Genomic DNA, 72089 nt, shown 5'->3' with positions numbered 1-72089 from the left:
ATCTACCATCTGGTCTGGGGCTCACTGCCTAATAAATACTGCCGTATATCTACCTTTGTGGTCTGGGGCTCACTGCCTAATACTGCCGTACCTGTGTGGTCTGGGGCTCACTGCCTAATACTGCCATACCTGTCTGGTCTGGGGCTCACTGCCTAATACTGCCGTATCTACCGTCTGGTCTGGGGCTCACTGCCTAATAAATACTGCCGTATATCTACCTTTGTGGTCTGGGGCTCACTGCCTAATAAATACTGCCGTATATCTACCTTTGTGGTCTGGGGCTCACTGCCTAATACTGCCGTACCTGTGTGGTCTGGGGCTCACTGCCTAATACTGCCATACCTGTCTGGTCTGGGGCTCACTGCCTAATACTGCCGTATCTACCGTCTGGTCTGGGGCTCACTGCCTAATAAATACTGCCGTATATCTACCTTTGTGTTCTGGGGCTCACTGCCTAATACTGCCGTACCTGTGTGGTCTGGGGCTCACTGCCTAATAAATACTGCCTTATATCTACCTGTGTGGTCTGGGGCTCACTGCCTAATACTGCCGTACTTGTGTGGTCTGGGGCTCACTGCCTAATACTGCCGTACCTGTGTGGTCTGGGGCTCACTGCCTAATACTGCCGTACCTGTCTGGTCTGGGGCTCACTGCCTAATACTGCTGTATCTACAGTCTGCTCTGGGGCTCACTGCCTAATAAATACTGCCGTATATCTACCTTTGTGGTCTGGGGCTCACTGCCTAATACTGCCGTACCTGTGTGGTCTGGGGCTCACTGCCTAATAAATACTGCCGTATATCTACCTGTGTGGTCTGGGGCTCACTGCCTAATACTGCCGTACCTGTGTGGTCTGGGGCTCACTGCCCAATACTGCCGTACCTGTCTGGTCTGGGGCTCACTGCCTAATACTGCCGTATCTACCGTCTGGTCTGGGGCTAACTGCCTAATAAATACTGCCGTATATCTACCTTTGTGGTCTGGGGCTCACTGCCTAATAAATACTGCCGTATATCTACCTTTGTGGTCTGGGGCTCACTGCCTAATACTGCCGTACCTGTGTGGTCTGGGGCTCACTGCCTTATAAATACTGCCGTATATCTACCTGTGTGGTCTGGGGCTCACTGCCTAATACTGCCATATCTACCGTCTGGTCTGGGGCTCACTGCCTAATAAATACTGCCGTATATCTACCTTTGTGGTCTGGGGCTCACTGCCTAATACTGCCGTACCTGTCTGGTCTGGGGCTCACTGCCTAATACTGCCGTAACTGTCTGGTCTGGGGCTCACTGCCTAATACTGCCGTATCTACCGTCTGGTCTGGGGCTCACTGCCTAATAAATACTGCCGTATATCTACCTTTGTGGTCTGGGGCTCACTGCCTAATACTGCCGTACCTGTGTGGTCTGGGGCTCACTGCCTAATAAATACTGCCGTATATCTACCTGTGTGGTCTGGGGCTCACTGTCTAATACTGCCGTACTTGTGTGGTCTGGGGCTCACTGCCTAATACTGCCGGACCTGTCTGGTCTGGGGCTCACTGCCTAATACTGCCGTATCTACCGTCTGGTCTGGGGCTCACTGCCTAATAAATACTGCCGTATATCTACCTTTGTGGTCTGGGGCTCACTGCCTAATAAATACTGCCGTATATCTACCTTTGTGGTCTGGGGCTCACTGCCTAATACTGCCGTACCTGTGTGGTCTGGGGCTCACTGCCTAATAAATACTGCCGTATATCTACCTGTGTGGTCTGGGGCTCACTGCCTAATACTGCCGTATCTACCGTCTGGTCTGGGGCTCACTGCCTAATAAATACTGCTGTATATCTACCTTTGTGGTCTGGGGCTCACTGCCTAATACTGCCGTACCTGTCTGGTCTGGGGCTCACTGCCTAATACTGCCGTATCTACCGTCTGGTCTGGGGTTCACTGCCTAATAAATACTACCTTTGGGCGGCTGCAATTACACTTCTTTGGGGGCGTCTGCAATTACACTTCTTTTTGGGTGGCTAAACTTTTTTTTACCTGTCTGGTCTGGTGCCCACTGCTGAGAGTCATTCGTATGAGGGACTTGTCTTTGAAATGCATATAACTGTTTGCATTCCACTGATTGCTGCACCAATCGCCCACTGCTCCTCGGCTGCACTGTGTAAACAGTGCACAATCAAGCCAGATAGGGGTCTTGGTGCTTGTTTTGAGGTTGTAGCAGGGGAGTGCAGCTACGAGTCGTAACACCTTGAGAGAAGATCAGTACTTCTCTACCGGCAAAGGACATCCTCCTCGACAGAGCGCGCAGCTTCATGAGGGACGCATGTGAGCAGTGAGCAAAGGGAACACCCGCCTAGCGAGCCAGATCACCTGAATCCACCCTAGCGATCAATAGAGTTACAGAAGTCGCAGCCAGATAGAACTCTTCCAGCTGCCACCTAGTCAATGATTAGCCCCCTCCCCTCCACCCATTAGGCAATGATTGACGAGACGAATGGTAATAATAAATAATAAATGAATAATTACTAATCACCAAATTAAAAAATCAGATGAAATTAATTAATTATAAATAATCATAATCACAATCAAGACAGATAGGGGTCTTATGAAATATTAAACTGACCAAAACAGATACACACTCTGCACCATCGAGCAGGTGATCGCTGACATGCCAGGTGCAACGATCTTTAGCACCCTGAATGCCAAGTGTGGGTTTTGGCAGATCCCTCTGGACAGAGCCTCTTCCTTGCTTACTGCCTTCATGGCCCCTATTGGGTGCTACGTCTTCCTACGCATGCCCTATGGCATCACCACAGGCAGCAAAGTTTTCCAGCGCTGCATGGAGCAACAGTTCGCTGGCTCTCCCTGTGATATCATCACTGTCAGCATTCCTTATCTGCACAGCCGGGTCCATCAGTTACTGCCACTGCTGCAACCAATGCTAGTGATGGTTACGCATGCCCTATGGCATCACCACGGGCAGCGAAGTTTTCCAGCGCTGCATGGAGCAACAGTTCGCTGGCTCTCCCTGTGATATCATCACTGTCAGCATTCCTTATCTGCACAGCCGGGTCCATCAGTTACTGCCACTGCTGCAACCAATGCTAGTGTTGGTTACGCATGCCCTATGGCATCACCACGGGCAGCAAAGTTTTCCAGCGCTGCATGGAGCAACAGTTCGCTGGCTCTCCCTGTGACATAATCTCTGTCAGCATCCTTATCTGCACAGCCGGGTCCATCAGTTACTGCCACTGCTGCAACCAATGCTAGTGATGGTTACGCATGCCCTATGGCATCACCACGGGCAGCTAAGTTTTCCAGCACTGCATGGAGCAACAGTTCGCTGGCTCTCCCTGTGACATCATCGCTGTCAGCATTCCTTATCTGCACAGCCGGGTCCATCAGTTACTGCCACTGCTGCAACCAATGCTAGTGATGGTTTACACATTACATTAGATCTTCCATCTGCCACCTTAAAATTGATTAGCCCCCTCCCCTACACCCATTATCAGTGATTTTAGAGACGACTGGTAATAAATGAATAATAATTACAAAATTAAACAATCAGATTACATTAATTAATCATAATCACACAATCAAGCCAGATAGGGGTCTTGTTGGATGTTAAAGTGATCAAAACAGTTACACACTTGCAGACAAACTCTGTGCTGCACAAAATGCCCACCGCTCCTTGGCTGCACATGGTAAACAGTGCATGATCAAGCCAGATAGGGATCTTTTATGGGCCTATTTTTTTAAACTGCCATCCTGTCTGCCGCTGCAGTGCCACTCTTACATGAGCCACGTGTTTGTGCCGCACACTTGTGTGGCTTAGCATAGTTATCCAGCTACCTCAGTGCAAACTTTTGCCCTAAAAACAATATTGTGAGGTGTGAGGTGTTCAGAATACACTGGAAATGAGTGTAAATGAATGTTATTGAGGTTAATATAGCGTAGGAGCAAAAAAAAACACCAAATTCTGCGATTTTAGCTGTTTTTATGCTTTTTTAACAAAAAAATCAGAACCCAAAACACTTAGGAGGTGTTTTGCCAAAACCCATTAGAACCCAAAACCTCAAGGTAATCAGAACCCAAAACCCGAAAAGTGGCCGGTGCACATGTCTAATTAAAATGCTGCCCTAGCTTTTGAGCCAATCAGAGCTTGTGTATCGTTAGCCAATCAAAGCGGCTGTCGGTACATGAGCTCTGATTGGCTCACCAGCCTGTGCTGCATTTTAATTGGCTGCCATTATCCTGCATTGAAGAAGCCTGTGCTTCGGGACCTCCAGCAAGAGTCAAGCGGTAAGTGAAAGGGGGAAGAGAAGGGCCCGGACTGGAAATAAGTCTCGGCCCCAAAATTCCTAGTGGCAGCCCTGGTCATATCCTATGGCATTTACTTACAATTCTGATCCAATGCGCGGTCCTGTCACACTGCCACAAGGAAACACAGTATCCTGGGGCAGTGAATGGGCGTTGCCGAGCAGCCGAGGTATTGCGATAACTTAGCTATGTATATGGGGCCCTAAGGATTTGTGGGTCCTTCTAAGCCCACCCCACGACTCCAATTGGCTAGTTTCACAAGAGTCTAGGAGCGGCCTTTGGAGTGTGTGAAACCTTATGCTGATTCTTGGGTGTCGCACGCTTCCAGATATGCCTCAGCTCACCCAGCCCCCGAGGCAACCTGCCAGCACATATATTACATAATAGCATGTATATATTTATTTAGGATAAGTGGCTCCCCTGGAGGTTATTACCAAAAATGCCCCCCCCCCCCACACCACCACCAATCTTGCATTATGCTTACTGTGCGCTAAGTTTTATGTCTGTACGACTGGTCTATTACTGTATTACTTAAACCTTTTATATTGTGTGCATTGTTTTTCAGAACTGTTGGAGGAAGAGAGCTATAGAAATACAATTCTATCATTATTGTATTACAAAAGTAATTGCTATTGTGCTCCCACCTCAACTTCAACCACAATACTGTATGTTGTTCTCAGTTAATAAATGTAATAAACAAGCATAAGCTGACAGAAAGGGGTGAAGCATACTGAATTGATGCAGTGGTGGTTACCAGCCAGGGCTGCCATCAGGAATTTTGGGGCCCAGGAATCATTTCCAGTCCGGGCCCCCCTACCCCCCACCTCACTTACCATAACCCGGCTCCTGCTCCCCCATCCCCTCTTCTGCTGAGCTGCAGCCCAGAGGTCCCAGTCGCAGGCTTCTTCCACTCAGGATGCCGGAGGCCATTTAAAATGCAGCACCAGCTTGTAAACCAATCAGAGCTGGCATACCAGCAGCCGATCTGATTGGCTGCCGGTATGCGAGCTCTGATTGGCTCAAAAGCCGGTGCAGCATTTTAATTGGCCACCCACCTCTCTGGGCACCCTCATCAGCTCCTATGGTTTTCATTACCACCTTTATGCTGATGATACCCTAATCTATCTCTCCTCCCCCGACCTATCCCCAGCACTCCTGTCCAAGGTCTCCGAATGCCTCACGGCCACCTCAGCCTGGATGACCCAACGCTTCCTGAAACTAAACATGGCTAAAACTGAACATCTAATCTTCCATCCCCCGAACATCCCCTCTTCTCCCACTATCTCCATCAGCATTGGTGAAACCGAGATCACCTCCACCGACCAAACGCGCTGCCTCGGTGTCATCATTGACTCCTCCCTCTCTTTCACCCCCCACATTCGTGCTCTCTCACAGTCTTGCCGCTTTCACCTACGCAACATCTCACGCATCAGACCATTCCTCTCCACTGACGCGACCAAAATTCTCATTCACTCTCTTGTCATCTCCCGCCTTGACTACTGCAACATCCTTCTCTCTGGGCTACCTCTCACCCGCCTCGCACCTCTCCAATCCATTCTTAACGCTGCTGCTAGGCTCATCTTCCTCTCCCACCGCTCTACCTCCGCCTCCCCCCTCTGTCTATCTCTTCACTGGCTCCCCATTCCTTTCCGAGTTCTCTTTAAACTCCTCACCACCACCTACAAGGCTCTCTCCTCCTCCACAGCTCCCTACCTCTCTTCACTGATCTCTATCCACACTCCCTCCCGTCCTCTTCACTCAATCGCTGACCGCCGACTGACCTCTCACCTAATCACCTCCTCCCACTCCCGTGTCCAAGACTTCTCTCGCGCTGCCCCCCTGCACTGGAACAACCTCCCTCCACCCATCAGGCTATCTGATTCCCTTACCTCCTTCAAGCGCTCCCTCAAAACCCACTTTTTTCGACTAACCTCAGTGGCGTAACAAGGCATAGGCAGCCCCAGCGGTCGCGGGGGGGAGCCGGCGCCACTGGGGCACAGCAGGGTCACGGCTCTCTCGGAGCCGAAGGCTGCCCGAGTCCTGTGCAAGCTGCTGGGAGGAAGCTGAGGATGTACTGCTGAGCTGCCTGTAGGTGGCGCTGCAGCGCAGAGCTCTTCCGCACTCAGGAAGCTCCTCTCTCTGTGTCTACACCATGGGGCTGCCTGACGGAGATTAACCTGCCTGGCTTGGAATGGACAACTGACACGCTGACTCTCCAGGTCTGTGTCCCTTGTTGTGGGTGCCTGCCGCAGGGGCATGGCAGGGGGTGAAGAGTGTGGGCACCATAATGTATGCTGGTGGCCCAATGAGCACTATGATGTACTGGTAGCTGCAGTGGGAAGGGGGAGGGCTGGGTGTCAGATGCCGCCGCCGTGCAGCCGCCTCTCCGTCCTCCAAGCTGCACGGCGGGCGGTCCTCTGACTATCAGGACGTTGCTCAGCAACGCCCCGAGCGTCGGCAACGTCCTGAGCGTCGGTGACGTCACGCCCGGCGTCCGAGCATCGGGGCGTTGCTTGGCAACCACGCTCCACTGCCGCCCGGCGTCTGTCCCCGCCGCGTCATCACGACGCGCCCCGCACAGTGTGCTCTGCGCACACGCTCTCCTTTAAATGGAGGCTGCCCAGCCCAGCAAGTCGCTGGTTATAGGATTCATTAGGCACCCTGGGGTGTCTCTCTCGTTTCCTCAGCTCATTCCGCAGTTCCTTCCCTGCATCGTACTGGGGGCCTCTCCAGCTCTTAGCCCCGCATTACTCTCCCTGCCTGTGGTCGGTGGATCCTGCAGCTCAGAGGATCTGTGCAGATTTCTTCCTGGCTTCCGGCTTCCTGCAGTTTCCTTGGAGATATTCCTGCCTTCTGCCTTGTGCCCCGGAGTGGTATCGTTACTCACTCCTTATTACCATTTATTCCTGCTGTACCGTGGTTTATTATTTTGTGTGTTGTATTAGTGCTAGGTTACAGTCTTTAGGGGTTACCAGGGTTCCCGTCCATTCCCTTCATCCATCTCCCTGTCACCTGTCTCGGCCACCGGGGTTATTCAGTCAGTTCTCCCCTTGTCCACCTCGTTCCTCCAACGGTGCGTTGTCGCCACCACCTAAAACGCTTTGGAGGGCACCGGAGTTGTACAGGCTTAACCCGTGCTTCAAACGTGGCTGCCGTGCGAGAAGATCTAGGGCCTCCGCACATACCGTTGAACGTACAGGGTGACAACGGAGTTAGGGGCTGAGACAGTTCCCTTCCTACCGGTGCTGACCATCTCCACCTCCTGGTCAGTCACCTGCCCTCGCTATTACCCAGTGGGCCTCCAGGGCTATCGCCCTTCATTTCCCTGTTTATCTCTCTGTGGTCCATGTCGACCGGTGATGATTACCAGCTAGGACCCATTTAGCTTCACAGTTACCGGGTCTCCTAGCACGTCTGAGCCGTGTCGATACCTCCACTTTGGGTTCCCGGCACCTTGTGCCTAACAGTATAACCAGCCAACAGTTTTGTGGGCTTATTCACCCCCCCAGTGAACGGTCCATATTCTTATACCGCTATTTTTTCAGTATTTTGCTGGGTCGTCATGGATCCCAACGCGGCCCAAGCTCTGGCCAATCAGGTGTCGCTCCTGACCAAACAGTTACAGGATTTATCGATTAAAGTAGAGACCAGATTCTCAGCTCAGCCGCCAGCGGGTTCTCACCAGGAACCCAAGGTTAACTTCCCTGATAGGTTTTCAGGTCATAGGCCCCATTTCATAAATTTTAGAGAGAGTTGTAGGTTGTTTTTTCAGTTAAAACCACACTCCTCAGGTTCCGAGCAACAGAAAGTGGGTCTTGTGATTTCCCTTCTCCAGGGGGATCCCCAGTCTTGGGCTTTTAGTCTGGCTCCGGACGATCCTGCTCTCCGCTCGGTAGATGCCTTTTTTCAGGCATTAGGAGTCCTTTATGACGATCCTGACAGATCAGCCTCCGCTGAGGCTTATCTTAGAGCCCTTAAACAAGGTCATCTTTCTGCCGAAGAGTACAGCGCCAAGTTTAGACGTTATGCCGCCGACTCTGGGTGGAATGATCCAGCCCTACGGAGTCAGTTTCGCCTAGGTCTGGCGGATAACGTTAAGAATGGCTTGGTACAATATCCCTCTCCTCCTTCTTTGGATAAATTAATCCTTCTAGCCATACGTATCGATCGGAGACTTAGAGAGAGGCGGTTCGAAAAAGAGGCTCAAGCCTTACCCAGTTTTGAGCTCCCAGAGGAGGCTCCCCCAGACCTGGGTGAACCTATGCAGCTTGGGGCTACCAGGTTATTTTCTAGGCTCACTCCCAAGGAGAAGGCCCGACGACGTTCCCTGGGGCTATGTATGTACTGTGGATCTAAGGATCATATCCTGAACAAATGTCCCCTGTTACGGGGAAACGGCAGAGCCCAGAAGTAATGGGGAGTATCTTCTCGGGCCTTTCATTGTTTTCCCCATCTGATTCGTTGTTTATCCCAGTTAGTTTCTGTTCCTGGGAGGGCAAGGCGTTAGTGGATTCTGGCGCCGCAGCCAATTTTTTGGACAGTAAAATTGTCAATGATATGGGATTACCGCTGCAACCGTTAACGTCTCAGCTCACCGTTTGCGGATTAGACGGTAATACCCTGCTCGGCGGAGCTATCACTCATTTTGTAGAATTATTGGATTTCCGAGTTGGACTCTCCCATTCGGAGAGCATAAAGTTTTTTGTTCTTCAGTGTCCTATTACACCCATTGTGCTTGGCCTTCCCTGGCTTAAGAGACACAATCCGGTCTTTGATTGGCGGTCTGGGGAATTGATACGGTGGGGTAAGGAGTGCTTTGAGCATTGTATCAGTTTTCCAGCTCTTCTCACCACTTCCCTTCCTGCTGGGTTACCTGCCCAGTATGCAGAATTCGCAGATGTTTTTTCTAAGAAAGAGGCGGACTCTCTTCCTCCGCATCGTCCGTATGACTGCGCCATTAATTTGTTACCCGACTCTAAATTACCCAAGGGTAGATTGTACTCTTTGTCTTTGCCTGAAGAGAAGGCTATGCAACAGTACGTGGAGGAGAGCTTAAAAAAAGGCTTCATCAGAGCCTCTAAATCTCCAGTTGGAGCAGGGTTTTTTTTTGTTAAAAAAAAAGATGGGTCCTTACGTCCCTGCATTGATTTTCGTCAGTTAAATGATATCACGGTAAAAAATTCTTATCCCTTGCCGTTGATTTCTGTTCTTTTTGATCAGTTGCGTGCAGCTGTGGTTTTTTCGAAGATTGATTTACGCGGAGCTTATAATCTCATCCGCATCAAGGCGGGAGATGAGTGGAAGACGGCGTTCAACACTCACTCGGGCCATTATGAGTATTTAGTCATGCCGTTCGGCCTTGCCAACGCACCCGCCGTGTTCCAGGACCTCATCAATGATGTCCTCAGGGAATTTTTAGGTATTTTTGTTGTGGTGTATCTTGACGACATTTTAATTTATTCTTCTTCTTTGGATCTTCATCGCCAGCATGTCAGGGCTGTGCTTCAGAAGCTTAGGGAGAATAATCTTTTTGCCAAACTCGAGAAATGTGAGTTCGAGGTAGATTCCATTTCGTTTCTTGGTTACATTATCTCTCCCAAGGGTTTCGCCATGGATCCTGCCAAGCTTAAGGCCATTCGGGAGTGGGTGCAACCTTCGAATTTGAAGGCGGTTCAAAGATTTTTGGGCTTCGCGAACTACTACAGGAGGTTTATTTCCCACTTCTCAGATATTGTCGCCCCCATTGTGGCCCTCACCAGGAAGGGAGCCGATCCTGCATCTTGGCCTGGTTCTGCCATTGAGGCTTTTAAAGAGCTCAAACGGGCATTCTCTTCTGCTCCCATTCTTCGACACCCCGATCCAGAATTCCCTTTTATCCTTGAGGTAGACGCATCAGAGATTGGCGTAGGTGCGGTTCTTTCCCAAATGGACAAACTGGATGGCTTGCTACATCCTTGTGCTTTCTACTCTAGGAAATTCTCGGAGGCCGAATGCAACTACGATGTCGGCAATAGGGAGTTGCTGGCCATTAAATGTGCCTTGGAAGAGTGGAGGCATTGGTTGGAGGGGGCCAAATATCAGGTCACGATCTTTACCGATCATAAGAATTTGGCATATTTACGCTCAGCCAAGAGGTTGAATTCGCGGCAGGCGAGGTGGGCTCTGTTTTTTGCCAGGTTTAATTTTTTAATTACTTATCGACCCGGGGCAAAAAACGTTTTAGCAGACGCCTTGTCCAGGAGTTTCGCGGCCATGCAAGATCCAGTATCTCGTCCCGATCCCATTATTCCACCTTCATGCATTCTGGCTGGGCTCACGCAAGGATTACTGGATTCGGTGCTGCTGGCCCAATGTTCGGCTCCTGCCACCACTCCGGAGGGTAAATTATTTATTCCCCAGAAGCTCCGGGAAAGGGTCTTTTCAGAATTTCATTCATGTAAATCCGCCGGCCATCCGGGGGTTTCTAAGACACTTTCCTTAATGTCGCGTGCGGTCTGGTGGCCAGACATGAGGACAGAAGTGGAGCAGTTAGTGTCCAGATGTAACGCATGTGCTCAGAACAAATCTTCTCGTCTTTCCCCCATAGGGCAGTTAGTGCCTTACCTGTGCCTGATAAACCTTGGACGCACATCTCCATGGATTTTGTTACGGACTTACCACCATCTTCGGGTTTTAATACCATATGGGTTGTGGTTGACAGATTTAGCAAGATGGCACATTTTGTACCCCTCAAAGGCTTACCCTCGGCTAAAACGTTAGCCTCCTTATTCATCACCCATATCTTTCGTGCTCATGGACTGCCCTCTGACATTGTTTCGGACAGAGGTGTCCAGTTCGTTGCCAGTTTTTGGAAAACAGTGTGTGCAGCCCTGCAGGTTAAACTTAGCCCATCGACGGCCTTTCACCCACAGTCGAATGGTCAGACGGAACGGGTTAACCAATCCTTGGAACAATTCCTACGGTGTTATGTTTCCAAGACCCAAAGGGACTGGGTGGAGAATCTGCCTTTTGCGGAGTTCTCTTATAATAATGCTTGGCATGCCGCTACCAGAAAGTCTCCGTTTTTCTGCAATTACGGTTTCCACCCTAGAGCCAATTCCTTCTTTCCCACGGATGCCAAAGTGGGTAATTCTAGGTGGGTGGCTTCTAAGAGGAAGTTGTGGCGCATGGTTCAGGGAGCGCTCCTCTCTGCTGCCAGGTCAGCCAAACACTTCTCTGACCGCCATAGGAGACCGTGCCTGTTCAAGGTTGGGGACTGGGTCTGGCTTTCTACCAAGAATATCAAGCTCCGGCAGTTCTCGCGCAAATTGGGTCCACGTTTCATCGGTCCCTACAGGATTATCAAAAAGGTTAACCCGGTCGCTTTTAAAGTAGGGCTGCCCCGCTCTCTCAGGATCTACAACACGTTCCATTGCTCTCTTTTCAAACCTGCTCTCCAACCGGTTGTCCGCAGGCCAGTGCCCATCTTACGTCATGGCCAAAAGGAGTATGTGGTTGATTCCATCCTGGATTCCAAAACTTCCAGAGGGAGGATCTTCTTTTTAGTGCATTGGAAAGGTTTTGGACCTGAAGAGAGGTCGTGGGTCGCTGATCAGGATCTCCATGCGCCTTCACTCAAAAGGAGGTTTTTTCAGTCTTTTCCTGACAAGCCCGGTTTCAGAGGTCGGTTGACCTCTCCTCAAGGGGGGGGTACTGTCAGATGCCGCCGCCGTGCAGCCGCCTCTCCGTCCTCCAAGCTGCACGGCGGGCGGTCCTCTGACTATCAGGACGTTGCTCAGCAACGCCCCGAGGGTCGGCAACGTCCTGAGCGTCGGTGACGTCACGCCCGGCGTCCGAGCATCGGGGCGTTGCTTGGCAACCACGCTCCACTGCCGCCCGGCGTCTGTCCCCGCCGCGTCATCACGACGCGCCCCGCACAGTGTGCTCTGCGCACACGCTCTCCTTTAAATGGGGCTGCCCAGCCCAGCAAGTCGCTGGTTATAGGATTCATTAGGCACCCTGGGGTGTCTCTCTCGTTTCCTCAGCTCATTCCGCAGTTCCTTCCCTGCATCGTACTGGGGGCCTCTCCAGCTCTTAGCCCCGCATTACTCTCCCTGCCTGTGGTCGGTGGATCCTGCAGCTCAGAGGATCTGTGCAGATTTCTTCCTGGCTTCCGGCTTCCTGCAGTTTCCTTGGAGATATTCCTGCCTTCTGCCTTGTGCCCCGGAGTGGTATCGTTACTCACTCCTTATTACCATTTATTCCTGCTGTACCGTGGTTTATTATTTTGTGTGTTGTATTAGTGCTAGGTTACAGTCTTTAGGGGTTACCAGGGTTCCCGTCCATTCCCTTCATCCATCTCCCTGTCACCTGTCTCGGCCACCGGGGTTATTCAGTCAGTTCTCCCCTTGTCCACCTCGTTCCTCCAACGGTGCGTTGTCGCCACCACCTAAAACGCTTTGGAGGGCACCGGAGTTGTACAGGCTTAACCCGTGCTTCAAACGTGGCTGCCGTGCGAGAAGATCTAGGGCCTCCGCACATACCGTTGAACGTACAGGGTGACAACGGAGTTAGGGGCTGAGACAGTTCCCTTCCTACCGGTGCTGACCATCTCCACCTCCTGGTCAGTCACCTGCCCTCGCTATTACCCAGTGGGCCTCCAGGGCTATCGCCCTTCATTTCCCTGTTTATCTCTCTGTGGTCCATGTCGACCGGTGATGATTACCAGCTAGGACCCATTTAGCTTCACAGTTACCGGGTCTCCTAGCACGTCTGAGCCGTGTCGATACCTCCACTTTGGGTTCCCGGCACCTTGTGCCTAACACTGGGTATGTGTGGAAACTGGGTGCCCTCCATTGCATGTGGGGGTTATATGTTTTAGTATTGGTGTTTGTAAGTATGCTGTGTGTATGTATTCTATGTACAGTATGTGTGTCCCGCTTTAATCTGGAGCAATTGTGTAAAAGGAATTAATAAGTTATAAAGCCGACCAATGACTGTACAAGGATCACATTGCAGCTTATCACAGCTTATTACTGATAACAGTATATGGGAACTAGCGATGCTTTGCCTACATTGTGCTCATCATGGGGTCATTTTATTAGTTACATCAGAAAATAAGAATGATAAAACAGGTGACCCCAATGCTGTCCAATGACTGACAACTGCAATCATTTGTATGACAATTTTGCACAGGTATAAAGCATCACACCTGGTATTTGAGTCCATGATTCGGTATTTCTGTGTGAGACGTGCAGCAGCCATGTACAACAGACGTACTGAGGCAGATGCGTCGGAGTCATACTCAAAGGTCGGCCTCCGGCACTATATTATATGCAGAGAGAGATCAGATCTGAGCTAAACCCTGGAAGTATGGAAGCATTGAGAATCTTAATAAGAACAGAAAGGAGATGCTGGCAGTAAGTGCTGCAGTTTACAGATACAGTATGATATGAAGCCCACTGTAAGCAGTATAATAGTGATAGTGTTTAGGAGACGAACCGTGAGAATTGTTTCAGCAATGATGGAGATTCATCAGGGTTGTCAATGTCTATGGTCCGGCAGGAGGAGCAGCTGCTGATGTCATTTCAAGGGAAGCATGTGAAAAACTGCTGAAGTCATTCTAGTACCCTGACATATTTTAATATATTAATTGTTCCCACGCTGCAGTTAAGTATCGAATTATTCAAATCAGTGGTGGGACTGGTGTGTGGCGAGCCCAGGGGCAGAAATATAATTTGCGCCTCCCTACTCCACCCCAACCCAAGTTCACAATATGCAACACATCGGGGGGGGGGGGGGGAGCAAGGGCAAAGTATGACAGGAAGAGGGGGACTGGGGCAGCAGTGGGCTCCTTAGTCCTCAGGGGGCCCGGTGCACTGCACTTGCTGCACCAAAAGTAGTTCTGCCTCTGATCCAAATCACAGCAGCAACAGAGGAGCTGAAAAGACAAAATAAAGTGGGCATGTGTTTGCTTTGGTATGGTCCATCTTTTCAGATTCCCCACTTTCCGCTATATTAGCCTACAGGTCTATTCTCTTGGGTAGAGGGTTTGTTTTTACCATCAATAGCCAATGCTAAGGGCTTTTGGCGGGATGTTCTAAAATCCGCTGCCGGTTTTCTCACCACATCACCGTCTACCGCATTTGTACTAATCGCATATGGACTAACATATGCGATTAGTAGCGCAAAGGACAGTTCTTTTTTGAGACCCTGGGACTCCCTCTACGAATGCAATGAGTGATGGCCCAGCACCGGGGCATGCTGGGAGGGATCTGTGACGGTTCCCTCACTCAGTCTGTGGAGAGAAGACCATAGGCTATCACCTATCAGGCTATAGGGTATCACCAACAAAAGCTGGTGATATCCTCTGCACCGCTGCCCTGATAGAGGAGCATTAGATCTTACGAAAATGATAACAGGGTGTTTACTGCATTTTCATTTAGAGCGTCGCGCCCTGTGTCCCTCTCCCCTGGTTTTTCTCTCCTTTCCGTTACTTTAATGTAAATTCTGTCTGACGCCTGCCGGAGCCATGTTGGCATAGAGGGAGAATATAATGTTCCTTGTTTTGTCAACCATTCCAGTTCTGAACTGACCGTAGTCTATAAGGAAACGGTATCAAACCACCCACTATTCACGCTACCGTTTCTAGTCCAGCATCAAATCAAAACCTTGAATCAACTATACTAAATTAAAGTGTGACAGCTCACACTGTGCTACATTTAGTGTGACAGCTCATACTGTGCTACATTTCGTGTGACAGCTCACACTGTGCTACATTTAGTGTGACAGCTTACACTGCGCTACATTTAGTGTGACAGCTCACACTGTGCTACATTTAGTGTGACAGCTCATACTGTGCTATATTTAGTGTGACAGCTCATACTGTGCTACATTTAGTGTGACAGCTCACACTGTGCTACATTTAGTGTGACAGCTCACACTGTGCTACATTTAGTGTGACAGCTCACACTGTGCTACATTTCGTGTGACAGCTCATACTGTGCCACATTTCGTGTGACAGCTCATACTGTGCCACATTTCGTGTGACAGCTCACACTGTGCTACATTTAGTGTGACAGCTCATACTGTGCTACATTTAGTGTGACAGCTCACACTGTGCTACATTTAGTGTGACAGCTCACACTGTGCCACATTTCGTGTGACAGCTCATACTGTGCCACATTTCGTGTGACAGCTCATACTGTGCCACATTTCGTGTGACAGCTCGTACTGTGCTACATTTAATGTGACAGCTCATACTGTGCTACATTTAGTGTGACGGCTCACACTGTGCTACATTTAGTGTGACGGCTCACACTGTGCTACATTTCGTGTGACGGCTCATACTGTGCTACATTTCGTGTGACGGCTCACACTGTGCTACATTTCGTGTGACGGCTCATACTGTGCTACATTTCGTGTGACGGCTCATACTGTGCTACATTTAGTGTGACGGCTCATACTGTGCTACATTTAGTGTGACGGCTCATACTGTGCTACATTTCGTGTGACCGCTCATACTGCTCTACATTGAGTGTGACAGCTCATACTGCGCTACATTGAGTGTGACAGCTCATACTGCGCTACATTGAGTGTGACAGCTCACACTGCGCTACATTTAGTGTGACAGCTCACACTGCGCTACATTTAGTGTGACAGCTCACACTGTGCTACATTTAGTGTGACAGCTCACACTGTGCTACATTTAGTGTGACAGCTCACACTGTGCTACATTTAGTGTGACAGCTCACACTGTGCTACATTTAGTGTGACAGCTCACACTGTGCTACATTTAGTGTGACAGCTCACACTGTGCTACATTTAGTGTGACGGCTCACACTGTGCTACATTTAGTGTGACGGCTCACACTGTGCTACATTTAGTGTGACGGCTCACACTGTGCTACATTTAGTGTGACGGCTCACACTGTGCTACATTTCGTGTGACGGCTCACACTGTGCTACATTTCGTGTGACGGCTCACACTGTGCTACATTTCGTGTGACGGCTCATACTGTGCCACATTACGATTGACGGCTCATACTGTGCCACATTTAGTGTGACGGCTCATACTGTGATACATTTAGTGTGACGGCTCACACTGTGCTACATTTAGTGTGACGGCTCACACTGTGCTACATTTAGTGTGACGGCTCACACTGTGCTACATTTCGTGTGACGGCTCACACTGTGCTACATTTCGTGTGACGGCTCACACTGTGCTACATTTCGTGTGACGGCTCATACTGTGCTACATTTCGTGTGACGGCTCATACTGTGCTACATTTCGTGTGACGGCTCATACTGTGCTACATTTAGTGTGACGGCTCATACTGTGCTACATTTAGTGTGACGGCTCATACTGTGCTACATTTCGTGTAACGGCTCATACTGCTCTACATTTAGTGTGACGGCTCATACTGTGCTACATTTAGTGTGACAGCTCATACTGTGCTACATTTAGTGTGACAGCTCATACTGTGCTACATTTAGTGTGACAGCTCATACTGTGCTACATTCAGTGTGACAGCTCATACTGTGCTACATTTAGTTTGCCCAGGACCGTATTTACCACTAGGCAATAAGTGGTAAATATATATATATATTTTTTTTTTTTTTCATTTTAATTAAATTGTATTATTTATTTATTTTCTTCTCTATCACTTTCTATATATAGCTTTGGCTTCCTATCACTAATCTCTATAACACTATAGTACCTCACTGGTGTGCTACTCTGGGCTTTCTAGCTTATGCTGTTTTTTTGGTGGTGTCGCAACCTCCACCTAGATATAGCGCTAGGGACCCCCAATATGCAAAGAAGCCTTGATGGCGGCTTGAGGGCATACAGATAAACTTGCGCAAATATGTAACCAATATCTCGGAATTATATATTCATGTAGTGTTCTAGACTAGTTACTAATACCATTCAGTGAGCTGGGAGAAACCATGGATTTTTACTCCCTCCATCATCTGGCCCCATCCCCTTTTCAAAGACCAGGTAGTGCAATAGATCATTTTCCAGACAGGAGACCTGTGACTGCTTCTCTGCACTCCTGCTGCAGCAGCTATGCTTGATACATAGAGGAATCTTCATATGGGCTATGGGTAAAGAGGGATTACAGTGTGCAGCATATTGTGCAAGGGGCATTGTGGTGTGCGGCATAATGTGTAATGGGCATTATGGTGTACGGAATAATGTGTAATGGGCATTACAGTGTGTGGCATTATGTGTAAGGGGCATTATGTGTGCAGCATAATGTGTAATGGGCATTACAGTGTGTGGCATAATGTGCAAGGGGCATTATGGTGTGTGGCATAATGTGTAATGGGCATTACAGTGTGTGGCATAATGTGTAAGGGACATTATGTGTGCGGTATAATGTGTAATGGGCATTACGAAAAATAATGTAAGGGACATGAATCAGAAATGAAAACATAGTGCTATGGATTTCGTTTATGGATGGGGGCTCCAAAGTCGGTATCTTGCCTAGGGCCCCATGACATCTAAATCTGGCTCGGAGTGTGCTCAGATCCTCCATTCAGCAATGCTCTCTCTTAGACTGTACAATAGATTTGTATCCTTAACATCAGGCACTACTAAGACCCATATATTTTAAACAATGACAGATCTAAATGATTGTTCATCTGAAAAAATGTGACTGTAGATGGACAAATGGGTGGTAAGACTGGAGTACCCAGACACCATACTGATTGGTTGCGCTCATTTGAGAAAGTATTACTATGGAAAGGTGCCAGGGCTGAATTAAGCCTTCGGGGGGGGGGGGGGGGGGGGGGGGGGGGGGGGGGGGGGGGGGGGCATTTTAGACTGCACAGGAGAATATTACACTGTCACAACACAGAGTAAAGGCAGTATAAACTTGGTCAATGGGTAACTGTAGGTGGGGATTTTTAACAGAATTTAGCACTAGAATCAATTGATGGTATCTAGAAGTCAGCACACCCCCTCTTCTGGTAACAAGGGGTTCTGTCACACAGCATACAGTGCAAACACTTACTGTAAGGGAAGAACATAAACCAGTCATGATGCTCGCAAAATTCTAGAAAGGTTCGACAGTCAAGAAATTAATCTTAATTGATCAAAGTAATATTCTTTATTCAGCTGGGTGTTTGATTGTTATTCCATTTATCTGCTATATATAATCCAGGTCATCAGGTGCTATTAATGTTGTTTGATGTAGTGCATGGGTATTCAACATGTGGCCCTCAAGCTGCCGTGGAACTACATATCCCAGCACACCTTGCATGAATTTCATATTAGGGCATAGAAAAACTGTGGCAGAGCATATTGGGACAGATGTAGCACCACAAGTGCTAGAAGGCTGCCTGTTGGAATGTTGGTTAGAGTCAGGACCGGATAAATCCATTGGGGGGCCCGGGGTCACTTAAGATAGGGGGGGGGGGGCCTTCCCACTTGTTATTACTGGCCGCAAACTGCACAGGAGAATACTACACTGTCAAAATACAGAGTAAACGCAGTATAAACTTGGTGAATGGGTAACTGCAGGAGGGGTGGATATATAGTCCCTCTGTACCTTACTCTGTAGGAGCCCTGACAGGATCAGCGCTGCCTCTGATTAAAAACCCTCCCATGATGAGGCCGCTGCGGCTGCGGCTGCTATCCTTCATGGTCCAACAACAACATTGTAGAAAAGAGCTTGGAACAGCAGTGTCATGCATGAGTCTATTAAAAGCCGACATGCCTAACAAATATTCCATTTAATGAGAAGATTGGTCACACCAGGAAGGACAACAGATGTGAAGCGTTCAGTACGTTACATAAGGAGAGCAATTCTATGTGGAGCATATTCAGACTAGGCTAAAGTTATTAGTGGTATACCGCTGGGATTCAGATTGGGCCTTGTCCTAGAAAGTAAGATTTCCTTATTTGCTGATTACACTAAGCTATGTAGGGATATAAGCAGAGCAGTGTAGAGAGTTGCTGAAGAAAGATCATATGTGTATGTACCCGTGATGAGGCACAGTAATGGGAATACACTTGAGATCAACTGGAACAAAAAAAAGAACTTAAATACAGACAAAAGAAAGCTGCCAGTCAGTGACTCCAAAGCCATATAAAGTACAGGGAAGCATAATAATGGCAATAGAAATGTATGTAATGCAAACATAGCACCACCACTGTATAAGTCATTTATTTCATGTTAAATATAGGATTATAGTTTTCACTACCTACTGTAACTTATACCATGTTCTCATTGCCATCCCTGCAAAACCCTGGGTTTTTCTTGCCGGATTTTTGGAAGGGCACAGAGCTTGGTCAGCTCCACAGATCCCCTTCATACTGTACCTCAGACCCGTGAATTTCCTGTGTCTGCCCCTTTTACACTGATTTCCATGGTCTGCCTTCTTCCAACAAGTGTGTGTCATGTTATAGCAGCTTTGATGGGCTGTTGGGAAATTTGTACAAATTGCTGTGATTGGCTGTTTAAAAAGCAGCTTTTATTGGCTGGATAAAGATGATGTCATGTTAAATTGGCCTTTTTTTCACCAGCACATTGAATACATTTTATCATGGCTATTACCCCATTTAATAAAATAATAATGACAAGACATTTCTGTTTTTATGTACATATTTTATTCATATGTACAATAAAGTGCTTTTCACTATATACGTACTTGTACATATATAATGGTAGTCACGTCCCCCAATGAGCTTGTTTTTTGGCATCACGTGTGAAAAACCCGGGTCTGTGCTGTTCACACTGCCGTACACCCATGTATTACCCAAGAAAAATCCTGCAAAAAACCTGTGTCTAATTCCCGGGGCATAACACCTGGGAATTTCCCAAGACCCTTTCACACAGACGCAACACAGGAAATTTCCGCTTGCCCTGGTTTTTGCGGCAGTGAGAACAGGGTATTAGTAAAACTCTGGAATGTAAGGTACTTCAGAGGTGGACATCGTTAATCAATCAATGGAAGGATTAAACTAGAGATTAATACAACTTGACTGATATAATATCTCAAAATATATAATGTATCAAGGTGTATGTGTAATGTCCTCCATAATGGTCCTTACAGAGAGGTACTGTATCAGCATCTGCAGGGAGGGATCTCTTTATTGTGCAGGTGGGGGCGTAATCAATCTTTTACCACTCATGGTTCATGCAGTCAGGTGGATTGTTCCTTTCCCTGCCAGGCTTATTGGGGTTCCTCTGTGCGAACACCAATACTGTACAATATATGAGGCACTGAACTTACTGCCTGCTTCCAGCTTGGGCTTCGGTCTCATTGGACCAAGTCATGTACCTACCTCTGTACTCAACACAGCTCATCCAACATGTTACTTGGCAGAGAAGACAGAACACCATAGGCTTCACCTGCTAAGTTACACAAGAACCTAAGGGTGTTCCCTATAGTAGGTGTAATACAAGAATCGCATGGGAAAAGTTGCTTAATTGCTCTCTGGTATCACAAATCAAACCACTTCAATAAACCCAAAATACAGTGTTTGTATGTTATAAAATATATGTGCAACATAAAACGATATTCAGCAGGGAGGTCCTGCAATGCCCAGTCCGATGTAGATCTTTTACTGCTTCCAGCAGACATGATTGTCAGGGTGAAAAGGGGAAAAAATGTACTTGCTGTTGGGTTCAGTGATTATTATGCACAAAACAGGATAAGATAAAAGTGTGAAAGTAACTACACATAGAAATCAGATACCGAGCGGAGAGAAGAAAAACAAGTGGAGAATAATTATACAGAGTCTTCATAAAAGCATGCAGGTGAGCTCGGTCAACCCAACAAAGGGTACCTCCCGAACGGTCATGTTTGTCTTCAGAAGGAGGAGGAGCTTGCACGCAAAGCAGTCTGGGAAAGATCTGGCATACAGAAGGTTGGGCTTACCTTAATTCTCCATGCTTCATTGTTGGGCGTTACGATAAAGGGGTCTTCCCTTTAATTACATATTCTAGTATACTAACTTTCCTTGTTCGCCTAGAACTCATCGCAAGACAATACATGCTCCATTAAAATAATTGTCCAGAAGAAGAGATTCCACAACAAAACTATGTAAAACAAAATTTTTATTCTCTCCCGAAAAAAAAGATAATGACAAAAAAATATGTAAATAAAACAAAACTAAAAAGTGTTGAATCCTTGTTGCCAGATGGTCCAGCGCTGCACTGAGAGTTATTCCGCTGGTTCCCAAACTGAAACAAGGTAGGGAGGGAACCGTATACTTTATACCATTAAAAAAAAAAAGATGATCCTGTAGGAATGTAGGGGACTTTACAAATATCACGAATCTGCGGCACTGCTCTAATACTGAAATACAAGTACCATCGGTTATACAATAGACACTGGCAGGAGTGGTTCATACGTCCTTATTTCAGCAAAGGTTTCGGTTTAGTCAACCAGAGATGTGAAGAAGGGTTCGAAGAAAGAGCTGTGAGGAGAGGACACAGAAAACAAAATGTTACCGCATGGCCTAGACAACCGCGATCAGCTCTCCATTTTCTTAAAACAAAAACTAAATGAGATCACAGGGGTTATGGAAAGTGCAGTACAGGGCTCTGGATCCAGCCTTAATGCTCTTAATAATTTAGTAGCTGCTGCTATTGGTATTCAGGACAATAGTGCCAGCTACAGTGTGTACCATAAGAAAATATTCTAGGAAATGAAGATGTAAGCGGGAAAATAAAATAACGGGTCCCACTTCTCTGCATGACGTGGAGAAGCGGGCATCTGTATCGCTGCAATGTATTATGCAGGGAGCAGCTGATAAGTAGAGACGTAATTTCCTGTCTCAGCGGCTCTCCTTATCGGCGGGCCTGCCCATTTTAAATAACCTTGCTCTTATCGCGAGATCGCCAGCGCAGCCCAGACCCAGCAGCAGGGCTAGCGTTGTCCCTGCAGTGGGGATAGGACAACGCTAGCTCTGGGCTGGCGAAGTGGCCAGGGCGATTTAACACCTTGAAGGCTGTTAATACATCGCAGCAGCCACTGATTGCTGGGGGGGCTGATTGCAGGGGACAGCCCCACCGAGAGTTAGGTGCGCTGTTACTATATCTGAAAAACCGTAATCCCCCCAGTTAACTAGAGTTAAATGCAGATATGCACTTATAACTAGATGATGCATCTGCCCATTTTATACAAAATGGAAACATCACACACAAACTTAGCTGCCGCTAGGCTGCATTAGACACCTCTGCGTAGTGTATGGAGTCCTTCACACATCCAGTAAAACATTTAGAATGAAGAAAAGCTACAAGAGTGAAAGTTCTCGTGAATTCTACTTACCAGGGGTTGGGAGGAGACCTGGCTTTTCACCGAGCAATGGGCGTTTAGGAGGTGCATGTGGTGAGAAGCCAAGGAGTGGGGGTCTTTTAGGTGGCATTGCCAGCAGCGGGGGAGGTTTGCCTTTCGGCGTAGAGATTCCTAAATAAAAAGACAGAGGTAGGAAGGAGGGATAAGATCCTTTTATTAAATAGAATTCGATTTTTCTATGTAACAATAGCAAAAGATGAGCTTCAACATCCTAGAAAACAAGTCTGCGATAAGCGAGGGGCGGTCGTAGATTCTGCTTCACAGACATGTTCCTTTCTATTAATAACCAGTCATCCAGTAATCAAGAGAGATACTGGGAACAATAATTAGACTATAACAAATGCAACATGTAAGGGTGACCTCAATCTATACACAAGGGGTAGTATTCAATGCCGCGGCGAGCAGCCAGCAAGGGGGTTAAACAGCGAGGATCGCTGGTTTTCTGCGATCCTCGCTTTTCTGCGATCCGGCCGCTCGCCCTATTCAACGTTCCGGGGGAATTCTCGCCATTACAGGATGTCGAGGATTCCCCCAAACAGCGAAACCCGCGGCTAATGTAGAAAACCAGCTGTATTTAGTCTCGCTGCTTCTGTGGCCACATACGCCGATTCCCCCTCGCTCAAAAAACGGAGCGAGGGGGAATTGGCGTATGAGGGGGGGTGCGTTGAATACTGACAGGGCGAGTGGTGACAGCGAGCAGGAGGCCCTGCTCGCTGTCGCCACTCGCCCACGCATTGAATACACCCCAAGGCTGCAATGCAATGAGAGAATAGGCAGTGAAACCCCAAATCTAAATAGGAATATATATATATATTATAGCAGGTGATTTTATTTAAAAGGAAAGGGCCACATAGTCTAATTGGTGATTAACTCAACAGATTCATACATAAACCAAAAAAAGTTGTAGTGTTCATATAAAAAGTTGCACCAAACCCATAACTAATAAATGATCATGCAGCACTCGGATGAACCCACTGAGATAGCGTTGTACTGGGAGTAGAGATCTTCCTATAAAAACCAGGAAACCCCAGGAGGAAGTGAACTAGAGGAAGCTTCCCCCAACGTCTTTTTGCCAAGCATGGCTGGTTGCAGAGAACAGCATCTCATCATCCGGCTTCCCGGTACATGGAAATACATTTGTAATTACATTCTGTCATGGTATGGTAGCTTTACACATGTAGCGCTCGCATAAGAAATTTTTCATTTTAGACTTTATATGCTTTTTAAGCACAGGGTTTCCACTGGAGAGGGGAAGTCAAGAATAAGCGGAAGAAGGCACACGTCAAACATCTGGATCTCTAGACAAGAATCCGGCTGGTTTGGAGAATATCACAATAAATGCTTTATATGTGCTTTGCATACACCAAGAAAATACCACACTAAGGGCCTGAATCAGACTCAAAAATTACCACTGCCGGCACAAGGCTGCATGGAGAGCCGTCCCGCAAAGAGTATCCCGCCTGCAAGCTCTACACTGCGAGGCCAGGAGGCCATGTTTAAGGTGGCAGCAGCTGCATATGACATCATGCCGCCGCAGTGCTCCCTGGGCAGTCTGGATACGCCTCCGTTGTCCGGACATGATGTTGTTTTTACCAGCTTTAGACAGTTAGCCACCCCGTTTTTAAATAGGAGCAGAATGCGCTGGGAGTCACCAAGTCCTGTGTGCGCCACAGCAGCCAATAACAATTCTTAGCTCTGCCTCCGGTTGTCAGAAGCAGCATTTTGTTTGGTGAGAGGATGCTCAGCAACACCGGAGCAGCCTGACCTCAATGTCTAAGCAACAACCTATCTCTGCCACATTCTTCAGCCGCTCTTCTCCCACAGCATCAGCGTGCCTCCTGCTCCAGCCTTCACCCTCCCTGTCCTAGAGCCCGGCCAAGCGGTCACTCACAGTTCCCTGTAATAAGTACCATAAATAATAGCTGTCACAAGCATGCGCCATGGTATCTTAGATACCGGACTCCACCTGTCTGCCCTCACCACACTTCAGCATCTTCTCCTGGCTGCAGCTCTACACAGATGCCTTCCTTTGATCGGATGTGCGTATACGCGGCTGCAGGAACATCCCTACCCTAACCTGATGCCACCTGGTGCAGGTAAGCGGTGTCTGTATTGCTCTGTCTCTGGTCTGGGGTTAGGGTAACGGTACAGGTCAGCTGGACTAAGACTGGGGCAGCTGAGAGGCGTAATGGAAGGGCCAAAAATCGGTAGTGATGGTCTAGTACAATAAACCGAATGAATCGCTGGTGCTCTAACTTTATGAGGATGTGGATACACGCGTCTAATATATCCAACAACGCCATCAATTCGAGCCGCATCACTCGATTCCCCGCCAGCGGGGAATCGCTTACCTGGCCGTTCTCAGCCACAGCTCCCTCCAAATGCAGAGAGGTGACCGGTGTGAGCGGCCGTAAGTCTTATTTAATCACATTCTTATTATTTAATGTTGCTACTACAGATTAAATTCAAAATAAGAAAGAAAATGCCGGTACTTGTGTAGTTTCACGGCGCAATATCACATGCGATTTACTATCCATTTCATTACCCCACTATCCAAGTGGGCATAGAGTTGATTTTGTACAGCGTGGCGAGCGCAGCGAGCCCCGCGAGGGGACACTGATGTTCGTTTCAAAGCAACTGACTATATCGCATGCCATTTGCATGCAATTCCATCAAATACATTCCGTGTCCGCTCGGTGCCTCACCACGCTATATAAAATCAACTCTATGCCCACTTGGATAGTGGGTTAACGAAATGGATAGTAAATCGCATGCGATATAGTGGCGCCGTGAAACTACACAAGTACCAAAATGCCTAACGGGTTACAGTACATTCACTAGTACAGCACAAAGTGATAAAAACAGTCATATAGGTGTAAAGCCTAGAAAGTGTACCCTGTGAGAAACCAAACACCGGACCTGGCGTTGGGAGGAGTCCAGCAGAGGAGCGGTCACGCAGTAGAGAGGGTTTGCCAATCGCCATTAGGGGAGTCCTGCCTGGAGTAGGAAGTAGTGGTGGAGGCTTGGCCAGTGTATCTGACAAACCACTGCTTGGTATACTCGTGTCATACACACCGCCGACATCATCTTCTGTGGGATCGGACGTCTTAAAGCCTAGATTTAAGAAGAAACATACACTTAATACCAATATCATACGTATATAGGAATCTGTGAATAAATATGGACTTGGTAAAGTCGGTTTAAACAAAAACAGACTGCCCTGTGGTTGTCAATCAAGGTTTGCTGCCCACCATTATCAATTCTACAGAGACCACTACCTCATCGCAGAACGTAACCATTAGCTGGACAGATGTTATGTAGGATTTTGTCTAAATCAGTAATAGTTCAGTAAAAAAGGTGGTGCTCAACTCATGTGTGTGGTTCTAGAATTAAGTCTTGCCTGCTGGTTGCTACAGAGGATTGCCAACATCTGGACTAGACAGATGCTAAGTACACACACAGCAGCTCACATATATATATATATATATATATATATATATTTTACATTGAAGCAACTGCAAACGCAACATGAGCTTAGAATGCAAGGACCAAGTGGAATGAGGAGCTACAGTAAAACAAATGTTTAGTTCCCTTTTCTTAAAGACCATTATGATTTGGCAACATTTGTAAAAGTGAAAATACTGTAGGGAAAATTCAATTATTCACGGTAAATACGGCTATTTAAGCTGGGAGGTATCTATGTGATTAGCCTCCGGACGTCTCTGGATAGGCTTGTTAACACCCGTTAATTTAATGTGTCTGTGTGTTAACTCCCAAAAAAAAATACGTAAAAAAGGTTCACAGATTCGTGCGTTAATCCCATTGCGGCACCTATAAACCCCCCCAAGTTATAACATTGTTTTTCCGCCTTTTTGGGGTGGGTGAAAAAAAATTGCTGATGACTGCAAGCTTCGAGGCTACTTTGTTAGCCCTAGGGGTCAAAAAAGGAAAAAAAAGAAAAGCAGTTGTAGGCGGATGCACTCCTGTCTGAACAATTGATATTGGCTGTCAATATACACTTTTTTTTAAGACCATGTATATTGAGTAAAACATATTTTATAAGACGGTAATCTAGTTTTTATTGTGTCAGTGGGTGGTACTCACACAGGTGAGACAATTTAGTAAACCTCTATAGTGGGTATAAAACCAGCTACTGCGGACCCCGTAAGCACTTGCTCCTAAGGAAGCCGGACACTTACTATTCGGTAGGAGAAACGCGTTGAGCACTTTGAATAGTCAGTTGAGGGGAACCATCTACTTTGGAGACCTACCCACTTCTCCCGACCAATAGCACACCACGCTGAGCTGAATTGGGGTATTCAATGTCAGGCTCGACAGCCATGCCCCTGTCCCATTCTCGCTTTGCTCGACTTGAGCTCGCCGGCCGGGATTCAATGTCCCGGCCGCCGAACGGTGAGAAAGGGGCGTGGCCACGAGCTGAGGACGGAAATAGACGAGCTCCGGCCGGGAGCTCGCCTATTTCCGGCTTTTCTCGGCAGAACGAGCCCGACAGCTTGTGATGTCGAGCTCGTCTTCTGAGAACCCCTGCTTAATGCTGTCGGGGAAGACCGCATTGAATAGGGCCCTGCAGCCATCTCCCCTGTCGGGAGATGGCTGCGGGAGCACGACTACCATTAAATACCCCCCTAAGTCTGCAGAAGAGGCTTTTAACTTCTGCAGGCTATCAAGTTGCTATCTTGAAAAATATCTCGAGCGATCGGCCTCGTTTTCATTATACAGACTTTGCGTCACCATGGCAAAGCTTTAAACTGCCGAGGCAGAGTTTATGGCATACTAACCTGGCGTGGGCAGTAGACCCCCACCACCACTTGTGGGTCTGTCACCGAGCAGGGCAGGTTTAGGTTGCCCTCCATATGAATTTCTGGCAGGAGTGGGAAGAAGAGGGGGTGGTTTCTCCAGGAAATGTGTCTTTGTGCTGGTGTGAGTGTCATACGAAGGATTCGCTTGTTCTGTGGTATCTGCTTCTTCAAAGCCTACAGATTGGAAAATGCATTAGGCAGAGACGGGAAAAGAAAGACAGGATATATCACAAAGGCAAACGTGAAATGAACTAGACTACCCCAGGACCAAAATACATAGCACAGGTACGTAACCAATGCTTGGGCAGTTACAGATTCAGTGACCAATAAAACACTTTGCTGCCAAAAGACCATGGAATTATAGAATGGCCAATAAATAAAGAAAGAATAGAATTGTTCTACGAGTCAATCGCCAAACACTCCAAATCAGATTTTAACGTTATGATTTCAATTAAAATAATTTAGCAAAGGCCGATCTGTGAGTTTTCTGGTTTTAATTAATAAGCCTGATTTACAGTATGTGACGGGATATTTTGAACACAGTTTTTAGAAAGGAATTTCAAAGTCACTGCTGACAGAAGAAATGGCATTTATCTAGAAGTGTTCCTAGCCTGTAACGTTAAGGGGGTTTAAATGGACAGTACCAAATGGATAAAACTAAACTGCTTTTGTGTGTATACAATATATCGTTTTATGTGACTCAAATAACAAATCACAAAACAGATGTGCAATTATGTGTCAAAATGTTTGCTGTTGTCCGTATGTATAGCTGAATGGGGAGGACGTTGACTTGGGGGTTTTGGAACGAAAAGTTGAAAAATTCTTTGATTTCTCAGCTGTAGAAGCTTCAGCCGATTAAATCTCGCTAATCACCCATTTGAAGAGTTTTATAATATCATAACCAATTTCTTCCTATTTAGAAAAATAAAATAAGGTAAATCTGATCTACAGGTGAGTCCTCATACGCCTTAATACACCGCAACTAGGATGCACCAAATGATTGTGCGGAGGAGTCTGCTATGTGACACGTGCATGTCTGTGTGCGACTGAGTCTGTATATGAAGCACGACAGAACTGGCACGGAAAAGGCCACAGCTGCTGCATTGTGTTACTTTGTGTACCGATTCAGAGACTCAAACAGATATACAAGTGTTCCACAACAATAAATCAGCAGTCTCCACCTCTTTTTTTACAGACCTAAAAATCCCAGGTTTTTGCACACGAATGCGCATCTACCCGGGATTTTTGTCAGCACAAATGGTGACCTGGAATTTTTAAATTGTGCAATGAGCAAAGGTTTTTATTGGGTCTTTCCCAGGTAACAAGCAGTGGAATCCCTGTGAGCTGACCATTGCGCAGCCACCCCCCGCTGCCAACCAGTCAGACGCGGACAGCCCACTGCCCCGCTTTCATGTTTCAGTGGATATGGTGTCAACCTGGGAAAAATTTTGGAATACAAGGAAGTGGAAACAGGGACACGTCAGTGGAGACACAGCAAAATCTTGCAGGGGTATTAGCTACCTTGTGTTTTGCGACTGAGACAGTAGACCTGCCGGCTGTTTGGTGCGACAACTGCAGCAACGATGTATGAGGACACATCTGCTTTGTGTTTCCCCAAATATTTTTCGCAAGTACATAGAGGGTATTGGAGTATTGAGTATTACGTCGGGCAGAGAGTTTGAAGTAGCACAAATTATATATGCAGTAATAGCCACACAATGTAACGTAACTTTTAGAAAATACTTGTGAGAATGGGGTCACAGTGCAAACGGTGAGTGGGAGGGTGAGGGGACGGGGCGTGTGTGTGGTGGGTCAAGATGGCAAACATCAAGTATACCTTCCAGCTCAGTTATCCTGGTCTTCAGGTAGTCACTGATTGCATTCAGCTCTTCAGAATATAAATATTTGCCATCGCTTAAGAGGAAGAGAAGGTGTCTAATGTCCAGTGGGACAGTGTAAGACTCATAGTGTTCCCTCTCCAGGTAGTCATCCGCCAGATCAGCTGCTTTGTGTGAAATCTCATTACGCTCCTGCTGTTCACGCTCGCCAAAAATTTTCCCAAATGCCTTAACTACCAGAGCCAGGGCATCCTCCATGGGCATATTACGGTGTACTACAGAGGAGAGACATAACTTATGGTGTCAGTCAGGACCTCACATCTAGTCAAAAAAGCATTTCAAGTCATGTAAATGTGGATGCAATAATGTGAAATGCAGCTGAAAAGTGTGTAAAAAGGTGTAAGAAAAGTGTACAAGTAAAGATGTGGCTGCGGTTCTCTAGACGGAAACTACCAGCTTGCACTGCCAAATGGAAACTTACATTGGAACAAGGACTTATTTAAAAAAAAATACGCTTTCAAAAAAATGATAATTGTTTGGAGAACTCTGTTGTGTTAATGTGCCTGGAATGTAATATGTAATAAAAAAGATGTCACAAAAGATGTGCGGCAGTGCAAACTATGAACACACAGCAACTGTAGTACAGCCAACACATGTCAATGTATCACCTCTAGATGGCGGAATGTTGCAAGTAGAATAGATGTTTTCAAAATCTTTATCTAAAATGGTGACAATATTTCAGTATTGTTAGAAAAATATATATTTAAAAACAGAAAACACAATTAATAGAAAAGTAGGAACAAATTTTTGATCAAGCAAGAATCTTAATGGTTATGTCGGAGCACGCATTAAAAAAATAAAAATAAATAGGTGTGGTTGGATTTATTCCAAGAACGGAGTGTTATTAAGAGAAGTGGGTCACTGTTGTACGCAGAAGGGGGAACCAGTAACTGGCTATAGGGCTACTATAAGACAGGGAGACTCCTATGGCATTATAAGCAGAGATTAATTACCGACACGGTTCTGCACACAGCTTTTGAACTTGTCCCACACATCTCAGACGCAGCATTCATATGGGGCAGTTCTAGAGCAATGTAATGTGTATAGCACCACTTATGTCATCACCACAAATTTCCTTTGCATAGAAAAATCTGCGATATTGATGGCCAATCGGTGCTTCAGAAACAGCGCACCAACACCTAAGTGGGGTTGAGTTGTTCCATTCACCCCATTGCTACAGGCCCATACAGTAGTGTCAATACACAAGAATTACAGTACGTGTAGAACTTATAATATTGCACAGAAATCTCCCAATATCTTCTTGTGCGTGTATGTATCCTGCATATGTTCTAGTATTGCAGATGCTACATTTTATTTGTGTGTTCTTTAAAATGGACGGATTATAATGGGGAGGACAGGGGGGGGGGGGGCAGTATAGGGTCTGTAATTGTGTGTATAGCTACACTTACTTTTGATAGATTCGTGAAGAATAATTGCAGTGCAAGAGGACAGAGCTACATTTGACTGTTCAACTAGTATGCAAAACGGGGAGCCGTCGTTTTTAACCTCCTGGAGGGCGCGTGTGAGGCCAGATTCTGATGTCAAGTATATCATCTCCACTACAAGGCCATGATCCTGTAATCGATGGCCTATGGCTGTGGCGTACTCCCTTTAAAAAGAGAAAACGATTGTTATTGGCAAAAGACAGACGGTACGATTGTAGCACTGAGAACGGTTCTGTTGCTGGGATACAGTGGCGAATATGTGCGTGCGGAGAACTACGGTGTCGAGTTGTAGATGCGCTGTGTAAGCAAACAATGTGTGTTACGGAATAATGGACCATCGCTGCAATAGATTTTTAATTTTGTGTAAAATTAGAGATAATGTGCAAAACGTTACAGCAAAATTCCAGGTTGAATTATATCCCTTTTTCAATTGTGCTCCTCTCTTTTAAATAAAAATAGCCTCATTGGAGATATAAGATATAAGGGGGGGGGGGGGGGGGGGTGCCCAGATATTTATATAGCGCACACATAGTCCGCAGAGCTTTCCGAAGAATATTTGTCCACATTAGTCCCTATCCCAGTGGAGTTTATAACCTATGGTCCCAAATTCAGCCAGCAGCGAGCTGTTCTGCGTAAGCCCCTACATGTACACATACCTGGGCGCCATATAACCTACCAGTATATTTTTGGATTGTGGGAGGAAACCAGAGTACCTGGTGGAAAGCACGGGGAGAATATACAAACTCCACACAGTTAAGGGAATCAAAACAATAATTACTGGGGGGCTGTAATGCTAAACATTATACAGACAGGGGTAGATGTAGTGATAAGGGAGGAGAAATGAGCCAGAGGGAAGTGGCCCATGGCAACCAATCAGCACTGAAGTAACATCTATAATTTGCATAATATAAAGTTATACAGAGCACCTGATTGGTTGCCATAGACCACTTCTCCTCTGGCTCACTTCTCCTCCCTTATCACTGCTTCACACATCTACCCGTCTGTGAGATATTGGCTAAGCCAGTGGTTCCCAAACTGTGTGCCGTTACTCCATGGGGTGCCTCGGGTTGGTGGTCCTGGACCAAGTCAAATTATTTATGGTCAATTATTTTTGGACAAATCCTGCCCTTTCACATATAACTGAACCTCAGGATCACATAAACACAATCTAATTATTTGAATATTATTTTCTACATTTTGTTTGAGACTAGGGGTGCCGTAAAAAATTCGGATACTCTAGGGTGCCGCGATTCAAAAAAAAGATTGTGAACCCTGGGCTAAGTTATTGGTATCAGCAGACATGTTTCACAATTAAATCGAACTTTATCAGATCACTTCAGTTACGGGGCTCCGAGCGCAGGGCAGGGTTTCCGCTCAATAACCCAGACTCTGGAAGATGTACTATTCTAGGAAAGGTGTAAATATATCTTCAGTTGAAACAGCAAAGTTTTATTGGTTAAAGAGAGGGAGCATCAGAAAACTTGCATAGTAAAATACTTCCATTATCCAAAAAACAAAATAATTAAGATTTCCTTTTTACACATCTTAAAAATAATATCACAGCGACCGATCCTTTATAAGATTTTACATAAAAGTCTAGTTATGTGAAGGACTCTGCAGTAGCTTTCAACGCATGCATGCAGGAATACATTCTAAATTGTATAAAGCAACAATGTGTGTGTGTGTGTGTGTGTCATGTGATATTTATCATAACGAAACCTGTACCGATAGGCCAGTCAATGTTACAGCGTGCATCGGTTATCAGACAGTGCGCGAGAACAAGGTACACATCATTGCAGGAAGGACACGTTTAGGTTTTTGTCATTTTAGTAACCTGGGCTGTTACAGGATTTAGCGGTGAAATTTCAAGTCACCTAATAGACAACAACGTTTGTAATTGGATTGTGTGTAGATAATTATTAGAAAGAAATTCTTGCAGACAGACGGAAGACACTTTAAACTTATGTATTGCTTTGACATTTAAATTAGCTATAGAAGGAAAGCAGATGGGAAATGATGTGCGGAGTTGGAGAAAGGTCAAACATGCACTTACTTATACATGTGATGGTGAATTGGGGACCCTATGGTGACTTTAGCAAGGTACTTTTTCTTTACCGTTACGGAATGCTTGTCGTCTTGCAGGATTGAATTTGGTTTAAATCTAATAAATAATGTAATACTGCTATTTACAGAGATATTTAAATCTCAATGATCCGACTTCGCATTGCATTTACACCAACAAAAGTCTGCAGTCTTTGTGAAATGTGTGCGCGCGCGCTTGTGTAATTAACACTTTAAAAGCTTTGTTCTGGAGTGACTAATAAAGACGCAGAAAGTTAAATATCAGCTCTAGGCCGATTAAAGCTTTTATGAAATGATTTCATAGGAATATAGAACTAAAAACACTTCGCTCAACATACAGAGAACAAACAGAGTATTCAATCTCCCGCCGATATTCCCGACGGGCCCTATTCAATGTGGTCTTCCCTGACAGCATTGGAAGGGGATCTCGGCAGAACGTGCCCGACTTTACAAGCAGTTGGGCACGTTCTGCCGAGAAGGGCCGGGAATTGTCCAGCTCCCGGGCTGCAGCTCGACAATTTCCGGACGCATCTTGCGGCCACGACCCCTTTCCGGTGCTCGGCAAGGGGGACACTGAATCTCACATGCGAGCTGCAGTCAAGCCGGCTGAGAATGGGACCGGGTCACGGCTGTCGGGCCAGCCCGACCGTAGTGACACGGATTGAATCCCTTAGTCGGCTATGTTTTCCAAAAATCATGGTAAGAATGGGGAGGAATTTAAAGCAGATATAGGGCCAAATGAACTAAACTTCAAAAGTGATAAAACAGAGAGTGATAAACAACCAATCAGCTCCTGCCTGACATTTTTCAAACACAGTCTGTGACAAGGCAGGTGGGAGCCGATTGGCTGGCTGTTTATCACTTTTGAAGCTTGGTGCATCAGGCCCATAGACAGTTCAGCCCATCTATGCCCAATAACTATATTATAGCACATTTGGGTATTAAATGAATCATCTGGACTGAAAGCCACCTCTAGCTCTACACAAATTAAATCCTACATCCACCTGTGCAGCAACCTAAACGTGCACAAACGTCTGTTCTAACGATTTGCTTTCTTACAATTAATGTCAATAATGAAAAAAAAAAAGGATTAATACCAAACGGCTTTGGAAGACGAGAAATGCAAACGTACACAATGCAAAAGCTTGTACACACTTGTGGATCATAAGGAACATTTGTGTTTGCAAACTAATTTGCATTTAATTGTATTCCAGAACAGAGGAGTTAACCTGGGTACACACTGAGATATTGTGCGATATATCGCTCAGAGGCGAATCAGAACGACATATTGCACACATGTACCCCCCAATCTGTCATACGTGATCATTGTTCACTGGAGTGGTCCACTGGATGAGCTGCATATTCAGTGGGACAACTCCAGAACCAATCATGGTGTAGTTACACACCGCATATAAATGATACATTGCATAATCACATGGGGTGTATCCAGCTTTAATAGGTAGGTCATTGGAACATGGAGCCTATTCAGAAATCAGAGCGCAATTCTAGAAATGTAGCAAAAAGTGGGACGCACATAAACACATTTCTATTAAGGGGGCACCTAGTGTTCCCGCTAAGCTTCTTTTGCAGTGTGCCGCACCCTGGCCGTTTCTAAAACCTCGAAATGCACCCTGCCCTTTTTGTGTGCGGCACAGGATGCTGAAAACTTTCGGTGTGTGCCATCATTTGTAATGGGCATCAAGGTGTGTGGTATAATGTGTAAGAGGCATTACAGTGTGTGCCATAATGTGTAACTGTCATTACGACAGAATATGTAATGGGCATAGCAGAGTATGACTATGTTTAATAGGCGTAATCTTAGAGCAGTGTGCAAATTTTTTATGTAGGTTATTTAGTTTCCAATGTAAATTTGTAATATAAAATGTGCCCTCCCAATTGAAAAAAAGTGCCCTGCCCGGTGGTCAGCAATCTGCCCTATAAAAAAAAAAATCTTAGGGCCCCCATACATTAGGCCGACTTGTCCTAGGGACACTGTGCAAGTACAGACATACAGCCATCAGGTTTGCATAGATCTCTGAATAGGGCCCATAGCTCATACAGCAGGACAGATGAATGAAGCCTGGTAAAGTGGTAATAAAAAAGGGATAAACTGGAAGGTGATAAAGCACCAGCAAATCAGCTGTTTAAAAAAATGACAATTAGGAGGCGAGTGTTGGTGCGTTATCACCTACCACTTTACCAGGCTTAATACATCTGCCCCAGTAAAGTCAAAGGGGTTTTTTTTTAGAGCCATCATTTTAATGCGTTTGTCCCTAAGCAGAGCAGGTGCCCGTCCGGTCATGTAATTCTGCCAAGAGTTCTATCTAAAACCTTTGCCGCACAGTAAACGTTTAATACATAGCTGAGATGCAATTACAAAGCAAACTATTAGTGGTAGCTGCACCTCAACGAGGTAACTGGGTCCTTGCGGCATTTCAAAGAATACCAGTCACCGACACTAATGGTTGACTTTAATGCATTTAGGGGAGAAGTTTGTTTTAACAGCTTTATATTAAACTCCTTCATTTAAAATAAAAATTGATTAAACATTGGGGCAGATGTTTTAAGCCTGGAGATAAAGTGCAAGGTGATTACACACCAGCCAATGAGCTTAGAACTCCTTTTTGAAATCCAGCCTGTAACATGACAGTTAGGAGACGATTGGCTGTTATCACCACTTTATCAGGCTTAATACATCTGCCCCAAAATCATGGCAGTATAAAAAGGTAACTTCAGTACAAATAGATACACACACACACACACACACAGGTAGGTAAAGACACTGCAAGTCCAATAATAATTGCAGGGCATCAGGATTTCCATTTTGTTTATGATTTTGATCATTGGTAGGCATGTCTATACATCATGTGACCACGATAAAGCTGGATCTACACCAAGGTTCTTGATGATCTATTCACTTCTAAACTCTGAAATGTAAGAGGTGAGGTCTTACCTTCAGGTGACTCCAGCAGACACATACATACCATGCTAATAAATGCTTACACCAAGGAGACAGAGCAGAGAAGAGACTTATTACACTGTAAAGGGACTTACATCTGTTCCTTGCTGATGGCCACAATCACACAGTCGGATGGTCTCTCTTTGTGATATTCATCCTGGATCTGCTGGTAGAACTGCAGGTAGAGCTTCTCTCTGCGGTCATCAGAGTTGTATTGGGTGTCTGCATCAAACACATTCAATATTCAGGCTAAATACATATTAGATGAGACATATACCCAATTATTCAAATTACTGGGTGAAACAAATTACCGGGTTGACCGTTTTAGCCCCGTAATTTGCTCTCGGGTGTAAAAAGGGGGTCAGGCTTCACCAGGAAAAAAAATGAAGCGGCACTCAAAATGCGGGGTAATTGCCAGGTTGCAGGTCTAAAAGTGGTGTTATACCCCTACCACACAGAAAAGTAAATTACCGGGTCAAACATTTCTACTCTGTCAATTGCCATTCAACACAAGTACTTTTTTTTTTGTGTGAAAGGGTCAACCTGCGTCGAAATTCCCGGGTCTTAGACCCAGGTATTTACCAGGGTCGATGACCTTGGGAATTTCGAAACGGGTTGAACCTTTTGCACAGAAGAAATACCCGTTATAATCATCAAATTACCAGGTACAAATGGTCATTTGCTTTTCTGTGTGAAAGGAGGGGTCAGAATGGGACCAGCAAAGCAACCCGGAACTGAAATGCCAAGTAAATGCCAGGATTTAGGGGCTTTTCTGTTTGAAAACCGGATTAGACTATATTGTCGCAATTTGCCGTATCACAATGACAATTCTCACTGATCGCATAATGTGGTGTACCCGCAATTGTGCGCTCCCACGGGTTGCATGTGACCCTCTGACAAATGTGTAAGAGGGGGGTTAGCTTTAGGCACTTAGAAGAAGAGTTATTTTGCCCATACACTAATGCGATCAGATGCGATATCGCAATGTGTGGTCCGATCGTGCAGCACCCGATGACGCATGCCAGACACCGGGTGCTGGAAGTGGCTGTGTGGAATGCTGGCAAGGAGCGGGGTACGTACCTGGCTGGGAACCAGAGCGGTGGAGCTGTCAGGCGGCGGGACTCAGCAGGACTTTGAAACACTGGACAGCCCTCTAACTGGCTGAGGCCGCTGAGACTGAGAGCTTTCTCAGCCAATCAGCGGCCTCTGATTGGCTGAAAGAGCTCATAGGGCCATCCAGTGTTTAAAAGTCATATGCTGCCACTGCTGAGTCCTGCCACCTGACCGCTTCGGTCCCCAGCCAGGTATGAACCCCCCTCCTGTCCCGCTACTCCGCCAGCTCCAGTCCCCACGCTGATTGCATTTGAGCAATCGCATGTGGTTTTAAACCACATGCGATTACTCATGCAATTCAATAAATATTATGTGCAGCATATAATATCTATCGATGCGACATTCAACGGCGTGCCTGGAAAGGACAGTACTAATAGGAGTTTTTATACGGACTGGGTTGAATGTTTGATTGACATAGAATCAAGGGGAACATTTTTCTTTGATACCTGGTTCCCATATGTTCTTTTACTTGCTGACTCGGATGAAGACCGTATTTGACAATTTGTTAGGCTCTCCACTTGGTATAACAGGTCTGCGTAGAACAAGGAGGCCTTCCCCGAATTCTGAACCCATACTCATAAACCCATTTTATGATGCTAAGTATTTCTTCTCTACTTTGATTATCTATTGTTCTTTACGATGTCATGTATCAATTACCCTATTATAACATGGAATGCTGCCTTATCTCTCCTGGCTGACTGATCATATCACCCTACCATTCATGTACCTGCCCTGTTACCAGTTATTATTGTATGTGTACCATTTTTCTCTTTTTCAATAAAAATATTATTCAAAAAAAGTACTGTTTATACAACTCTATACACACACACACAAACACACACACACACCCTAATTCTGTTCATATTGTCAGTACCTATGTTAAAAAAAAAAAAAAAACAACAATAGCCAATATGATTAGCAAGAACTTTAAAGTAGCGCAACTTACTGAAGTTATATACAAGTCCGAAATCATTTCACTTACTGTTTTGAGAGTATTGGTATCTCTCACAGTATTCCTCTGTGCCAGCTGAATAATGATATTTATTTCCGAACAGTTCCTCAAAGCTGTAGATGAAAGAAAATAAATAAATACAGAAATGTGGTATACACAGGGGAGTGAAGGGGGGGGGGTGACGTAGGTTAGCACAGATCACCCAGCACACATGCGGTGCACCAGCGATGTGCGCCGAGCGATCTCTGCGGACCAGTGTTCTCCCCATGAGAACACTGGAGATCTAACTACATTAATACTGCATGGAGTTTTATCTAGTCAGAAGACGGCGACGTGCGGGACCGCGCATTGCCGTCACTCGGGAGTATACACACACGTAGCTATCTGTGCTTCATTTCCAAGCAATCTAGTCAGCTCGATAAGAGTATTTGCCATGAGCATTTTTATAAGATCCACACATGTTCTACAATGCTACCCTTGGGGTACAGAGGGTTTTGCACCAGGTAAACTAAAACTAGTTTGCATCGTGCCTTCGACCCTCTAGATCAGGGGTTCTCAATGACCTCACACAGTTCACGTTTTCCAGGTCACCCGGCAGATACACAGGTGCATTCATTACTCATTGACACAGATCCACAGGTGGAGCTAATTATTTCACTTGTGATTCTGTGAGGAGACCGATAAAACATGCACTGCGTGGGGTAATGAGGACCGACTTTGAGAACCTGTGCTCTAGATCCCATCAGAGGTCAGTATACAAAGCTCATAAAAAACACCAGTAGCACCAAACAGACAAGCCCATCAGTCAACAGGAGTTAAATGACAGTGCCCCCACATGGGGAAATGGTCATTAGGTCGACATGGGTCTAGGTCGCCACAAGCATTAGGCCGACAATCAAAATGTCGACATGGGGTTTTTCACTTTTTTTTATTTGACCTGACATGTGCCGACAGGCAGGATTTCCCGCCCTACCATCCACTAGGGTGTGGTGAGAGAATAATATAGTGTGCCGAGCGCAGCGAGTCACCGAGCCCGAAGCATGGGGGCGAGGTGCACTTTATCCTGTGTCCATGTCGACATTCGAGTCAAAAACAGTGAAAAAACCCATGTCGACCTTTTGACTGTCGACTGTGTCCCATGTCAACCTAATGACCGTCGACCAAATGATACAATTCAAATTCAACCTCAATCCCAGTGCCAATTTTACACATGGGCGAAAAATCTAGCAACGGCGAAAACAGCGTAAATCTGCAAAACTGCCGGAAGTATATGTGGTTTTGGCATATTCACGTCCGTTTTTGCAGCCGTTTTCACCCATGCTGTTGGTGAAACGGCAGGGGCACAAATGTACTCAAAAAGGGGGAAAATGCCCATGAGGGAATACTGATAGGCTGATATTATTTTCCACATGGTGAAAAACTCAGCCAAGATTGAATACGCCCTTAAAGGCCCCCATACACTATACGATTTTGGGACGATTTCGGCACTTTGGGCCGATAACCAGATGAAATCGCCCCAAAATCGCAGGTGTGTGATATATGATCCGATCCGATGCGCGGTCCCGTGCGCATCTGACCGGATCAGGGAGGTCGGACGGTCAGCACATAAGATCATCCGACCTCCCTGTATGCTATGCATATGCCTGCCCACCTGTCAGGCATATGCATGCAGACACCGGGGGGCGGGGGAGCACGGCGGGCAGACACACTGACCTGGCCGGCATGCTGTGATAACAAATAGCAGCGGCAGTAGTGGGGGCGGGCGGCGGCTCACAAATGAGTTCCCGGCGGGTGCCGGGTGCGGCAAGTGATGCTGACCTGGCCGGCATGCTGTGATCACAAATAGCAGCGCTGCCGCTGCGGGACGGGAAGCACAGTGGCGGCTATTAGATTTTCAAAATACCTGTCAAATGACCGGCCGTTCTGTGATTGGCTGAGAGCTGACAGGTATTTTGAAAATCTAATAGCCGCCACTGTGCGTCCCGTCCCGCAGCGGCAGCGCTGCTATTTGTGATCACAGCATGCCGGCCAGGCACTACTGCCGCCGCCCGCCCCCACTACTGACGCCGCCCGCCCCCACTACTGACGCCGCCCGCCCCCACTACTGACGCCGCCCGCCCCACTGCTCCTCACCGCCCTGCAGCTCCCAATTTGTTTTACATGTGATAAATCGCAAGCGATTTATCACATGTAAAAACTGGCTCATCAAGTGCCAAATTGTATGTGAGCCTCCCGGGGAGCTGCCGGGCGGCTCACAGGAGAATTGGGTCCGACTTGTCCTAAGGACAAGTCGGCCTAATGTATGGGGGCCTTTAGTCAGCGAAAGTGTCACCTTACCACAGATCGTAATATTTGTGGAAACATAATCCTTACCTTTTTTGTTCTTCCACATCTCTGGGGTATTTGTCAGAAGAGAATGAGGCCTTCTGACTGGATTTATACGGGTTAATGCTAGAAACAAAATCAGAAAGTCAGTTTCTTATATAGTGCAGCATATTCCGTTGCGCTTTACAAAGGAGAAAACAAACAGGGTATTTACAGACAGTCAAAATGTGGGAGGGCCCTGCTCGCAAGCTAATAATAGACTGCATAAAAGATACTCAGAGAATTATATAAATAAAAGTACAGCCATAGGTCATAAAAGTAAATAAAGGGCAACCATATAAACAACTACCTTGAGTGGCATTCGAACAGAAAGGCGGACACCGCTGACAGGAAGTAAAGAAAGTTATTGCATCTGTGTTCCGCGAATCCGTAACATATGTTCCATAGCGGACACTATCGCAATGTGACTAAGAGTAGGAGACTGCAGTATGTGTGGTTCAAACAAGCCAGAAAGCAGTCGTACAACAAATCCAGAACTTGCATTCCATAGTAATAGTGTCCACTATGGAATGCATGGTCTGAATCAGTGGATCTTCCGGTAATTCCAGTCAGCAGTATCGCCCTTTCTGTTCGGATGCCGATGAAGGTATTTATTTAAATGGTAGTTTATTTATGCTACTGTATCTATTTATATAATGCAATCTATAGCATATCTCCCAACATGACCCTTTCCAGGAGGGACACAGTGTTCTGTTCCTGGGCTTCACTTTTAATATGCGATTGCCATCACCTGTGGGGAAACACCTTTCTTATCAATTTACCTGTTCAAAGCAGGTGATGGCATCATAAATGAAGTGGGCAGAGCAATGTGTTCCTCCTGGAAGGGGTCATGTTTGGATTAGTGCATTAGTCACTTTCTGCTGATCCTGGAAAGGATACTCCGGGCGAGTCAGGAATTCAGTGGTTCACAAGTGTTTGCAGTTTGTAATTGGGAACTAATTGTCATAGGTATTTTAGGAGGTCAGTATACTCTTTTGGCTGCTTGCTGGATGGACCAAATTACTCCTTAACAGAAAGTGAAGGCAAAATGATCTGTTTCAAGCTTTTTGGATATGGACAGAGGGTGCGGAGAAGACAGATTGGAGGTAGGAGTAGATAGGGACTAAGCTATCATTTTGATGCACTGGCATTTTATAACTTAATTACACATTTATATTGTTTGGAAATTCTTTAATAAATAACAGCTAAATGTAAAATCTTTATTGATGCCCCATGCTATCCCCCCATTAACCCTTTCTGGTCCAACGTCTAGTCACCTTAAAATAAAAAAACATCAATATCTTTCAACATTCAATGTAGACTATTTTCGAAAAAAAAAATGACAATTAATTTAAACCAGACTGTTTGAATTGACAAAAAAAAAATTTGGACGGCAAAGGGTTAATAAAATACACTGCACACAAACTTCAGGTAACACTTCAGATTGGTTATTACTTCTAAGCAATGGAAAACTTACTCCAAAAGACGAGGGATCCAGCTCGGCTTCCTGAGGAAACACAAGTGTTAGAATGAATTACAGGCACCGATGGTTTTGTAACATGATCCACAGCGACACGACATTGGATTTACTCCCCTCAATCCAAAACAAAGCAAGAATTCATTCACACTGTGTATTACCGGGATGAGCGCATTCCCGCATACAGACTTCCCTTTACATGTTCATAGCAATTACAACATGTCACTAGACAAAAACAAGCCAATGGTCACCTTTTATCACATATATCATCACAAGGCGATTCGCAGAGATAAATCGATCACATTGGCTAGTGTGTATGCACTGTATGGCCCCTACATGCAGCTCAATCTGAGGATATCATCAATAACAGGAATAGCCTTGGGCCTGACCACTGACCATATATTATTGGTCATTTGGAACGTCGCAGTGTCATTGCTGACTAGATTATATGGTTTGCAGATTGCATAGTGTACACCCAGCTTAATAGAGGTCCTATTTGTTTTTACACAATGAACAAGGCTGAAAGGGAAATATATGGGGAGGAATTCGGGGGTATGAGCCCTCATTATGGGGGAGAAGTGGTATTTGCACATGTTACGTGCATTGATACCACATGGAAATCCAGAGTGAATCCAGACAAAGGACAGTGCGCCGATACGCAGAGCAATGCATGACTGTCGGTGGCACGGACCGTTCAGACACCTGCATGGTTTTTCTTCACATTCACCACTGCGTGGATCCTTCTCTCCGGGCTGCATGTGAGATTCCGCGATCGTAATGAGATTTTGCGCATGCCTAAAAGCCGGCTGGGGGTGAGACTGTGGGCGGTCTGACAGTGATCGCCGGATGGGCAGTTCTCACTTCTGTACTCCACAGAAACATAGAATGTAACGGCAGATAAGAACCACTTGGCCAATCTAGTCTGCCCCTCTATTAAACATGTTACCTCAGACCTTATTTGATCCTTATTTTTTTGTAAGGATATGACTATGCCTATCCCAAGCATGTGTACATTGTACTACTGTATTTGCCTCTACTACCTCTGATGGGAGGCTATTCCACTTATCTACCGCCAGGGTGGAGGAGTGGGCATCCTCCTCTCCCCCAACTGCACCTTCCGCGCCATCCCACCTGAGCCCTCCCTCACATTCTCCACCTTTGAGGTACACACTATCCGCCTCTTCTACCCCATTCACCTCCTTGTGGCTGTAATCTACCGCCCCCCTGGCCCCTGCTCCCCTTTCCTTGATAACTTTGCTGCGTGGCTTCCACACTTTCTTGCCTCTGACCTCCCCTCTATCATCCTCGGTGACTTTAACATTCCTATTGACATCAATAATGCTGCCTCCTCTAACCTTCTTGACCTTACCACCTCCTTTGGACTTTCTCAATGGACCTCCACCCCCACTCATAATCTCGGACACTCCCTTGACCTAGTCTTCACCCACCATTGTAATCTCTCTGATTTCTCTAATTCTTCCTTCCCACTCTCTGACCACAATCTGCTCTCTTTCACCCTCTCATCCTCCCCTCTCCCCTCATTGCCCAGACCAACAGTCACCAGACGTAACCTCGGATCTCTTGACCCCACTGTCCTGTCTTCCCTGGAGACTTTCCTCTCTCAACCATGACTTGCCCCAACCAGGCTGCCTCTTTCTATTACTCTTCTCTCACCTCTGCTCTCGACTCTGTAGCCCCCCTCCACACTGTTCCCCTTCGACGCTCTAAACCACAACCCTGGCACAACAAAATAACTAGATTCTTGCAAAAATGTGCACGCTCTGCTGAACGCCTCTGGAGGAAATCTCACTCTCTGGAAGACTTCCTACAGCGCTGCTCTCTCCTCTGCCAAACAATCTTTCTTCAAATCTCTCATCTCTTCCCATTCCTCCAATCCCCGACGTCTCTTTGATACTTTCAACACTCTACTTCGCCCTGCACCACCCCATCTCCCTTCATCCCTCACTGCCACTGACTTTGCCTCCTTCTTCCTCTCTAAAATTGAGGTAATCCGACATGATATCTCCTTCCATACCCCCTCTGCTGCCCACCCACCCCAATCATCCTCCCCTACCAACTACCCCACTCTGTCATCCTTCTGCCCTACTACAGCTGAGGAAGTCCGCTCCCTCATCTCATCCTCTCCCCGACCTCTACCTGTCCCTTGGACCCTCTCCCCTCCCGCCTCCTCAGTTCCCTCTCCCCCACTGGCTGCTCCCACCTTGCTCACCTCTTTAACCTATCTCTTTCTACTGGCATCTTTCCCTCACCCTTCAAACACGCTCTGGTCTCGCCTATTCTTAAAAAACCTAACCTGGACCCTTTATCTCCCACTAGCTACCGCCCTATCTCTCTTCTCCCATTTGCCTCTAAAATACTAGAACGGCTGGTTTACAGGCGTCTCACCAGCTACCTGTATGACCACTCCATCCTAGATCCCCTTCAATCTGGCTTTCGCCCACTTCACTCCACTGAGACTGCCCTAGTGAAAGTCACCAATGACCTGCTGTCAGCCAAATCCAAGGGTCACTTCTCCCTGCTTATCCTTTTGGACCTATCTGCTGCCTTTGACACTGTGGATCACCCTCTCCTCCTCCACACACTCCAAAACATTGGCCTCTCTGGCACAGTCTTCAACTGGTTTTCCTCTTACCTCTTCAACCGTTCCTTCTCAGTCTCTGCCTCTGGCTCTACCTCACCACCTTCTATCCTTCCTGTCGGGGTCCCTCAGGGTTCCGTCCTTGGCCCCATTCTGTTCTCTCTGTACACCTCCTCTCTGGGTGCACTCATTAACTCCTTTGGCTTCCAATATCACCTCTATGCAGATGACACCCAAATCTACCTCTCCTCTCCTGATCTGTCCCCCACTGTTTTCTCTCAAGTTTCCAACTGCCTCGCTGCCATCTCTACCTGGATGTCTGAGCGATTTCTGAAGCTGAATATGGACAAAACCGAACTTATTATCTTTCCCCCACCCAGAGCTATGCCCCCTACTAATATCTCTATCACTGTTAACAACACCATCATCTCCCCTGTTCCCCAACTCCGCTGCCTGGGTGTCACTCTTGACTCCTCCCTCTCCTTTGCACCCCACATCCAAGCCCTGGCCCATTCTTGCCGGTTCCAGTTACGCAACATTGCTCGCATCAGGCCCTTTCTCTCACAGAGTGCAACTAAGCTGATCATCCACTCATTAGTCATCTCACGGCTTGACTACTGTAATGCTCTTCTCACTGGCCTCGCTCAATCCCAACTAGCTCCTCTCCAATCTGTCCTCAATGCTGCAGCCAGGCTTATCTTCCTCTCCCGCCGCTCTAACTCTGCTACTCCCCTTCAACAAAATCTGCACTGGCTTCCATTCCCCTACAGAATCCTCTTCAAACACCTCACACTCACATACAGGGCCATCTCTAATTCCATTGCTCCATATATCTCTAACCTCCTCTCCATTCATACACCCTCCCGCCCTCTACGGTCAGCTGACGACTGTCGTCTCTCCTCCACCCTGATCACTGCTTCCCATGCTAGAGTACAGGACTTTGCCCGTGCTGCACCCCTTCAGTGGAACGCACTCCCTCGCTCCATTAGACTCTCCCCGACCTTGCAAAGCTTCAAACGGGCACTGAAAACTCACCTATTCATTAAAGCGTACCCTTCCACTGCATAAACCAGCTGGTTCTCCGACCCCTTGCCTGTTTACATCCTGCTATCTCACCACCACCCCCTCGCTTGCACCTCTTGTAATCTGTCTGTCTCCCCTTCCTACTAGACTGTAAGCTCCTCCGAGCAGGGCCCTCTTCCCTCCTGTTGTCAAAGCCTACTTCTCTTCACATTTCACTCACAGCTCTCCTTTACTCCAACACTCAGTGACCATCTTCTTACTCATCTCCATCATTGGCCTCAAGCCTCTAGTTGTATGTTGATTGGGTCCTCACTACTTATATCCAAGCTGTAATGTGTATTGAACTGTGGTGCTCTTTATTTGTACTGTATTTTTGTTATTTATTCAATGTTATGCCAAGTTTTGTCTCCCTGTATTGTTCCTTTGTACGGCGCTGCGAAACACTTGTGGCGCCTTATAAATAAAATTATAATAATAATAATAATAATAATCTACTACCCTTTCTGTGTAGTAATTCTTCCTCAGATTTCCCCTGAATCTTCCTCCAGCAAAGATGTTAGTACATCACGCTGTTAGTGCATCCGGCTTTGCCTCGGTGAAGAGCCAAAGCAGGAAGCTTTATAAGTGAACGACCAGTGAGGGTAGAATACTAGTGTTCACTCTAGAAATTGTGCTGGGCAGGGCGCCGGGGGGGGTCCGGTGCCGCCGACGGCACACTTGGGGGCGGTCCCGGGCCGCCGGCGTCACGAAAGGGGGCGGTCCCGGGCCGCCGGCGTCACGAAAGGGGGGCGGTCCCGGGCCGCCGGCGTCACGAAAGGGGGCGGTCCCGGGCCGCCGGCGTCACGAAAGGGGGGCGGTCCCGGGCCGCCGGCGTCACGAAAGGGGGGCGGTCCCGGGCCGCCGGCGTCACGAAAGGGGGGCGGTCCCGGGCCGCCGGCGTCACGAAAGGGGGGCGGTCCCGGGCCGCCGGCGTCACGAAAGGGGGCGGTCCCGGGCCGCCGGCGTCACGAAAGGGGGGCGGTCCCGGGCCGCCGGCGTCACGAAAGGGGGGCGGTCCCGGGCCGCCGGCGTCACGAAAGGGGGGCGGTCCCGGGCCGCCGGCGTCACGAAAGGGGGGCGGTCCCGGGCCGCCGGCGTCACGAAAGGGGGGCGGTCCCGGGCCGCCGGCGTCACGAAAGGGGGGCGGTCCCGGCCGCGCCTAAGATGCTGTCACCACAGGGGGTAGGTGCCTTGATGCCAGGGAAGCTCCGGGCATCGCCGTCTAAGGCGGCGCTGGGCTTACCCGTGCAAGGAGTCGGGCAGGCACCAGGCTGTTTTAGCGGGGCGCTGCTAGAGGGGCAGGGCGCATTTTGCCCTTTAAAAAATGGGCAGGGCGCATCGCCCTGCTAAAACAGCCTAGCGGGAACACTAAATACATTTAACCATCATTCCAGGCAGAGTACTTTAAATGTGGGGGAATTGAGTTCCCCCATAAGCTGAGAAAAGTTAGTCACCAAAGATACCCGGATTATTTTCCAACCAGGAGAGAATGACACAAAATAAAAAGTAATGCTACTTGTGTATTATCACGGTGCCGGCTACGCTACGTTTTCCACGTAGCCTAAGGTACGTTGTCAGCGTATCCGGCATAGTGTTAATGTGATGTGTGTGTGTGTGTGTGTGTTATGCTTTATACTTACCCTCCTCCGGGCCGACCACCGCGTCTATCACGATCCCCGCTGACTACACCAATGCACGGTCACTCCCCAGCGGCAGCGTTCAGTCCCCCTCCTCCGGCAGTCACTCCCCGGCGCCAGCAATGTACGTAATGGACAATGTACGTAATTCAGCGTATTGCCACTGGGGGAGCATCACATGGTTTCCCTGCTCCCCCAGCGGCACTATGCTAATTGCGTACATTGTCGGCTGTGAGTGCCGGAGGAGGGGAACTGAAATCTGCCGCCGAGGAGTGAGCGTGCATCGGTGGATCGTGATGGACGTGGTGGCCGGCCCGAAGGAGGGTAAGTATAAAGCACATCACAAACACACACAATGACATCATACCCCCACTATCCACATCATACCCCCAGTATCCACGTGGGCATGGAGTTAATTCTATAAAGTGTGCAGAGTCCACGCTTCAGGCTCGGTGGCTAGCCACACTTTATAAAATTAACTCCACGCCCACGTTGATACTGGGGGTATGACGTGGATAGTGGGGGTATGACGTGGATAGTGGGGATATAAGGCATTGTGTATTATCACAGCTCCAGGACAAGTTACGTAGTTTATGTAGTCAGCATAGTGCTGTATTGGTATTCTCAATACACCACTACACAAACTACGTAATGGGCACCGTGATAATACACAAGTACCGAAGTAATTACTATATATGCTATCCTGGGACTACATACTGCTACGGTCACTCATAGTAAAATTGGTTTGGGTGAAGGGTATGTTGCTATGGTATCATAAATGAGGGAATGAACAGACAAGAGTGGTTACTATGGCGGCATCTCCAGGGAGTTCTATACAAAAGGAATCCCCCTGGGTTTGTGCAGATGGGATTTTCCCAAGACGCGTTCTGTTTTGGGTAGAGAGGGGGGTTGGGAAAAATGAGTTACAACACACTGATACTAAATCCAATAAAAGTGACAAAATATGTGATGAGCGCGAACAAAGAAAACAAAATAGATTTACAAGAAATACACATTTTGTTTAATAATGAATTTATGACACAAGACAATCAGTGAGCAACAAATCCCAATGACTCAGCCGACTAAAATCTTTATGATTGAAAATCCCCCCAAAAATGGTTTCAGTATCATCTGTTGGTACTTGTGTATTATCTGGGCGCCCGATTTTATCATTGTATGCCACTACTTAAGGCATGCGATTTGATTTTTCATTGTAAAGACCAGATTTTTAATTGTATAGTCAACCATGGGTGATTTCATACCCCCACTATCCAACTACGCATGGAGTGGATTTTATATAGTGTGGCGAGCGCAGGGAGCCTCTGAGCCCCGCGAGGGGAGGCGGATTACTTTACATGTATTCTGCGTCCGCTCGCCACACTATATAAAATCAACATGCGTAGTTGGATAGTGGGGGTATGAAATCACCCATGGGTGACTCTACAATTAAAAATTGGGTCTTTACAATGAAAAATCGCATTGCATGAATTGTATGCCACTATATTGCATGCGATGCGATGAAAAAAATCGGGCGCCCAGATATTACACAAGTACCCATCTGTTTTTCTGGCTAAATATGAATGACATTTAATATGCATCACAGGGATATCTACATACACATGCGGAATGTCGCAATGATAGACAGCATGAAATATCAGTGTCAGATAGCAGTTTTGTAAAAACAAATAATTCACAAAAACACAATTAAAAAAAAAAACCTATAAACCCGATATATTGGGGTGTATTCAATGCTTTCAGCCTGCGGTGTCAGTATTCCACTGACCCCCTGCACACGGCGTGTGCTGCCGCTAAAACAGCGAGTCTCATGGCTGAATGCAATGCGCTCCCTGCATTAGCCGCAAGCCTCGCTGTTTGGGGGAATCCTAGCTGTCCTCTGACAGTGAGTATTCCCCCGGTGCGTTGAATAGGGTGAGTGGCGGCGCAGGGGTTAAATGGCGACCCCCGCCGTTTAACCCCCTCGCCGGCAGCATTAAATACACCCCAATGTATCTCACTCTACGATGTGATTCACGGGTGACCTCCTCTCCCTCAGGCATACGGTAATACTTTTATGTTTATGATTGTCATTGTGGGGATTTGTACAGGCTTAATTTATTGGATTGGAGTTCAATGATTTAGAATGAGTAATTAACTGATAGATAGATAGATAGATAGATAGATAGATAGATAGATAGATAGATAGATAGATAGATAGATAGATAGGTGTATGATCCAGCATAACTCTGGAATACATGGAACAATTTACACCAAACTTTGGTCACATGATTTACAATCTGGAAAAGAAATACTGTGGGAGCCTAAGAAGGGTCCCGGCCACTACAACGTGGGTCAGGGATGCAAGATATGGCAGAGTTGCAGAACATAAAAGGGGGTAGAGGACATGGGGTTTAAGAAAAAAAAACTGGTCATTCAGGACCCACCACAGACAGGTGTGTGCCGGTCACACCATGGGCATGGCGAGTGGTTACGCTTAAATCGAAAAAAGGATAAAGTTCAAGTAATTGCACAACCAAACCCTGGCAACGCCGGGGACCTCGCTAGTATCTTCTAAAACACCACCTGCAGGGTTCATCGGCCTAACACTGGGTAAATGCTATATTGGCCAATCTTAAGGCCCCCATACACTGTCCTTAGGACAAGTCGGACCAGTTTGACCTTGAACGACCCCCGGCAGCTTCCCGGTAGGCTGCATACGATTTGGCACTTGATGTGCTAAATTATACATGCAACAAATCGCATGCAATTTATTGCATGTATATCCCTGGGGGGCGGGCAGCGGTGTCCCTGCAGTGTGTGGTGGGCAGCAGGTTCCCTCTGCGACACTGTTCAGTAGGTCCGGCAGATGGCAACTGAGTGAGTAGCGACGCGGGAAGCGCTGCTGAATTTGAAAACACTGGCCGGACGCTGATTGGCTAAGATTCAGCCAATCAGTGTCTGGCCAGTGTTTTCAAATTCCCACTGACCAGCGCTGCAGGGAGTCAGAATCCCGCTGCCCGCCCCATGCAGGCTTCCCAGCCGCCCGCCACACAACCAGCTGGCCGGACCCCACAGCCCGCCCCCTGCGTCAGAGGTCCCAGGACAGGTGGTCAAACGGCCAACAGACCCAACCATCTGCTCGTGTCCGATGCACATAGGACCTGACGGGATTCATGGCCCGATTGGTTGCTATCGGCGGAAATTAGCTCGGTGTATGGGCACCTTTACCATGATCATCATGTACCATCAAAGACACGCAATTCATCATCTGATGTGCTGATATAGCCTCACACATCATTGCGGAAGTCCCAGGAAACTGCCAGGGTGGACATCTTTTTTGGACTAAAACATGTCTTTGTTGCAACACAACACTGCATGGATTCATTTGACACGCGGCACTTGTATATTGTGTGCGACTGAGGGGTAGAAGTATTATGCTTATAATACTACCTGCTTCACCAAGGAGAAGCAGCGGGCAGCTGCGCTAGGAGTATGCCGAAGTGGAGGAGTAAACACCCCTTTTACCCCAGTGATCTCTTCAAGACCCCCTACAGCAGTGTCTCTCCTCCAGCTGGCTTACTAGGCATGCGATAACCTCGTGAGATCCAACATGAAGCCTGGAACCAGCAGCCACCACAGACAGGGAAAGCGATGTTTCTGCTGTGGTGTACGGCCAACGACAGCTGCAGGTGTCAATATTATTAGACGGAGGAATCGGAATGGTCAGTGGTACTGAGCATTCATACGTTGTCCCCATATATCGGAGTGCTATCTTATAGATAGTAGCATCGATATAGACGGGGGCACTAGCAAACATCAGCACATTCATACATAGAGAAGTGGTATGAGCACACGCGCGCGCGCGCACACACACACACACACACACACACACACAAGCGCTGATACTGCTCCTCCCCCACAGCGACCCGTCTTATATGTACTCCCGAGTACTTGAATCTGTATACATAATCCTCAGTCTCCCATTTTCAGCGAAAGGCTCGCAGGGTTGCACAGAACCTGATGGCATCTCGCGCTACATGGCGTATTGAGGCTATATATTTTAGAGTGCTGGAGGTAGCTCACTTTTGGTGTTTTGAACTAATGTCAGTTCAAAATCTGCTAGTGTGTATGGCTGGCTTCCACATCATTGATGGCCACCACTGTTCGTCGGGTTGTTTTCCAGTGGAGTGAACCACATTCTCCAGTTTTTTTTAATCCCCGCCGCTATTTCCGACGGGAAATAGCGGCGGCAGCCTATTCAATGCGGTCTTTCATGACAGCATTGAAGAGGCAGATAGACAGAATGGGCCCCGTTTTCCCGAGAATGGCCGTGAATTGTCGCGATCAAGGCCGGATCTCGACAATCCATGACAGTTAATGCGGACACGCCCTGTTTTCGCCGATCGGCAGACAGGACATTGAATCCTGCCTGGCAATTTGTGGTCAAGCAAAACTAAACCGGGCCAGTTTCGGGGGGCTGTCAGAACATACCCACAGTCGTGACCTGGGATAAATTTACTAAGAAGGAATTTCTATTGAGGATGGGATGTACCACCATAGCAACCAATCAGATTCTACTTCTTATTTAGCACCTTCTAGAATATCAGATAGTATCTGATTGGTTGCCATGGGCAGCATCCAATATTCAATAGAGCTCACTGCGAGTAATTGAATCCCCCCCTAAGAATATGTATTTTGGGAAAAAACACAAATACGAGTGTAGACTTACTTTTTGCCAGCAACCGGTTTCTGTGGCTGCCCTCTCGTCACTTTCACCCAAGACGACATGTTAAATTACCTGAAAAGTGGAAAATAAGAAACTTTGAGTCAAACCAGTCACTAGTTAAGTTGTAGCTTACTTAATATAAACATGAGGGGGAAAGGGGGGGGGGGGGGTATCAAGACCTGATGTATTTTTTAGAAAATGGACAAAACCCATGTGCACTGCAGATGGGGCAGAGAGATTTGGGTGTGTTTAAACTGAAATCTAAAAAATCAGTCAGTATTTACCCTGCACAGAAACTCCCCCAAATCTAACTCTCTCTGCATGTTCCATCTGCCTCACCTGCATTGTAGAATGGTTTTGTCCATTTGCTAAAAATTGTGCTTTGCGATAAGTTCTGAATAACCCCCATGGACAGCCTAGGCTGCAACTAGTCCTACTATTAAAAATATGTTACATTTATATTATAATTAAAGAACACTAATTAGGTTAATTTATTCCTCATTATCTGCAAGTTTCTTATGTTCCAAACTTCACCAAATAACTGATGTGCAGCTATGTCAATGAGTTTTACATGTAGCCTTTTTTTATTCATTTACAAATCCCAACATAACAAATAATAAAATGTGGGCGGAGCAAGGCTGGACAAACTCTATAGGCAAAGGACACAATGAGGGATGGTGGCCCTTTCCTGGAGAAATGATTAAAGAAAGCAGTACTCGCTATTTGAGACATCGGAAAGTTATAAAGCCAGTCTCGTAAGGCCCATACACCCTGGGAAAGCCGCCCGGTGTGTACGGGGCAGCGGTGAGCGCTCCCTCATCATCGCTGCACCGACTGCTCGTCGGCCAGTATTACCAGCAGATGTGCGGTGGAGTGGGTGGCTTTGCACAGCATCCCGCTATGGATGCTATTTTACCAGCTGACTGGACCACATCCCACTGTCTCCTGCTGTGGAAAGTGGTTCATCTCAGTGAAAAACGCTGGGACAGGTGGAAATCCCATATTGTACCAACAGCCTGATTACATGATCATATGATCTGTTCACCCTCCGGTCCTGTTGTTTCTCGCTGAATTATTTATTTTGCTCAATCATTTTGTTATCCATCCTGTTTTAACTCTTTTTTACCTATCCCTTAAGGTGCGTACACACGGGGCAATATATGGCCGAGCGATATATCGCTCGATGTCCCCTTTTCATCGGCGACCAGAGATGGTCACTAATGAAAAGAAACCTCTGCCGGTGGTGCAAGCTCCTGCGATTAGAACGGGGCTGAAAACGGGAGCGCGCACCCAGCGATTTATCCCAGGGGCACACTCCCATCACTGGCAATATTGTCGCCAGCTACCGTATTCCCAGCGATATCAGCCCCTATTGCAGCCGTGTGTACATGGCTCCATGTATCGGTTTCATTAGATATTTATTTCCTCAATTTACTTGTTTGATGTCTGTTTTATTTACCTGCAACAATAACAGCTTCAACTACTGACAATGTTACCATGTAGCAGTAGACACATCCAAGCATCAGAAGTGTTTGTACATACAAAAAAAATATATCTTATTGCAGTTGGTACAGTGCTTTCAAAATTAACCTAAAAAGTACTGTACAAATAAATAATTTTTCCACTGGAAAGAATCATATTAAGCACGTTGGTCAGGCTGCCGTCAGCATTTGTAAACCCATTGAAGAATAAGGAACGATCTCATTCAGTGTCTCCTTTTCATCAGTGACCATAGATGGTCGCTGATGAAAGGGAACCTCTGCCGGGGGAACCGCAGAGGGAATCAGCTGATCACAGGATCATAAGGGGACTAAAAACGGAAGCGCACACCCGGCGATTTATCGGTGTACACTCCAATCGCTGCCAATATGGTCGCTCAGCAACCATATTGCCAGCAATAAATGCCCATGTGTATGCACCTTTACACCAACTGATGTAATGCAATCACACACACACCATCAAATCTAATAGATCGTTATTTAAATGCCTTTACACTTGATTAGTACCAAAAAATATAGAAACTGCTCTCATACCGGAAACCACATAGACCATGTGCAAACATAACCACGTCTTCAGAAAATGTAATGTTACTAATGCCGGCAAGGAGGTCCCAAAGCTATTCAATTAAGCGTGCTATTAAGCCCAACCAGAGGAGGGGTTGCGAGCAGAAATCCAAATAAAACAGTGCTGCAATGCCATTTTATGCCTTAAGGCAGGGGCAGCCAACTCCAGTCCTCCAGAGCCACCAACAGTGCACGTTTTCCAGGTCTCCTCAAAGAATCACAAGTAGGGTGGCCGATCCCGGGATTTGGCCCCTAAAACGCCGGGATTTCAATCCCGGGATTGGAGTTTCCAATCCCGGGATTGGAGTTTCCAATCCCGGGATTGGAGTTTCCAATCCCGGGATTTTCGGGATTAGACTGCGCAGGCCAAGTAGCAGCAGACGCACACACAGCCGTCCAACATGACACGCCCGCCCGCCTCCTGTATCCTGCCTGCCCGGCTCCTGCTGCTCACCCGCCCGCCTCCCGGCTGCTCATCCGCCCGCCTCCCGGCTGCTCACCCGCCCGCCTCCCGGCATCAATCAGCCGCCCACCCTCCCAGCTTCACCGACCACCCTCCCGGCCGCACCGCACATGTAAGTAAATATGCGGGCGGGGCAGGTTTTTTAATCAGGGAAGCCAATCCCGGGATCGGGCATTTTTCAATCCCGAATTCCGGGATTGAAAAAATGCTCCGGGATTGGCAACCCTAATCACAAGTGAAGTATTTAGCTCCACCTGTGGATCAGTCAGTAATGAGTGCACCTGTGCCCCAGCTAGGTGATCTAGAAAACGTGAACTGTTGGTAGCTCTCGAGGACTGGAGTTGATACCATTGCCTGAAGGGCAGTACAAGCAGCATCACAGCAAGCATTTAAGTTGTAGAATGTCGATTCATGCAAGTAATAACACGGCTTACGGCCCAAGAGCTGGGATTTCCTGGCTAGCGATGTGGACAGCTGCATAGCTCCGGGACCTCCTCCCCAGCGCTTTTATCATCACTTATATCCGAACCAAGCCGATACAGACATATACAAGGTAAAAGACACACTGCAGTTATAGGTGTATGGTCCATTACATCTATGCTTATACAGGCACATATAAATCCCATTCCTACAGTCGTATACGGTAGTTACATCGACAGCCCTAAGGTCAACATGCATTGAGTGGACCACTGAAGGTCGACATGAGCCAATGTCGACACATAGGGAGATGGACAGGCAAAAGGTCAACATATTTTTTTCCCCCACTTTTTTATGAGCCCACTGGTGGTCTTTCATGCCCTACCATGCACTAGTCTGTTAAGTGTAGCGACGCACCGTGCTCGAAGCATGGCGAGCACAACGAGACATGCGAAAAAAGTGTCAATGTCAACTGTTTCGCCATTGGGGATAAAAAAAATGAAAAACCCTGTGTCGACCTTAGTCCACATGTCAACTCTATGACCTATTCCCCCTACAGTACTACCGTACGGGTTGAGTGTCCATCTCTTCTCATACTGATGCTACACTCCCTGGGTCTACAGGAGACTGTCCTGACAATTCTCATCCTTGCTTTCACGCCTAATCTCTTACGTGAAAGTCGGGAAGCACAAATTCCTTTATTTCCGTGGCTAATTCCATTTAAAGCCTGAGGGCTCCCAAACTACAGACTGAGTAGAAATGTTTTCTCCCACTTCAGGAAGCTGCGAGAAAAAAGGTCTACCAGCACCGCAACAGGCATCAACTGAACTGCTCCATTTTACACCCCCCTAGTGGGAGGCACAGGGAAAAACAACTGGATCGCCCCCTATGTGTGTTGACATAATGCTGCCCATAATTATGTGCGATCAGATTCGATGCGACATCGCAGTGCGATGTCCATCGAACCAGGTTGCATCTTGTGGTGCTAAAGTGTCCCCTTCGCAGCACCCAATGTTGCATGCCATCTTGAGATGGCACATCGGGTGCTGGAAGAGGGCGGCATTATGTAGAGCAAAAAGCGCTAGCGCTGCGGCTGGGGTCAGTCAGTGGTGGCGGCAGAATTGTTTAAACACTGGGCAGCCCTCTGATTGGCTGATACAGCTCAGCCAATCAGAGGGCTGCCCAGTGTTTCAAACACTTCTGCCGCCACCGCTGACAGATCCCCGCCACCACTTCTTGCGCTACATAACGCCGCCCTCTGCCTGCCGTTTCCCATGCTGCCAGCGGTCCCTCCAGCCCTCTCCCCACGCCGATGAAAAAGCGTTCCCTCTGCCCCCACTTGCGGATCGCATTCGAGCATTACATGTGGTTAAAAACCACATGCGATCGCTCCTGCGATTCAATAGATATTATATGCAGCACATAAGATCTTGAGACCCGACATTCGACCTGAGTGCCCACGCATTGCGTCGAATGTCCCCTTAAAAATGCATATAATCATTCGATTTCTCGGCCTGATAAGGTCGAAATCGAAGGATCTCTCACATATGTATGGTCAGCATAACACTGACCTGAGATGCATCCCCAGTAGGACACATCTCTAGGTAGGTTCTTTACATGATAACTGATTTTCTGTCGTGGCAGGCATGCGGTTTTTTCGTAACACTTTTTCCTGCAAGAAAGAATTTCCCATAGAGATTTTCCGGTACTCTCTCATCTTTGCGGCCACCGTTTACACTACGGAACTTACATACTGTACAGTGAGCCGTACAGTACGAGCGGGGATCACCAAAAATAAGCAACGCCACCACCTATCACCTTTAGTAAAGTTGTGGCGAGGGAAGCGGAAGCAGCCACCAAGCCCGAAGTGTGGCAATGGTGCTGCCAAGCATCATTGTTCGCTCGCCATGCTTCAGGCTTGGTGGCTCGCTCCGCTTCCCTCGCCACAACTCAATCTTTTTGCCACACCAATCTTTTACCCCCCCCAAAAAATGCCTCTAGAGCCAGTAACTGGCGTAGCGGTGGCCGCAAAGATGAGGAAATGCCCAATCTCCCATTGCCCCAACATGTGCAGATACAAATAAATTACTGAATGTGGGTAAAAAGCAGCCAAAAATACATCTGCGCCAAGTGCTACCCAAAATGGCCCAATAACCCTGCTAAGACTGAACTGGGGGTAGATAAACAAAGACAAGGTAACAATGGATCATTTACACCTGGCATTGACCAACTTGTGGATCTCCAGCAGCTGCAGAACCACAAGTCCCAGAAGGTCAATCCTGAGAGGCATCTATGACCGTTGTGTACAGAACATCCTGTCTCTATAGCCCACTGGCCGCAGTCCCCCCCGGTTTGGCCGATGCAGCCGCGGTGTCTGCCTGCCGGAGCCGGTGCATTGTCTCCGTCCACACACGCTTCTGCCGCAGCCCCGGGAGCCCGACACAGGACGTACAAGCAGCAATGCCTCGGCCCGGGTCAGCTGCAGCCGTGAGCGACTCACCTCGTTCTCCGCTCTAGTTCCTGCTGCTGCTTCCACTACAGGAACGGACACAACGGGCTACGCACACAGAGACGATGGAGAGCAGCGGCCGCAGCGTCGGCTACAGAGAGACGGGAAACGGAAGAAAACGAGCTGGGATGTAACAGCGACCCCTAGCGGCCGGGAGGGGAAAGGCGCCGCCGATGGATGGCAGGCAGCTGGAATAAATCAGATTGCAGTGCAAAACAGGACTGATATAAGGAGCAGGATGGTTACTGATAAAGAGATGCAGAAATCTGTATTCCCAAACTTCTGTGCATCACAGCACCCCGGGGTATCAGGATATTTATTATGGCACCCTTTGGCTGGACCGAGGGCCGGTGTAAGGCTTCTCAGCACCCCAGGCAAAACTTCAACCTACTACCACCCCCCACCCCCCCCCCCCCCCCACCCCCCCCCCCCCCCCTTCATACAGACACCAATACCCACTTTATAACCCCTTAAGGCATATTTTCCTAATATTCCAGAATGGCATGGAGGCTCCCAAAAATCAGGTGGTCCTCCCAGCCCCCAGGAAAAGTGGGCAAGTCCCCTGCTTTCCTTGGAGGCCTCCTTTTGCCACCCACAACAGGGTACAAGGAGGAGGGGGCAGCAAAGTAGTGAAGTATGCGTGAGGTCTTAGAAGATCCAGAGCAGCCGTCTGCATTAAGTACAACAAGGATCCTCATGGACATCCTTCATTTTTTGATAGGCAGACTTGGTGGCGCCCCCCAGGTCCTGGCGCCCTAAGCAGCTGCCTAAAGCTGCCTAATGGTAGAGCCGGCCCTGCATGGACCAACAATCCAGTGTACCCCAAGGCACTGGGTAACGGTATAGATGGTAGACAATTTCTATGTCGACCACTAATGGTTGACAGCGACTAGGTCAACACCTACACACATAATAACCCCTGAATTCCTACATACCTACATGCTCATTGCCAGGAGTTACATGCTTCTTGCCAGGAGGTTATATGCTCATTGCTGGGGGGGAGGGGAGTTACATGCTCGTTGCAGGGAGGATTGCATATTTGTTGCCACAGGGTGTTACACGCTCATTGCCGGGGGGAGTAATGACATGCTCGTTGCCAGGGTGCTGCAGGCGCACTAGAGCTCCAGGTAGATTTCCAGGTAGCACTGGGTGCTCCCCTGACAGACGCTAGAGGTGCAGAAGGACCTCTAGCGACTGTCCCCAACAAGACGGTGGTCATCTCTGGAGGGGCGCAGGATCTTTGTCTGCAGGTAGGCAGAGACTCTGTACCCCCACAGCAAACCACTCCGCCCCGCCCTCTTGTCCCGGATCCTGTCCTTGAGCAGGTGTAGCAGAAAAGGAAGGAGAGGGGGTCAGCACCACACCCTCTCTCTTTCTTGGGCTCCTGGAGCTGGCACTCCACCGGAGCCACGCTTCCTACGCCAGTCTCACGGCTGCTCTGTTTCACCTATTTGTCTTCTGAAAAGCTGTTCACTGCCTGACAGTTTATTGCAGAATAGAATTTCATAATGCTTAGACTCATTTATGAAGCAGGAATGTCCAGATAGGGTATATTTCCTCCAGATAAGTTCTCACCCTCACATAAATTCCAAGATTCCTCATATGGAAAATAGAGGGGAGAGATTATACTATAGTGTTATACTGTATAAATACAATGTTCTCCTTTGGTGAGATGTGACCTGGGTATTTGGTATGGTATAGCGGTGTTGAAAAATATGTTCCTCAACAATCGGAGTCACCAAACATGTGAACCCGAGGGTCTGATGCACACAGATCCCCCCACATGCACTGTCTGTTAAGCTGTGTACACACGGGGGGGACGACATTTTTTTCAACACCGCTGTACCATACCAAATACCCGGGTCACATCTAGGCCTTTATTCAGATCTGAGCTCAGGACAAATGTGTTTGGAAAATGGGCAAAACCATGTGCACTGCAGGTGAGGCAGATGTAACATGTGCAGAGAGAGTTGTGTGAGTTATTTTGTTTCTGTGCAGGGTAAATACTGGCTGCATTATTTTTACACTGCAATTTAGATTTCAGTTTCAACACACCCCGCCAAAATTTAACTCTCTCTGCACATGTTACATCTGCCCCACCTGCAGTGCACATGGTTTTGCCCATTTTCCCAAAATTTTGTACTGCAATCAGATCTGAATAAGAGCCCTAGTATAGTTACAGGTGTTGTCGTATATCTGATCCTGCATTGCTTTTTTCAAATAAAAGCATTTTTATCTGGTCTCCGTGATAGTCCATCCAAAGAAACCTTTATAGGAGGTCACACAGCTTGTGACATGTAAGCATACATGTGAGCAATAGTATAAGATTGCACGAATCTCTGGGAACACACTTTCCATAGTCTCCGTTGCACCAAAGGAGAACATTGTATTTATACAGTATTACACTATTGTATATTCTCTCCCCTCTTTTTCCCACATACAGTATGACAAATCTTGGAATTTATGTGAGGGTGAAAACTTATCTGGAGGAAATATACCCTATCTGGACATTCCTGTAGCGTATATGAGAGACCTATCCTTTCCATTATTATCCATTCCAGTGGTCCGGTGACCATCTTTATAGTCTTATATGCAGCTTGTGGAATTGCAGCGCCTGTGGTACAATTTATTTTTTCTATATAATTTATGAAACGCACTACAACACCTCCCACTATTATTACCCCTTTCACACTGCAGCTCCTAACAGGTATATTGCCGATTTTTTAGCCTTTTAAAACGGTTAGAGCTTTAGTGTGAAAGCGCCAGTCTGCATTTACCGGTTACAAATCCTACACAAGTCCTACACGGTTCAGAGCCGGTTTTTATGCAGTGTGAACGGCTCTGAACCGGTATATAGGACTCAGGCAGTAGCTTGAGAGCGCAGTGCATATGTAATGAGCCGATCATAACTTATTGGTGGGCATTTGCACATGCGCAGAGTCATTTCTGCGCATGGGTATATGCCCGGTGCATGCACCCAAGATGGGCACGACCCGACATTTGCCTTGTACTCACAAGGCTGCAAATTGACCAGAATGACCCCCACTGGCTGATATATCAGCTGTTCGATTGAATGACTGATATATCGATGCACCACTGGCCAGTGTGTACCAGCGATAGATCTGTGAATAGCGTCATTCACAGATATATTGCATTGGCTCAGCAACACCGCCTATGTGTGTGAGACATCTTGTGGACCAAAGGCTAATTTCTGGTAAAGAGATTACAGATTTTGTCATCAGTTGATTTCAGGGCTGTGGAGTCGGTAGATAAATGTTCCGACTCCGACCCCTCGTACTTCTGATGCCGACTCCTCGACTCCGACTCCTCTGTATTAATATGAGAATGTATTTGATACATTCCTTGAAGGAAAGAAAGGCAACATACATATTATTACTACAGAAACTAGAGGCTGGGAAGCCAACAGTCTACTGTATTGAACAGTTTTAAGCAAAGGACAAACAGAATGAAAACAAAGTTTTATTAATTTTTTTATTAATTAATTAAATGGCTGGATAGTAGCAGTAGGCATAAACATCAGGAACTTTACCAGTTCAAAGATAAAAACCACATTATTTGGTTGTTTTGGGAACAAAAACAATAGGAAAGGTTCAGAAGTGTGGAGCATGAGTTCCGCATGCTTTGTGACAACAAAAATCAACGAGCCACAATCTCCGCTGGTTTGCTTGCTCGTCACTGTTCAATTCATGGACACAAGGAACGATTTCTTTACCGAATCGTTACTGGCGATGAAAAATGGTGCCTGTACATCAATATGAACCAGCGTAAGGAATGGCTTAGCCAAGGTAAACAAACGACACTGCGCATGAAACAAGATCTTCATCCGCGTAAAAAGATGTTGTGCGTATGGTGGGAGAGCTTGGTTGAATGAATTTTTCGAGGTTTTGAAAACCTTATTGAACGTTGGAAATAAATTGTAAACTACAAGGGAGAATACATTTATAAGTATTGGTGCTCCGAATTGTGCGTTGCATGCCATATAGTGAAGCACATGAAAAGCATGCTTTTTCACGGTCACTTAACGTGTTCGTTTTGCGGTTACGTGAGGCACTGCATGCATTGGTCTTTATTCTTACAGTAGAGAAGTCATTAATTATAATTTTCGGAGTCGTGCATTGTTTGCCGACTCCGACCCCGACTCCAGGTACTCGAAATTGCCTCCGACTCCTCGACTCCGACTCCAACTCCACAGCCCTGGTTGATTTTTATATGTTTTACGATATCCACACTATGAGGAGTGCGTTCGTTGTGTTTTAGCTTTGAGGTGACAAGTTTGGTGAAACAGACCAGCATTTAATATACCAACAGTGTGAAAATTGGATATCCCAAAGTGGGGGCGCCTTATTGGACTCGTTTATCTTTTGGAGATATCTCAATAGTTGGTGACTATTCCTTGGTAGGCAGCACCCTTTGTTTAGAGCGTGCGTTTTCTATTTTTATTTACACACGCATACCTGTGAGTGTGCAGCACTGCTGTCTACGGTGCTTCCTACATGATATTAATGAACATGACACGACAAGATGGTTAGGACCAATTTGTTATAACGTACAGAACAACAGGATCAGTGGCTGGATTGAGTGACTCCCCTTTTCCAGATCACATCCTGTGTATGCAGCCAGAAGTGGGATACAGACACAGGTGACTATGAGCATCAGGCTTGGTCGCTGATCTCCAATCTGCAATGACTGTGATTAGTTAGCCGCCACCCAGACAGAGTGAAAACCTGCCCTGTGTAAATCTGCCATTGATTGGCAAACATTCTGCAGTGCGGTATCCTGTTGCACATCCATACACAGTTCACTCACTATCAAATGATTTACCCAGTCTGTGCAAATGTGATCAAGCCTGGCCCTTCCACTGTGACAGGCTGACCGAGGCCGCAGCTGATGTCACACACCCTCCCTTAAAAGGTCCCTAAAAAAGAGAAGGTTACCGCCCCCAAACGCGGACTTCCTGACTGTCAATTTGCAAGGGGATTGCAATTGGATATTTTCGCCATCTCTGAGGGCAGTATTCATGGAGAAAAATTCTCCGTGTTTTATGGCGAGTTTGTGCTTTTCTCGCGTTGGACGGAGAATTTTGGTCTCAAAAAGCGAACCTACCTATTCAATGTGCACTTCTCGCCGTCTTTCTAAGTGATTTTCGCCGTGTCTCTCCGTGTAGCAATTCTCCATCTTTTCATGGAGAACTGGAATGTGAACTTTTAAAATAAAAGGTTTTTGTTTTAATTTTGGTGTAAAAAAATCAGGAATTTTATTCTGTGAAAGGGCATGTTATTTTTATTCATGTGTTTATAGCACATGAATATTTATTTAATAAAAAAAATATATATAATATAAATCTAACTCTGCACAAGTTACATCTGCCTCACCTGCAGTGCACAAGGTTTTTGTCCATCTAAGAAGGAATTTGTCAGAAAGAGTGAACTAGAATAATCCCTAAGAGCTAAAATTCAAAAAATTGTAATGCTGCCCATACACTTGTGAGATATTGCATGCAATCATTCAATTTCAACCACATCCAGCTGATAAATCGAATGATTGTATGCATTTTTAAGAGACATTTCGATGCGATGTACAGGCACGCTGCCGAATGCCGCATCTATAGATCTTATGTGCGGCACATAATATCTATCGAATTGCAGGAGCGATGCCATGTGGTTTTTTAACCACATGCGACGCTCGAATGCAATCCGCAGGTGGGGGGACGAGTGAACACTATCAGATTTGGGGAAAGGGGGCCGGAGGGACCACTGGCGGCATGGGAGAAAGCGGACAGAGGGCGGTATTGTAGCGCTAGCGGGTGGCTGGGGTCAGTGGTGGTGGCAGAATGGTTTAAAACATTGGGCAGCCCTCTGATTGGCTGAGCTATCTCAGCCAATCAGAGGGCTGCCCAGTGTTTTAAACCATTCTGCCGCCACCGCTGAACCCTGCTGCCCAGTAGTGCTATGCTACAACGCCGCCCTCTGCCAGCACCCGATGTGCCATCTCAGGACGGCATGCGACATCGGGTGCTGTAAGAGGGCACTTTTTGCACCACAAGATGCGATAGGGTTCGATGGACATCGCCCTTCGATGTCGCATCAAATCCGATCGCATAAGTGTATGGGCAGCATAACATTTAAAGGGCAATTCAATTGTTGGACCGAATTCCCACCACAGACACTATTTTGCATGAGAATGCTCAGCTTTATGCACATTAAGCAGCTCCTCCCATACAAAGCATCAGGTGTGGTACCCTAGACCAGGGGTGGCCAAACCTGTCCTCAAGATCTACCAACAGTTCTTGTTTTTCAGGCAACCTGTGGTTCTATAGTGGGCATGAATGCACAAAGATGTGACAGTTAGTAATGACTACAGCTGTGCACCAGCTATGTGATCTGTGGAATGTGACAATTATGTTGTGTACACACGGGTGCAATTTCATGTAAAAATCGCTGGGAATATGGTCGCTGAGCGACCATATTGCCAGTGATTTGGAGCGCAGCTGGCGATAAATCGCCAGCTGCACGCTCCCGTGTGCACTGCCTAATGGTCGCAGGAGCATGCGACCAGCGGCTTTCCCCGGCGATCGCTGTGCCGGGAGGTCAGCGTTGATCTCCCCAGCCCCGTGCCGCTGCTCCCTCCCTCCTCCCATCAAAGTGACAGCAGCAGCGTCTGCTGCTGCTGCGCTCCCCCTCCGCCCCGTAGCAGTGTCTCCTTTTCATCGCTGATGAAAAGGAGACACTGAGCAATATGATTGCTGGGGATATATTGCTAGCAATATATCCCCAGCAATCATATTACCCCGTGTGTACACAGCATTGGTAATGACTATGGCTGTGCACCAGCTAGGTGATCTGTGGAATGTGACAGTTAGTAATGACTACAGCTGTGCACCAGCTAGAATAATTCAGTGGTGTCAAACTCATGGCCCTCCTCCAACTGTTGAGGAACTACACCTCCCAGCATGCCCTGCAACAGATTTTATATAATGGATTGCTAAAACTGTGGCAGGGCATGCTAGGACGTGTAGTTCCACAACAGCTGGAGGGCCATGAGTTTGACACCACTGAGCTAGATGATCTGTGGAATGTGACAGTTAGTAATGACTACAGCTGTGCACCAGCTAGGTGGTCTGTGGAATGTGACAGTTAGTAATGACTACAGCTGTGCACCAGCTAGGTGATCTGTGGAGTGTGACAGTTAGTAATGACTACAGCTGTGCACCAGCTATGTGGTCTGTGGAATGTGACAGTTAGTAATGATTACAGCTGTGCACCAGCTAGGTGGTCTGTGGAATGTGACAATTAGTAATGACTACAGCTGTGCACCAGCTAGGTGGTCTGTGGAATTTGACAGTTAGTAATGATTACAGCTGTGCACCAGCTAGGTGGTCTGTGGAATGTGACAGTTAGTAATGACTACAGCTGTGCACCAGCTAGGTGATCTGTGGAATGTGACAGTTAGTAATGACTACAGCTGTGCACCAGCTAGGTGGTCTGTGGAATGTGACAATTAGTAATGACTACGGCTGTGCACCAGCTAGGGAGTCTGGGGAATGTGACAGTTAGTAATGACTACAGCTGTGCACCAGCTAGGTGATCTGTGGAATGTGAGTTAGTAATGACTACAGCTGTGCACCAGCTAGGTGATCTGTGGAATGTGACAGTTAGTAATGACTACAGCTGTGCACCAGCTAGGTGGTCTGTGGAATGTGACAGTTAGTAATGACTACGGCTGTGCACCAGCTAGGTGGTCTGTGGAATGTGACAATTAGTAATGACTACGGCTGTGCACCAGCTAGGTGGTCTGTGGAATGTGACAGTTAGTAATGACTACGGCTGTGCACTAGCTAGGTGGTCTGTGGAATGTCACAATTAGTAATGACTACGGCTGTGCACCAGCTAGGTGGTCTGTGGAATGTGACAGTTAGTAATGACTACGGCTGTGCACCAGCTAGGTGGTCTGTGGAATGTGACAATTAGTAATGACTACAGCTGTGCACCAGCTAGGTGATCTGGGAATGTGACAGTTAGTAATGACTACAGCTGTGCACCAGCTAGGTGGTCTGTGGAATGTGACAATTAGTAATGACTACAGCTGTGCACCAGCTAGGTGATCTGGGAATGTGACAGTTAGTAATGACTACAGCTGTGCACCAGCTAGGTGGTCTGTGGAATGTGACAATTAGTAATGACTACAGCTGTGCACCAGCTAGGTGGTCTGTGGAATGTGACAGTTAGTAATGACTATGGCTGTGCACCAGCTAGGTGGTCTGTGGAATGTGACAATTAGTAATGACTACATCTGTGCACCAGCTAGGTGGTCTGTAGAATGTGACAGTTAGTAATGATTACAGCTGTGCACCAGCTAGGTGGTCTGTGGAATGTGACAATTAGTAATGACTACAGCTGTGCACCAGCTATGTGGTCTGTGGAATTTGACAGTTAGTAATGATTACAGCTGTGCACCAGCTAGGTGGTCTGTGGAATGTGACAGTTAGTAATGACTACAGCTGTGCACCAGCTAGGTGATCTGTGGAATGTGACAGTTAGTAATGACTACAGCTGTGCACCAGCTAGGTGGTCTGTGGAATGTGACAATTAGTAATGACTACGGCTGTGCACCAGCTAGGGAGTCTGGGGAATGTGACAGTTAGTAATGACTACAGCTGTGCACCAGCTAGGTGATCTGTGGAATGTGAGTTAGTAATGACTACAGCTGTGCACCAGCTAGGTGATCTGTGGAATGTGACAGTTAGTAATGACTACAGCTGTGCACCAGCTAGGTGGTCTGTGGAATGTGACAGTTAGTAATGACTACGGCTGTGCACCAGCTAGGTGGTCTGTGGAATGTGACAGTTAGTAATGACTACGGCTGTGCACTAGCTAGGTGGTCTGTGGAATGTGACAATTAGTAATGACTACGGCTGTGCACCAGCTAGGTGGTCTGTGGAATGTGACAGTTAGTAATGACTACGGCTGTGCACCAGCTAGGTGGTCTGTGGAATGTGACAATTAGTAATGACTACAGCTGTGCACCAGCTAGGTGATCTGGGAATGTGACAGTTAGTAATGACTACAGCTGTGCACCAGCTAGGTGGTCTGTGGAATGTGACAATTAGTAATGACTACAGCTGTGCACCAGCTAGGTGATCTGGGAATGTGACAGTTAGTAATGACTACAGCTGTGCACCAGCTAGGTGGTCTGTGGAATGTGACAATTAGTAATGACTACAGCTGTGCACCAGCTAGGTGGTCTGTGGAATGTGACAGTTAGTAATGACTACGGCTGTGCACCAGCTAGGTGGTCTGTGGAATGTGACAGTTAGTAATGACTACAGCTGTGCACCAGCTAGGTGATCTGGGAATGTGACAGTTAGTAATGACTACAGCTGTGCACCAGCTAGGTGGTCTGTGGAATGTGACAATTAGTAATGACTACAGCTGTGCACCAGCTAGGTGGTCTGTGGAATGTGACAGTTAGTAATGACTACGGCTGTGCACCAGCTAGGTGGTCTGTGGAATGTGACAATTAGTAATGACTACGGCTGTGCACCAGCTAGGTCATTTGGAAAACGTGGACCATTGGTAGCTCTCGAGGACCAGTTTTGCCACCCCTGCCATAGACTCATGCCAAGTCCCAAAGCCCTACTTAAACAAGAACCAAATGACACTAATCACGTTAATGAGCAAGGAATGTCTGGTGTAAAACCCACAACTATAACACACAAAGAGTTTTAATCATTTTATTATTAAAGTATTGTTTCCAGCCTTATTGCTAGACCCTAATTTTAATGGGACTGTGGGACTTAACCAAGCAAATGATACTATCGCGATTTCGTTGCTACCTTTAATGAAATGGGTACAGTTATAGGGGGGAAGCGTTTCCTGGATGACAATCAGCAGAGATCTATACAGATTTAAAGACAATTTTGAACAGAGGTCTGGATACACTCATCTTGACTGACAACCAATGATGCAAAGTAGGCCGAGGTCATCTGGACAAAAATCTTGTTTGGAAAAGTCCCTAAATACAATGTACGGATCCTCAAGCCTCTTCTTGCATGTCCACTTTCATGTCACACCACATTACAGTTTTATAACACATTGACAACATGGTAAATCTCTGCTGGTGCCTTATGAAAATGTAGAGACCTGCCAAGGCATCCGGGATTGAAGAAACACATGTAAACAGAACTGTGATCTCAAGGGAACAATTGATGAGAGTTTGTGCTTCAATGGTTACAAGAAAAAAAAAATCTATGTAAAGTGGATTACTGTGAGGTGGATGCAAGTTCATCGGTACTCCTGAAAACAATCATTTGAGTGTGCCACTTATGGTGGTGGTATGGCTATGGGACCTACAGAGTCATCTTTTTCTGTCTGCGGTAACGTTGGAAATTCCAACTTTTCATAAATGGTTTCTGTGACAGGCAAGTACTGAATGATCTCATTAGGCTCCGTGAAGAGGGGGGGAGGAACATGATTCAGGCTGCTGATTTTGCTCTCTCTGGAAGTGTATTCTCGCAACATGAATGTCTTGTCAGACTCGTGGTAGAGCCGAGTGTCATTCATTCGGATGAGGACACCGTCCACTCGGAGGAAGAACCTGAGCAGAAGAAAAAAACCAGAAGGCATGACTCGGATTTTGACACTCAGACTCGACACCCCATGGTCATGTAGCTCATCTTCAAACAGTAGAACTTCCTCAAAAAACATGATCTGCTCTCTGGTCTTCAGTTTTTCCGTGTTAATGCGTTCTGCCGTTGGGACCACATCAAAAGTCAGGTTGCTGCCCAGCAAAGTCCCCTTGTAATCCGTGGTGTATGTCCAGTCATAAGGCTTCACAATTTCTTTGCTGTGCTCGCTGTCGGACCTACTCTCTTGCCACTCTTCAGCGCAGGCTACTCTCACAGCCCCTACATTCTTGTTCACTCTTTTAAGTGCATCCCTAGCATTGAACTCAATGCCAAACCCAGAGGAGTGTTGAATCCTTAAGACATTGTCCCCAAACATCATTTCGGGGAGACAGGGCATATGCATTTCTTCGGCCAGTTTTTCCACATCAGCTGATTTCATAATGTGGGTCTTGATGGCTGTGAGCTTCCATGGTCCAAAGCTATAGTCTTGATTACTACTTTTAAACCCGTGAATCATCATGACTGGAGTCTATCAAGGTCTGAAATGGAAAGACTTGTTAAGTGGAATCATATACAAGTTGACAGTACTTTGACAAAACCACATGCACGGGTGAACACCTGAATTCCATCTCCATCTCTGAAAACATGCCATGAATTTGAGATTGGTATTTTGGGCATAGATTCAGCCGTAAACATACTGGCAGACTACAGCAATTTGTTTTCAGGTTCCTATTGCTATGATTTGTTACAACAGAGGGGGACCACTAACAAAACTTACTAATAGAATTTGGATATTTGAACAGCTAGGGCAGTGGTTCCCAAACTGTGCGCCGTGACACCCTGGGTTGCCTTGGGACACTTGCAGGGGTGCCACGGTTGGTGGTCCAGAAATATTTCAAATTCAAATTGGCGAGTGTAATAGACAACACTAGTGCTGGCGGCTTCCCATCATAACATACTATATGTGGACAAACAGAAGCAAATCCTGTCTCTTACCACATAACTAATCCGAAGGACGACATAGAAACACAATTTACTTAATTTATTTTATATCATTTTTAATTTCTCAAGAAGAAACTTTTGGCCTAGGGCATGGGTCCTCAAACTGCGGCCCTCCAGATGTTGTGAAACTACAATTCCCAGCATGCCTTGCCACTCCCTTATAGGAAAACTGTGGCAAGGCATGCTGGGATTTGCAGTTTCACCACATCTGGAGGGCCGCAGTTTGAGGACCCATGGCCTAGGGGTACCATGAAAGACATTCTGATACTCTAGGAAATGAACATTGCACCTTGCATTTCCATTCCTTTTTTACTGATACTGTCCTATCCCAGTGATGATAAGATGGTTGGCCAAGAAATATTCCAACATGCCTGACTGAACCAATTATTTGTCGGCTGCATCTGGGAGTGTATGAGGTGCTGTGGCTGATATTTCCCTTCACAGGGGAGGAACAGGAAATACACTGATCTTCCCCAAGGGAGGAACCCATATAGTGTGAGTCCATACACTGTGCGATCTTCCCCAGGGGAGGGACCCATATATTGTGAGTCCATACACTGTGCGATCTTCCCCAAGGGAGGAACCCATATATTGTGAGTCCATACACTGAGCGATCTTCCCCAGGGGAGGAACCCATATATTGTGAGTCCATACACTGTGCGATCTTCCCCAAGGGAGGAACCCATATAGTGTGAGTCCATACACTGTGCGATCTTCCCCAGGGGAGGAACCCATATAGTGTGAGTCCATACACTGTGCGATCTTCCCCAGGGGAGGGACCCATATATTGTGAGTCCATACACTGTGCGATCTTCCCCAGGGGAGGAACCCATATATTGTGAGTCCATACACTGTGCGATCTTCCCCAAGGGAGGAACCCAGATATTGTCCATACACTGTGCGATCTTTCCCAGGGGAGGAACCCATATATTGTGAGTCCATACACTGTGCGATCTTCCCCAGGGGAGGAACCCGTATATTGTGAGTCCATACACTGAGCGATCTTCCCCAGGGGAGGAACCCATATGTTGTGAGTCCATACACTGTGCCATCTTCCCCAGGGGAGGAACCCACATATTGTGAGTCCATACACTGTGCCATCTTCCCCAGGGGAGGAACCCATATAGTGTGAGTCCATACACTGTGCGATCTTCCCCAGGGGAGGGACCCATATATTGTGAGTCCATACACTGTGCGATCTTCCCCAAGGGAGGAACCCAGATATTGTCCATACACTGTGCGATCTTTCCCAGGGGAGGAACCCATATATTGTGAGTCCATACACTGTGCGATCTTCCCCAGGGGAGGAACCCGTATATTGTGAGTCCATACACTGAGCGATCTTCCCCAAGGGAGGAACCCATATAGTGTGAGTCCATAGACTGTGCGATCTTCCCCAGGGGAGGAACCCATATAGTGTGAGTCCATACACTGTGCGATCTTCCCCAGGGGAGGGACCCATATATTGTGAGTCCATACACTGTGCGATCTTCCCCAAGGGAGGAACCCAGATATTGTCCATACACTGTGCGATCTTTCCCAGGGGAGGAACCCATATATTGTGAGTCCATACACTGTGCGATCTTCCCCAGGGGAGGAACCCGTATATTGTGAGTCCATACACTGAGCGATCTTCCCCAGGGGAGGAACCCATATGTTGTGAGTCCATACACTGTGCCATCTTCCCCAGGGGAGGAACCCACATATTGTGAGTCCATACACTGTGCCATCTTCCCCAGGGGAGGAACCCATATAGTGTGAGTCCATACACTGTGCGATCTTCCCCAGGGGAGGGACCCAAATATTGTGACTCCATACACTGTGCGATCTTCCCCAAGGGAGGAACCCAGATATTGTCCATACACTGTGCGATCTTCCCCAGGGGAGGAACCCATATATTGTGAGTCCATACACTGTGCGATCTTCCCCAGGGGAGGAACCCGTATATTGTGAGTCCATACACTGAGCGATCTTCCCCAGGGGAGGAACCCACATGTTGTGAGTCCATACACTGTGCCATCTTCCCCAGGGGAGGAACCCACATATTGTGAGTCCATACACTGTGCCATCTTCCCCAGGGGAGGAACCCATATAGTGTGAGTCCATACACTGTTCGATCTTCCCCAGGGGAGGAACCCATATAGTGTGAGTCCATACACTGTGCGATCTTCCCCAGGGGAGGGACCCATATATTGTGAGGTCATACACTGTGCGATCTTCCCCAAGGGAGGAACCCATATATTGTGAGTCCATACACTGTGCGATCTTCCCCAGGGAAGGAATCCATATATTGTGAGTCCATACACTGTGCGATCTTCCCCAGGGGAGGAACCCATATATTGTGAGTCCATACACTGTGCGATCTTCCCCAGGGGAGGAACCATATATTGTGAGTCCATACACTGTGCGATCTTCCCCAGGGGAGGAACCCATATATTGTGAGTCCATACACTGTGCGATCTTCCCCAGGGGAGGAACCATATATTGTGAGTCCATACACTGTGCGATCTTCCCCAGGGGAGGAACCCATATAGTGTGAGTCCATACACTGTGCGATCTTCCCCATGGGAGGTACCCAGATATTGTGAGTCCATACACTGTGCGATCTTCCCAAAGGGAGGAACCCATATAGTGTGAGTCCATACACTGTGCCATCTTCCCCAGGGGAGGAACCCATATAGTGTGAGTCCATACACTGTGCCATCTTCCCCAGGGGAGGAACCCATATATTGTGAGTCCATACACTGTGCGATCTTCCCCAGGGGAGGAACCCACATATTGTCCATACACTGGAATATCCTCTCTAGGAGAGGAACTTCTGTATCATGAGACCATACACAAATATCCCACAATGCATGCCTACAGTATCTGCTGGGTGTGAGACTGTCAGCGTATGCCCCTTACTCGTATTTGACTCTCAATAAGAGAATATAAAAATGTTTCTATCTTAGACAGAGCAGAGGGGAGAGGAGACTATACCCTGCTGCATGTGACCTGGTGTAAATCAGCTACAAAACCTATGTAAATAACAGGTGTACCAAACAGAGGGGATGCTATGACAAATACCCCACACACATAGATAGATACAGACATATATATATATATATATATATATACACATACACACACACACATATATATATATATATATATACACAAACACATACACAACACAACACACTGCTATGATGGCCTAGAACAGTGATGGGGAACCTTAGGCCCTCCAGCTGTTGTTGAACTACACATCCCAGCATGCCCT

General features: G+C 47.0%; 2 protein-coding genes across 6 annotated transcripts in view; both read right to left on the bottom strand.

The window, feature by feature from the left end:
• Window positions 1-21340: 21340 nt before the first annotated feature.
• LOC146046022 (uncharacterized) lies at window positions 21341-57320 on the bottom strand. Of its 5 annotated transcripts, none has more exons than XM_083165186.1 (13): window positions 57175-57320; window positions 51735-51803; window positions 41711-41740; window positions 40243-40320; window positions 37900-37982; window positions 35900-36026; window positions 30728-30927; window positions 29927-29977; window positions 29258-29533; window positions 27400-27594; window positions 25520-25714; window positions 22574-22711; window positions 21341-21719 (listed from the first exon to the last, which is right to left on the bottom strand). In XM_083165186.1, exons 2-13 carry the CDS (start codon window positions 51791-51793, stop codon window positions 21658-21660), a joined length of 1494 nt encoding a protein of 497 aa, XP_083021312.1. In that variant the 5' UTR covers window positions 51794-51803; window positions 57175-57320; the 3' UTR covers window positions 21341-21657. The 5 variants fall into 5 exon arrangements, with proteins under 5 accessions (XP_083021312.1, XP_083021311.1, XP_083021313.1 ...); XM_083165185.1 differs by having other exon boundaries at window positions 25496-25714; window positions 57175-57319; XM_083165187.1 differs by lacking the exon at window positions 29927-29977 and having other exon boundaries at window positions 25496-25714; window positions 57175-57319.
• A 9600-nt stretch (window positions 57321-66920) lies between these two features.
• Window positions 66921-72089, bottom strand: part of TIPRL (TOR signaling pathway regulator) — a 5614-nt gene continuing 445 nt past the window's right edge. Inside the window, exon 2 of the mRNA XM_083165203.1 lies at window positions 66921-68367. Coding sequence (XP_083021329.1) covers window positions 67524-68348 — 825 coding nt within the window. The 5' untranslated portion in view covers window positions 68349-68367 and the 3' untranslated portion in view covers window positions 66921-67523. The remainder of the gene's footprint in view (window positions 68368-72089) is intronic.

Source organism: Crinia signifera, chromosome 11 (assembly GCF_055691185.1).
Source record: "Crinia signifera chromosome 11, ASM5569118v1, whole genome shotgun sequence".
NCBI classification, from domain to species: Eukaryota; Metazoa; Chordata; class Amphibia; order Anura; family Myobatrachidae; genus Crinia; species Crinia signifera.
The sequence above is the reverse complement of the archived record's forward strand: the minus strand, read 5'-3'. Positions and strand labels throughout refer to the sequence as shown.

What these genes read in the sequence shown, in the direction of transcription:
- LOC146046022 (XM_083165185.1), bottom strand. Translation starts at nt 51,793, where the DNA reads ATGTCGTCTTGGGTGAAAGTGACGAGAGGGCAGCCACAGAAACCGGTT. An exon ending in GATGTGGAAGAACAAAAAAG is followed by an intron (nt 37,983 to 40,242) that starts GTAAGGATTATG and finishes TTTCATCTACAG; the next exon opens with CTTTGAGGAACTGTTCGGAA. An exon ending in GGTGTTTGGTTTCTCACAGG is followed by an intron (nt 22,712 to 25,495) that starts GTACACTTTCTA and finishes CTTTTTATTTAG; the next exon opens with GAATCTCTACGCCGAAAGGC.